Source organism: Gymnogyps californianus, chromosome 17, assembly GCF_018139145.2.
Source record: "Gymnogyps californianus isolate 813 chromosome 17, ASM1813914v2, whole genome shotgun sequence".
Lineage (NCBI taxonomy): Eukaryota > Metazoa > Chordata > Aves > Accipitriformes > Cathartidae > Gymnogyps > Gymnogyps californianus.
The window spans coordinates 6,761,487-6,826,280 of record NC_059487.1 but is presented as its reverse complement, the minus strand read 5'-3'; the positions used below and the strand labels follow the sequence as shown (position 1 = coordinate 6,826,280).

Here is a 64,794-nt window from a genome sequence, read left to right as displayed (position 1 = left end):
ATCTGCTTCAGCTGCCACCAGTGGAAATGTTGCCATTGATTTTGGGGGGGCTGGAGCAGCCTGCTGTATCCGCAGTTGCCCTTCCCTGCTGCTTGCTGTTACAGAGCTGGATGCTGCAGTAACTCATCGAGGACATGGGAATCGGAGGGGTTTCTGGAGAGCTGGACAAGAGAGGGGACTTGCAACGGCAACTGGCAGTTCTCCCTGGAGCTCCCGTCGGAGCAGGGCTCATTGCTGGGGGTGAAGTCCTTTATTTTGGCCTTGGCACGGGGGTGACCCTGTCTGGGGTCATTTCCCCCACCAGGTCGCCCTGAGGCCATTTTTCCCAGGAGTTACCACCACGTGCTGCCTGCGGAGCTGCCTGTTTGGCAGGGCTCACAGGTGTGGATCAGGCAGGGCTGTTTGCCTGTTTTCTTCCTTGCACTTGTTGAGGTTTGAGACTTCTTAATTACCTAGAGAAAAGTGTTAATTACAAGACAGAAAGGCCCATGGATTAGTCTTTCCTCCACCAGTGCAATAAGCCCCGGGGGACAGAAAGACCTTCACACATGGGACAGGATCTACCCTGAAGGTCCTGATTCCCTTGGGGTTTTGTGGTGTATTTTGTGGATTTTTCATAGATAAGATATATGCTAAGTTCCTGCTTATGGCTGGCTGGCAGGCAAGAATGAATGGCCTTAATATACTGAGGAGCAAGTGTAAACTATTCAGCTAAGACAGTGCTCTAGGAAAGATCTCATCCATAGCCACAAATCTGCATTTGCCAGAGCAGACAACCAGGCAAACAAAAACCTCTCTCCAGAAGTATTTCCTAATTTTTAAGCAAATTCCATTTTTATTGCATTTATCCTATCATCTATAGTATTTGCACTGTAATTGCAATGAAGAAGCAACAATTACATGCACCAAACTTTAGAAAAACAAATAACAGCTATTTCATAGCATTGTGCATGCTCTGCCCTGGATGCGTGCCCTTGTTCGCAGTGCCGTGCAGCATACCCGAGGAGGCATCAGCGAACCCATGGAGCACCCCTTTCTGCGGGAAGCCTCCTCCTGGGATGTGAGGTGCTGATGATTTGTACTATGGTCAAAAGTGTCAAATGAAGCATGACTTCAGTGAAGGAAAGCAAAAAAATGCTGATGCGAAGTATTCTAGAAGGGGAGATCTTCTCTTTCTTTGATTTGACCGCTGGAATCTCTTGCTGTGCAGAAGCTGATGCTGTGGCTGGCCACAAAGAATTGCTCTCCTTGTCACCAGAGCTGCTCATTGCAGTAAGGCTGGTGGCACAGGGCCAGCTAGCACCGCGCGCCTGCAGGGTGCTGCCAGCAGCACTGCTGCCCAGCGGGAGACGGTCCCAAATGGTTCATCCCATCTGCAGCTTCCATAGAAATAAGCAAAACTTCCCAGCAGTGATTCAGTAACGATGCTCTCCGCGAGTCTGCATCTCTGATTACTGCTGAGATGGGCAAGCCTGAGGCGTCAGCGAGCTATGCCCTGCACAGGCAGGGAACAACCGAGTTAGCATTTATTTAAGGGAGCACTTTGTGCATGCCGAGCACTGCATGGCCACCCAGCAAGGGCAGCTCTGGCCCAAGACATTTACCTTTTAGACAAGAGTGAGAGAGATGAGGAAATTCCTCAAAGCCTTAAAGGCAGTTGGTGAGGGGGAAAGCCTCTTTCAGACGGGGTTTTCCCTGCCTTTCCTGCAAGGACAGCCTACTCCAGGGCCTTGGCTGGGCTGTGAGATGCTGGTGCCAAAACAAGAGGTAGGGAAAAGAGATAAGATTATCTTTAGAGGTAAGAGGTGATAAACAAACTGCTATCTAAGTGTAAAGGTTGCCAGAGGCTGACTTGAAGCAGCAAAAAGATGTCAGCACCACGTTATCCTGAACTGATGCCTGGTACTGGTAAAAAGTGACTGTTTCCTGACTTGGGGCTGAAAGCACAAATTCATAAACCCCCAGGACCACTGTGCTCCTGCAGTGTCTGGCACCTGCACTGGGCTGGCAGATGCAATCCAGGACTGTCAGGACCAGTAGCTGATGACCAGGCATCCCATCACTCCTAAAATGATACCTGATAATTATCTTGGAGTAACTGCCAGGAGATGTGATGTGAATCGGGAGCTGGCACCACAGCTGGTACCACAGCTGGTTCTTGTTCTTTTGAGCAAATTCTCTTAGAGACCAACATTTTTTCCAAGGAGGAACCAAAATGTGTCAAAATGAGTTGGAGATGTGAGACAGCTACAGAGAGAAGGCGAGAGATTTGTAATTCATAGGGAGAGTTTCCCTAGTCCTGGCTCTTTCGAATGCAGATTGTGTCAGAGTTTCACTCTGAACTCAATGCCTCACATTTTGCAACAGAAAATTTCCAAATTAGTTGTAACAGGCCTTCAGCCTGCAAGAAGAGGAGTGGAAATGAGGAAGAAGCAACGCTGGTTGTCCCAGAAGGCTGCTAAAAGCCAGGATGTCGATACAGAAGCCAATCCTCCAGGCACCTTTCTCAGCCCCCTGATTTCCAGGACTCTGTGCACATCACTGGTTTCCGAAGGTGACAGGAGATTTGACCACCAGCTCACTTTTCAGGCACTCAGAGAAGCCCCGAGAGGTGTGATTTCAGCCAGCAACTCCAGTGGTTCGCGGGGGACGTGAGATGTCGTGGCACATTGAGGAGATGCTGAGGAAATCTGGTTAGCCAGAGGTTTGCCTCCATCACTTTGCAGCCCTTCCCAAGGACTGAGGCAGAGGCAGTTCTGGGTTCCTTTGCAGATGAGCAACTGAGGAAATGAAATCACCAGAAGAGATGTTTTCAACATGTAAACATAAGGTGGAAAAAAGTACCACATTTCCACACATTTCTTATTTATATGCTGTTCCAGTCGAACCTTCTGTAATTCCTCATCGCACCTGGGAATAGCTGGCGAGATGCTTTCATATCTGAGAAGGAAGAGAAGCCAATTCTGTGAATTTATTTCCCAAGAGATTAAAAAAAAAAAGCACAGCGGTATGAGTAGTCGGGGGTGATCCATGGCTTGGATAGGAGGTTTTGCTTTGAAGTAGGCTGAGAAACTGAAATGGCCAAGTTGAAAGGCTGAAAGCTTCCTCTTGCATTAGTTGGAAATATGCCGTGGCTGTTCAGACAATAAAGCGGGAACTTGGCAAATTACAGGAAGGAGCAGGTCATAGCCAAGGGCTCGGCTGGGCTGAGCTGAGTCACCTTTTCCTTTCACCAGAGGAGAGAAAAAATTACTCCATGTGCCCAATGCTTCGTGCTCTGCACTACCAGGGCATCGGCAACACCAAGTTTCCAACCCCAGTTAGGTGGGTGTGTGGGGTGGGAGGAACTTTGCTCCCATCTAGGCCTTTCCTAAAAAAAAAGGTGGCTAAAACCAGCATGGGTTTTGCTCTCTCAGGAGCAGCTGATGTTGCGTGTGTGGTCCTGGGCTCCGTGGGAGCCGAGCACGGTGCTCCCAACGGGGCTGACGGGAGGAAGGAGCTTTCTCCGGCATTAAAACAAATTCATCTCAGAGCAGGGAGAGCTTTTTCCTCTGGCTGGACACTGCAATGAGCAGTGCCTGCAGGAAAAATTGAAAAATTATCAAACCCCACAATCAGCGGAAACTTTTTGAAACCACTAATTGGGTGGAGGAGGCTGCCTAGCAGCAAGAGCTGCTGTAATTTCACCCTCTGTGCTTTGGGACTAACCATATTGGCAGAAGTAGCGGGTAAGGCATGATCTGTGCAGCACTGAGGCGTGAAGGCAGGCAGATTAGAGACACTTGTTTGGGGGGAGCATGTGCGACAGCAGGACTAGAGAGCTTCAGCCAGGCATTCTTCTGTACTTTCATGCCCTAGAGAGTTAGGCAGGGTGCAGTGATGGAGTTCAATGATGGAGAACTTTATGGACACCAGTTCAAGTGGGTTCCTGGGTATTTGCATCGGCACTGACTAAGGACTCAGGGCGTTTTGCCACCCCCGTGGTGGATGTACTGTCATTGCCCGGGCGTTTCTGCTGGGAAAGGCGACGGACACATTGCTCAGTGTGACCCCCCAGTCCTGGCATGACCCCCTGGACCTGGACGCCAAGCGAGGGCGGCCTTGTGTCTCCTGATGCATGTTGTGGCTCTGCACACTGGGTGGAAGGGGAGCAGGAGTTAGGGTTAGTTAGCAGAGCTAAAGGCTGCTGCACCTCTCCTGGGGCTGCCCTCATCAGGCGTGCAGCGTGGTGCTGTACCAAGCGCTTGTTGTTACAGCATTACGAGGTTGACATTTAGATGTCACAGAATATGAAATAACCCGTAATTACAGCGTAATTATTCTGCCAGGGTTTTCTTCTTTCATAATATTGCATGCAGTGCTTTTGTCTCCCCTCAGTGTTATCGCTGCTATTATCCCCCTCAGGATGCCCCTCCAGCACCTCATCCACCCTAATTACTGTTTTTGGGAACTGCCTAGTTTTGTCCCTACCCCAGGCATATCCCACCCTGCTTGTTGTCCTCAGGATGAGCACTGGGCTGGGTGATTCAGATCGGATGTGACGCAGCCAGTGCCCAAAAGGCATATCGGAAGATGTGTCATTTTTCACACTCAGTACGGCTTCAAGCCTTGCTGGTTTTGGGAAAGGCTCAACTTTTGTTACCCAAACCACAGTTTCCTCTTACAGCCATCAGTTTCTGCACTGAGTGGGAGACCCAGGAAAGACCGGGACTCTCGGGGCTTCCCCTTCATTGTGCCGCCCTGAAAGCCAACGCCTCCACTTGCTCCTCTGGCTTTTTGCTCGCCCAGGCAGAATTCCTGGTGGATTGGGCACACTGGAGCAGGCGGCAGAGCTTATCGGTGGTAGCAAGGGTTGTGAACCCTGACTCGATGCTGTGGGCGATGCCTTGAGCCCTGGAGGGGCCTCAGGGTGTGCAGGTGATGCCATGGGTGCTGGGCTCGGCGGGAGGGGAAGGGGCACTTTGGGCTCCTTCTCTCATGGCTGAATTGCCTCCAGGTGCCTGCAGCTGGCCCAGAGCCAGTGCTGCTGGTGATGTGAGGCAGGGCAGGGAATCCCTTGGCATGCAGCACGACAACGTTTGTTTTCACCAGCTTTGTAAAGACACGCTGGGCCCCGTGCTCGCTTGGCTTCGCTCAAGCCAAACGCCTGCAGCAATAGGGGTTTAAGAGTGAGGGGAAAGTGGCACTCCAAGAGCTGCACAAAGCAGCCTTTCCCACACCGTTATTCTCTGCAGAGCTGCATAAATCCCCAGCAGTTCTGTTCATTGCACTTATCAAATCAGTCCAATGCGTATTACTGCAGAGTGATTTTTTTTTACTATTCAGGCTGCATATCTGAGAGCTCAGCCCTTCCAGGAGCTACTTGGAACAGAGTCTGAAGGATGTACCTATTAAAATGTTAATAGGGACAGTTCACAAATAAGGTATACTCAGAAATGATGACTTAATTTGGGATGCTCCTGGCTGTACAAGGCAGCTGCTGGACATGGGGGACTGAGCCTGCGGCACAGGGAGGCAACGTCTATCACACTTATGGCTCCAAAGAAGAGCAGCCTCATTCCTCCTTTGTTATTAAAAATTTACCCCTGTGACCCAAAGCTGACCTCCTCATACTCTCCTGCATCAGTGAACAACTGCTGCATTGGTCCATCTGTGCAGTATTTTGATTAAAAGCCAACTGCATAATGCTGGCCGAGAGAAGGTGACATGGTCGCTGCTCTGAGGGGTAACGGGTTACCTCCTTCCTTCAGGCTCCAGGGGATGAATCCAGTTTTGCAATGAACCTGTGGTGTTATTTCTGGGGAAAGATCAGCAAATATCACCTATTATTGTATTAAAAATTCTTGCCTTTTTATTCTTCAGCGGGCAAAGCCTAGCGCTGTTGGCAGGACACCTCCTGAAGTCTGCTCCCCATCGCCCGTGCCACCAGTGGGACAATTTACTCTGGCAGCAGCTCCCTGCTTCAGAAATTCAGGTTTTTACACTGGAGCTGGGGAGGGGTGGGAAGCAGAGCCGAAACTTTCCCATCCCCATGTGCTCATGCCCCAGCTGTGGCTCTGCAGGGAGCTTTGCCACGGAGCTGAACCACTGCAAATATCTGGCGTGAGCCGTTTCGGGTACCTGCCACCGGCGAGAGGCTCGGGAACGGCTGGCCCTGGCCAAGCTCCTCATTTGCAATATCTGTTTTCATCTGTTTGCTAATCTCTGCACAGTGAGCAGCTTTTTCCTTGAGGACTCAGGGTCTGAACACAGCAGGGAAGCAGGGGAGGGGAGAAGGGATTTCCTCCCCCCCAGTTTGTGAAAGTGGCCTCACTTTGCTTTCTTTAAAAGCTCAAATTATACTTATTAGCTGAAGAAAAATCACCAAGTTCCTCTGTGCCCCGAAGGCATTTCCAAGATGGTTTATCATAGATTTCACAGAATATCTTTAGAAGAGATTATACAAACCAGAGAGAAAACTACCCAAAAGCCAGAAGGCAACTCTGTGCCGGCCAGGCAGGGAAGAGAGGAGCCTGAGACGACCCGCAGAGCTGCCTGTGCTCACTGAGCCTGGAAATAACAAACCATCCCTGCCCTCATTTGGGGCTGGGGAAACATCATTTCCCCATGACAGCATTGCCTCGAGCTTGGTGCTACAATAAGTGGTCAGAGCTCCTTAAGCCTGGCACCACCAGGCCGGTTTTCCCGTCCATCCGTCAGGCACCCGCTGCCCCCGCGGGAGGTGCTGCCTGCCCCGTTCCTGGATCTAAGAACCTAACGATATTCTTCGTTGTATGCAAGCCTGAACTGGTTTTCATCCACAGAAAACTGTATCACTGCCTTCCTCTTAATCTTTTTCCATTCCCTCAGTCTTCTTTTCATCCACAAGGTTTTCCAGAGGGACCATATGCTGTTCCCTTCCACATCATTGGCACAGATGTGATGCAGCCCAGGTCTGTGAGCTGGTCTCTGTGGGGCTCTCCAGGAGCTGCATCCCTCCAAGGATGCTTCCCTCCTCGCAGGAATCATTAGAAAACCACCAGCTAGTTCATTTTTATGTGCGTGTAGCACATACCCAGCTCGATTTTGCATCTTTTTCATTCCTTGACAGCTGCCTCTTTGCTTGGGTTTGATCTCTGAGGGCATTAACTCATAAAGCCCCAAAGCGATTTGCTTCGAGGCTGTCACTCTGGAACAGGTGAAGGCAATTTTGACAGAAGTTCTCCCTCCTTTGTCTTTCTGAGCGAGCAATAACTGCTGCTTTTAACAGACTGACTCATACCCCGTCTCTAATAGCACTTGTCAGCCCTCAGGCGGCTTTGCAGAGCTGCTGAGCACCTTCCTGCCCGCTCCATGCTGAGCTGCAGAGGTGCAGAGGTGGGAACCACTTCCCCGCTATCACTCACAATTCAAAATTTGGCAGCTCCCCAGGGCCCCAAATCCTGTAACCCAGCCCCCCCAAACCACTTGTGGCTTCTGTGATTCAGCTTCTCCACGTTCACAGGCACTATGCGGACGCAGCCTCTGTGCCCCAGCTCTAACAGCAGAAGTTTTATGGGTTTAATATTTGTAGGTTATGAAGCACCAGAGAATGGAGAGATGTTTATCACAGATTTGGGTAAGAAAGAGGATCACTTTCTCCCAGCTTTGTTTATTAAATATGCGAAGCCTCAGAGGTCTTTTGTGTCCATAGGACTAAATGAGCTGCCCAGCGAGGCTGAGTGAGAGGAATGAGCTGCACAAGGAGCACAGGGAGATACTGAAGCTGGCGCTGAACTTCCTGAGCACCCAGCCCGGGTGCAGTGCTGCTAACCCAGCCGTGGGGCTGCACAGCCACCCCTTCGCAGAAGAAGCCCCACCACAGTCAGTGCCCAGGGACACGGCCATTCCCATTTGGGAACCCCTAGGAAAATTAAGACCTCTCTTTCCTGATGTTTCAGGCAGTGGGTGATGGCAGATATTCACAGAGGATGGCGACTGGAGGCCGCCCGTGGAGAAGGAAATGCAGAAGTATGTTAAAAGGACCTAACATGAAATTTTAGTTAAAAGAATCAATGTCTTCATCATCAAAATATTTGGATTTAAGTCAAGCTGGAAGAAAATATTTTATATAAGTACCAAGCTGGTTGGTCTCATCTTAAATACACGCGTCAGTCACATCCTGAATGTTATAGCTACTGAAGGAGTCTGTAATGGGAAATGTTAACCAGTCGTCACAGTAAACCTCACTGTTTTGACAACGTGTAGGAAATCTCACCCAGGTGTGTGTATTGGGCATAGATAGCCCCCCTCAGCCCCAGCCTTGCGATGGACACACAGATTAGCTCAGGGACTCGGGCAGGAGGAGCTGCTTCAGTCAGATGATTTAATGCCGTTGTTATCACTGTGCTAATAACTACTGAATTGTCAGTGCCACAAAGGGAAATAATTATCCGCAACGATCCTACACAATGTTCCAGGTTTGAACCAAAACAAAAACTTTCTCCAGTCTCTGTGGGAGTTTGTTTTATTTTTGTTTCCTGATCCCACAAAGCCAATTCCTGGAATGGGTTTGAGGAAGCAGATGAACCCCAAGTTCCCCTCAGGACGTTTACGCAGGGTTTGTGCCTTCTCCCCTCCCACGCGCAGTGTCACCACGCTGGCAGCTCGCCCACCCGTGTTTTGCAGTCAGGGATGTGCCAGGAATAAGGTCTTTGCCCGTCTGGAACGGCTGCTCTGCTACTGGGCACAATGCAGGGCTTGCAGGATTGTTAACAGACAGGCATCAGATTCGGGGCTCTGCGGGGCTGTGCGGCCACTGGATGCTGCTGAATGCCACATCTAGTGCCTCGATGCATCAAATAAAGGTGAGGAAAGGGGAAACATCATCTCACGATTTAAGCAGAGGACTAAGTTGGAAGCTGGGTCTCATTTTCAGCTCTGCTCCTGCTCAGCTGAGAGATCTCAAGGGACTGAAAGGTCTCAAATCCCAATGAAAAGCAGAGAGAGCCAAGGATGTGGATGTCCCGCAAGTGCCCGTCCCCTCAGAGCTGAATTTATTAGACGCAAGGACTCGTCTTTTGGTGCTTGGGATTTCTGTATACCTCTTTTGGTGTCTTTCTAAAAACCTGCGGGAGCTTTTATCACAGTGAAATTGTGCTTGGAAGCGGAGCACCCTGTTGGGCACGAACCCAAGCGGGAGAGTCACACTGCGCTCCTGCAGAGCAGGGAGGTTTTGGCCAAGGTATGGCCATATCCTGGGGACAGGGGGGTCTTCTGCCTTGGGGCGACGCTGTGAACACCTCCACCTCCCAGCCAGTCCATCCGCTTGTTGGAGGACAGGATTTACAGGACAGAGAATCCCAAATCCTCTGTAAAGAGGAAGGAGGAAGGGGAATAGGAGAGGAAGGGCAGATATTTGGGGAAAGATGCCCCCTTTCCCCCCATTTGAAATAAATATTGTTTTCCATAAACTCATGAAAAGTAGGCACTAATGATTGTATTTCTGAGGCCTCAGCTGTCTCTGCCACGGTCTGCATCCGAAGGACCCCCAGCATTGCTACAATACAGCAGCAGCCTGACGAACCGCTGGAAGCCTGTCTGTGTTAGAGTCACTCCAGAGCAGTGGAATATGCAAACCCTTGAATTATGTGAGTAAATACACATGCCCACACTCCCTGTCCTGCCCACAAACACATGCAATAAGATTAAATCATGTCAATACTCATTTATCTCCTGTTAAGTGCTGCTTCACAACTAACTCCAAGTGTCATGCAGCAGCAGAGGCCGGTTTCTGACCACCACGATCCTCAGACCTGGGTGTTTCCTGGCAGTATCCATCACAACCAGACGCAGCACAGGGAGCTGCTGGCGCTGACAGATTACCGTCTGTTGAAATAACTGTGTGCCGACCACAATGAGCAATATGCAGGAATAGGGTATTTTTCCAGCTTGGAGAAGGGGCAAGGCAGATGGGAGCAACAGTGGGACCAGGGGGCAACTTCAGCGAGGGATAATGTATTGCAGCTCTGCTAATGACACAGGATAAAGCAACCAGGATGCTGCACCCGTAATAACCAGGCTGTGTTCTTACCAGGGGACAGCGATGTTGATTATTACAGATAATTGTAGTAGTGCCTTTTGCCTGACAGCTCCCTGAGCCTCACAAAAAAGTGTGTGATGGATGCCATCAGACTGGTCCTTACGCAGAGGTAGGTGATGGGTGTTTCTTTAACGCATGCTGGAACGGCCATGAGTGCGAGTGCTTGGGTGGCAGGCTCCTGGTGAGAGGCTGCAGGATAACGAAGAGAGAGAAGCAGGGGAATTTGGGCTGTCGGCATGACTAAAGGGGGCATTGCCTGGCTCCTGAAGAGGTGACTACCAACTCAAGTAGGTGAATGCAGCCTAAACAGTATCGTCAAACAGCTGTAATTTCTAGAGGGATTTTGAAGTGCATCTATTTAAAAAAAAGGGGGAAAGTTAGAGCAAAGTGTAGCCTGGGGAGGTCTCCAAGGGCAGGGACAGGACCTGCCGTGCCTCCCCGGCCCGGGGCTGTAGGGTAGAGGTGCGAGGCTGGCTGGGGCACGGGCAGGCCCTGGTGCAGGCTGCCAGCAGAGCTCTAAGGAAAGCAAATGGAAAGAGAAGAGAATATTTGTCCTTTATAACTGACCCAAAGGTGAATGAAATGTCACAGGAGGGAGTGAAAAACTACAAGGATTGCCGACTGTGGAGCCAGATGGAGGCATAATGTTTCCCAGAGAAAAGGGGAAAATATTATTTGTCACAGCAAGCCAGAGCTTGGGGCAGACTGCTGCTCCCTGGGAGAGAAGCACAGAGCTGAGGCAAAAGACATTTTATCCACCCGGAGAGCCCAGGCTTAGAAATTTGCCTGTGAAACCCTGGAGTTGACTCACCCACCATCAGGATGATCCTTCACATTTTGGATATGTGCCTCAGTGTCTGGGATTAATGGGTCAGCTCTGCCTCCAATTGAAATCTAATCTAATAAAAAAGTGAGCTTTCCCCTTGTCCTTTCCTCCACAGGTTAGGGGACCCTTAGCACTTTATCTTTGCAAACACAATTGCTCTTTCAATTTGAAAATGCATTTTCTGACAGACTGCAGAGACATCACGAGCAAGCACGGAGCTGGCAGCAAATTCTGGCTACTGCTGACCATCAGGGAGATACTCGATCTCCCAGCCTGACCATCGGATAGATACTGGATCTCCCAGCCTGACCATCAGGGAGATACTAGATATCCCAGCCTCATTGTTGGGGAGATATGGGATCTCCCAGCCCAGGACAGGGTAAGCCTTTCCCCAAAGGAGTGACACTGATGTGCTTGTTTGGGACAGGCGTGGCTGTAGGAAAGATGACATGAGGAGGTCACTACCTCATGTTTAATGACCCCCAGGGAAGGAGCTCCTCTGCCCCAGCCCAAGGGAAACGGGAAAGGCCATGGGTCTCCGTGGCATTGCCTTGGTCCCATCCTCCTGAGGATGAGGAAGGAAGGACCCTTCATTCTCAGCTCTCCTTGCCCGGGGGGGACAGTGCAGCCTGTGGCTCGGCTGGGGACACAAGGCACCCACAGTCCCGGGTCCCGGAGTGGACCCACTCGTTGCTGGCGTGCTCTCAGACCCTGCGCCTCTCCGCCCCCGGGGTCTCCAACTTGCCACCCCCATTCCCTGCCTGGGCTCCTTCCTCCTCCTCCTCTTCGGCTCAGCGGTGCGCTAGGACCCGGCGGGCGCAGGCGGGGGATGCGGGCGGGAGGCGGCTGGGGGGTCCCGGGGGCTGGGGTAGCCCAGGGGGGTCGCGGGCGGTCCTGGGGAGGTCCTGGTGGTTCCTGGGGGTCCCGGCGGCTGGGGGAGATCCTGGAGGGTCCCGGGAGCCGGGGGTCCTAGGCGGTCCCGGGTAGTTCCCGGGGCTGGGGCGTCCCGGAGCATCCCGGGGGGTCCCGGGAGCTGGTGGGGTCCTGGCCGCTCCCCGCCTCCCGGCAGAGGCTCGGCGGGGGAGTTTGCAGGGGAGGTGGGTGCAAGGAGCCGGGCGGCTGCAAGACTTGGGGTGAATCGTGGAAAAAAAGAGGAGGGAGGAGCCGGGGCGGGCGGGAGGGAGGGGAGGGGGCGCGGGGGGCAGCGGGGCTCCGCGCCGAGGCTCTCGGCTCCCCCCTTTCCCCGCTCCCCGCCGCAGGGTGCGCGGAGCTCCGCCGGGGAAAGCTTTGGGGGGCCGATGGAGAACGGCTCGGCCAGCCCGGGAGCCGCGCTGGGCGGCAGCGGCAACCAGACCCTGGGCAAGATGCCCCGGCAGCCCCTGGAGCTGCAGGTGGTCACCATCCTGCTGGTGCTGCTCATCTGCGGGGTGGGCATCGCGGGCAACGTGATGGTGGTGCTGGTGGTGCTGCGCACCAAGCACATGGTGACCCCCACCAACTGCTACCTGGTGAGCCTGGCGGTGGCCGACCTCATCGTGCTGCTGGCGGCCGGGCTGCCCAACATCTCGGAAGTGGTGGCTTCTTGGGTGTACGGCTACGCCGGCTGCCTCTGCATCACCTATTTGCAGTACTTGGGCATCAACATCTCTGCCTGGTCCATCACCGCCTTCACGGTGGAGCGTTACATCGCGATCTGCCACGCCATCAAAGCGCAGCTCCTGTGCACCGTGTCCCGTGCCAAGCGCATCATCTCCTCGCTGTGGCTCTTCACCTCCCTCTATTGCCTCATGTGGTTCTTCCTGGTGGACACAACCCAGGTCACCTTCTCGGATGGGACACAGGTCAGCTGTGGCTACCGCGTCTCCAGAAGCCTTTACATGCCCATTTACTTCTTGGATTTTGCTGTCTTCTACGTCATCCCGTTGGGGCTGGCAACTGTCCTCTACGGCCTCATTGCCCGCATCCTCTTCATGACCCCCCTGCCCGCGACCCCACAACACTCCTGCCTGGGCTCCATTCACCAGGGCGGCTCCCTCAAGCTCTCCTGCCGGGGCAACAAGGGGGCCCTGAGCTCCCGCAAGCAGGTAGGGGCTCCCCACCGGGCTGGGACATGCTGGGCTGCAGGCAGAGCTGTCAGAGGCTCAGTGCTTTGAGGAGCATTCTGGCAGGGGATGGGGTGCCCCAATATTTTGCTTCCCTTTGTGGGGGGAGTGGAGAGGGTTGGTTTGCTGCACAGAAGCCGCCCCAAGCCCAGCTGGGGTCTGGCAGCACAGATGGGCTCCTCCTGCTTTGGCTGGGCTTGGCGGAGCAGGACAGGGCTCCAGCATCACTTGGGAGAGGGAGGAATGCAGGGGTGTTTGCTGGATAATTAATTACTGATTGCCTCCCTGAGGAGGGGAGTGCTGGGTCATGTTATGCCAGCAGGACTCACCTCCCAGGCAGGGTCCTGGGCAGATGACCTCAGATTTAGAGGAGCAAAGGGAGGGGAGAGCTGGTGTGAACCCCTGCACTCTGAGCCCAGCCCTGGCTGCAGCCCGTAGGTCCCTGCAGCTGGGGAAGGCACCTCAGTGTCACAGTGGTGTGTTTGCCTCTCAGTGACTCCTCTGTCATTCAGCTGCCTGCTTGCTCCTCATCTCCTCCTCCCACCTCTTGCCCTCGTCCCTCCTCTTTCTCTGTCCACATGAACAATTACTGTCTCTTGCCCCATCTCCTTGGACAGGTCAGCATCTGGACATGGGGCACTCTTGCCTGCTTGCTGGACATTTGCAGGAGACCATCCCATTCTGGTTTCAAATTTTGCATAGGCAGAGACATGGGCTATTTTAAAGGAAAGGGCTGAATCTGGGAGTCTGGCTTAAGTCCCTGAACTCACCAGTTCTGTTGTGATTTTGAGTGAGCAGGACCTGATTTCCAGACAGCCTGAAATAGGCTTCAGCCTGTCTTAAAGTCCTTGAAAATCCAACTCAGTATCTCATTGCCTGACCTGCACAGGAACCTCCATTCCCCAGGAGAGATGATTCAGTCGCAGAGGGGAAGCAAACAGCCCAGAGAACGTGTATTTCTTCATGAACTTTTAAGTCTTTCCAGTTCAGCTTTTTCTCCCTTTTGCTCCAGCACAGAAAGGTTTAAAGCAAGTCCTGACGTAAGCCTGGGGCAGGGTGTTCAGCAGCGAGGTCTCTAGATATTACAAGGCAGTACCTAAAGGTGCAGGTCGATGGACCTCTCCTTCCAGAGCAGCCGCTGCAGGGGCTCTGCCGCTCCCCCCGCCGTGCTGTGCCGTGGAGCGGCCGTGCCGCACACAGCGTACTCCAGCATCATTAGGACGAGTGGCTGATGGAGCTGGATGACAGGCGCTCCAGCTCCTGCAAACACCTTGTGCTCTCTTTTCTGTTACACCGGAGTTTTCTCGAGATCATCATCACCTCCTGAAATATCTTAGACTTCCCCTGGCTGGCCTGACATCACAGAGCTGGCATCATTAGGAATAAAGATGGCACTGAGTTTTTAAATTGTAAAGCAGTTTCCCAGGGCTTCCAACTATGTTTTTTTGAATGCTTCCTTCTGATTTCACACCAGGAGCTCTTCAAAGCAAGCTGTGTTGAGAGTGTTGGAGGAAGAAACCCCAGCTGTGCCAGCGGTGGCATGTGGGCTAGGTGGCTGACACACGGGTTGGTGGCTGTCAGATGGATGCAGTGCTGCACCCCAGAGGTGGCTGCAATCCAGGTTTTTCCTTAAACATCTGTCACAAGTTGGATATGGCATAGGACATGATTGCTTAATTTTATATATAATCATAGGGAAATTTATATGATTATCCATAAAATCAGGATCAGGGGAAAAATCAGGATCTGGGAGTTCAACTTTAACCATTTGATTCATTGCTGAGGGGTTGATCTGCTGGACGTTCAGTGTAGAAATAAGTTATCTGCACCAAAGGCAAGTAAAACCACAGCTATTTTGATGAGAGTTTCAGACAGCATGTACAGGAGTGCTTCAAACATAACAAACCCAGGTCCTGTCAGAGCATCTACCTTAGCACTGAAATCCAGCCAGAGCTTTTTGCTGGCAGTGCAATGGATTGAGGAGCAGAAGCTGCAGTGAGTCATGATTCTGCATCTAGTTATGAGGGAAAAAACAACAACCCAGGGAGGAAAGAGGCCTCCAGAGACCCCAAGGAGTCATCACTGGATTCTGCCTTCAATTTGCCTCCCTGACCAGGGGCAGCCAGGGCCACAAAAATGATATTTTTGAGGAGATGTTGCAGTGTGCAGGACCCCAGAGGGGCGGTGGGGGCAGAGCAGAGGAGAAGCATGGGCTGAGTACTGGGGAATGGGCAGATCATTAAGAAAGGGATTTTAATGTGAGAAAGCTGAATCCATTCATGCCAGCAGAGCTGGCAGATGGAGATGCTGGATAGGAGAAGGGGCTTAAAAGTGAGTGCAGAAGAGAGCATTCCTGTGGCCAGTGGGGCCCCACAGTGGGACACATGGGTGACAGAGACAGAGGTGCATGTGCCCATGTGAAGGGGCAGGGCAAAGTCCAGGGGAGCTACGGCCCCCATAGCACACCCAGCACCTGGATCCATGGGACATCCCATCAACTTGGCTTTAGGAAAGGCGGGAGAGAGGCACAGAAGGGACCTGAGTGGTCCTCTCCAGGTGAGGTGCACCTCCAAGGAAATCAACAGCAAAAAGCCCCCGTGCAATGGAAAGGTACGAGCCCTGAAAGGGAGAGGCCTGGACACCGGTGTCCTGTGTCATCTTCACCAGAAGAAAGGTTTCCTCTCTGATTTTCTGATAGCCGTGGCATCACTGCCCTCAAAACCAGAGGAAACTTACAGAAAGAAGAAACACAGATGGATCTCAACTTGGACCACTGGACACTGCTTTGCAATAGCTGATGCTGGCTGAGGAGCTCATAAGCCGGTTTCCTTGCTCATTAATCACCCGTGGCCAGGGTGGAAAGGAAAGGGCAGCCTGACAGGTAATGCCATCGACCTCTCATGCTCTCCTGAGATGTGCTGACAGTCCTTGGAAATGTCACCAGGAATTTCCATGGGGACCCTTGGTAAAGGGTCTTGTCCTGAGCATCAGAAGTGAGGACACAGCATCGGAAACTGCTCTAATAACAAATGCTGGTGGTCTCCAATCTGACAGGCTGATGAGGAGACTGTGAAAGTGATGCATGTGCTACCAGTGGGGAAAATTGAAGTGAGAGTGCAGCTTCTTTAAAATGCAATTGCCATGTAGACTAAACCACTAAAGACATCATTAGAAATCACGCTTGCAAGTTTGGTCCAAAACAGCAAGTGTTGCTGTCTGACAAGCTTCACATGTGCAGCGAGAGCTTCACAAGACCCTGCAGACAGCAGGTTGCATCCCAGTGATGCAGCGAAGCGGGACCCCAACCCCACAAACACCTTTGAGTTTGTTGGGGTGATGGTGCACAAGCATCTGCCAAATTCCCATCACAGACCAGTGGTGTGAGGGTGGTTCAGCTCCCGGAGGATCTCTCGGCCAGGAGAGCAGAGTGGGGTGGGAGGGCAGGCGTTGGGTGTGTGTAGCTCAGGTGGTCCCTCTGACCAGGGTACAGGCACCCATGTCGGCACTCGTCCTCTGGCCTCTCTTCACAGTCAGAGGGGAACCAGCTCTTCCAGGCCCCGTGCCCAGAGTCCCCTGGGAGATGCCCAAAAGGGGCTACCCCAGAGGTGCCAATTTTTCTCCCTTGACTCTAAAGAGCCTGGATGGCTGGGAGTGTTTTGCTGTGGAGATGCAGAGTTTGGAAATAAAATTCTCACTGTGTGCTCCCACACAGCCCCAGCGCTGCACTGCTTGCTTTTCAGAGCATGAAGACGCTGCTGTTCCCTCACTGGTGCCTCTAGAACACATACGTCCAGAGCAGGACAACACAAGGCGTGAGGTTTTGCAGTATTTATCACCTATAGAAGCAAAGCACCACAGGTACAAACACCAGCCACCTCCAAGCACGTATTTCACCTGCCGGAGAGGGACCACTAGAGGGAGTGGGATTCCTAAAAAAGGATGCTGCAGCTCAGGGTGAGGGTGCCTGGACAAGGAGGGGTGACACTGGCTGGGGAGAAGCGTCTGTGGCCTCGGGGACAGGGGCAGAGGCTGGACGCAGCGCTGCGAGAGGGGATGGGTTGGAAGGGCTGTGCAGGGATGCAAGATGCCGACCACCTCGTACGGAGTGAGAAGGATGCTCAGTGTGGGTTTGCTCTGGGAGTTACACTGGGCTTGGCCCACGGAGGTGCCCAGTGGAAGGTGAGCTGCCCTTTAGCTTTGGCATAGGGACCCAGGATGCAATCAGGGGTCTGTACAGCAGATATCCTTGGCCATCCAGCAACAACACTGGCTTACGTGCTCAGAAGTGGTTTTCAGCTAAATACTAGCTATTCTAGTAAAACATCCCCTTCTGTCTACAAACCCTTGTCTTGCTTCTATCCATAGCTCCTTTATAGCTCCTTTGCAGAGTTGTTGCAAAACACTTGTCAGAAAAATTGTTGTCCCTGAGCTGGTGCTTCCCTGAGGGAGGCTTTGAGGCTACAGCAAAGCTCTGGCTTTTTTGGGTGCAGCTGGTTTTTTGGGGCCATAATTCAGGACTACTCCAGTTAGGGATAAATGTCCCAAGCTCTTCTCAGTGCTGATTATGTTCATTTTCCACATGAGCACCAGAAGTAAGTTCAGAGCACCTCAAGTGTGCTATAGTCACTTGCCTCAGCAAGGCAGAGTGAGGAAAGGCATGGAAACACATTTCAGCCATGCAGATGATGCTGGAGATTTCTTTCCCCACAATGGAGATATAAGAGTGAATTTGGGATAGACCGTTAGGTTTTATCCAGAGGAGACATCCTGTGTTGACACAACTTTGCTAAAGTCGCACCCAGAACAGAGTCTGTACGGACGGATGGCTTTAAAAGGCAAATTTCAATCTTACAGCAAGCTCAGGGCAGAGCTGCCTGTCCCAGCCTGTGGTCTGGATGCAGCGCTCTTGGGGAGCAACGAAGGCATTTAGTGAGACGGAGGTAATAAATCCTCATGGTGCTGTTTCCAGCCGGTTTCCCCTCCCGGGACAAAGACAGCTTTTTCACAGGGCTGTAGGACGCGTAGCAGGAAGCGCTCTTTGGATGACAGCACTTTGTGGTCTTCTGCGGTCTGGAGGGAGGTGTTGGGAGCTTGCTTGGGTGGGAGCTGGGCGAGCGCTCACTGGCACTGCCGGCATTTCTGTAACAACCAGCTGAAAAGCAGGGGCAGTTATGGCTAAAAAGCAGATGAATCACTGGTTCTTTTCCAGACTACAGTTCTTTCAGTCTCAGAACGGACCGGAATGAGCTTACTTTTCAGCCTTATTAGGATACACTCCCCCTGGTGTTGTCACTCGGGTGCAGAGTTCAGATCACTGTTCACAGCCATCGTGGGTTTCTGAACAGTAAAACAAGGCAGAGTTACAACAGTCGAAAAGCCAGAGATGTTTCAGTCTCAGGAGACAGCACATGAGCAGTATTAATGTGCTAGCTTTAAAGGAGACATTTCAGCCGTACAGAAACCTCCTGGCCAGAAGAGACACCTGCCAGAGAGCAGAGCTAAGTGTATAAAAGCTCAGGGATTTATTCTCCCCAGCCCTGCGGGGGGTAACTTTGCATCTCAAGAACTAAGACAACCACTGAGTGAGGAGTGCCTGTGTCTCAGTGAGGACCTGCAGAGGTGTGGTATTTCGCTTTCCCAGGACACATGTTGCAGCAATCCTGCTGCCTAGGACTGCTGAAGTTGATGGAAAGACTCCCACCAACCTTACCCCGAAGACAGCCCTTTAACATGGAGCCTTCCAGGCAGGACGGGGACATGTTCAGTCTCTGCATGGGATGGAAAAGCACAGAGCCTGCCCTCATCTCCCAGGAGGAATAAACTGCTTAGTAGAGGGGAATTAAATTCTGACTGAAATGGTACTTAGGATCACTTAAACTGAGGAGTTGGTTGCATTTTGCTGTAGGATTCAGCTATTTGCACAGTTTTGTTCAGATCAACTTCATTCAGGTTCTCGGGAAATCAACCTCAGATGCATCAAAAATATGGCAAAAGCAATTCTCTCTGCAAACCTGAGAAGCAAGTCTGTGGAAGGCAGCAGGCTGGCTGAATGCTCCATCGCTGCCGTGTCTATTTGCTATAAAGGTGCTTAGAACAGTAGAGAACACGGGTCCCATCCATATGCACTCCTCAGGTGGCATATGGTGTTGAAGCAAGATCTGCTCCTTCCTGGACTGATCTGATAGCTTGGAGTTCTCGGTTCCCAGGTCTTGCGGTGCAGATCACAGCGATACTGTCTCACGACTGCTGTCAGGACACTCCTTCCTTTGGCAAGGGGTGGCCGAGCCTGGATTGCCCTGCCAGCCTCGGCGGAGGCAGCGGCTACAACCATGCTGGTACGTAGAGATTTTGATCATGGTCAGCTGTGTGCCAAGCAGCTTCTGTCCACTCCCAGCCTATCTGTTCAGGAGTATTTCTATAAACCAGATTATCACCCTAGCAGTTGCACACTAGATAGGGTGGCTTGAAACTAAAAGCTTGTGAGATGGCTCTCGCTCTTCTGGATCCAGCCAGCCCTTGCAAAAGGCATTGAAAAGCTCTGAAGCTACCTTTCACTGACACAACTTGTACAATCTCTCATATCTTTCCCAAAAGGCAACAAACTGTGGCAGCAAACATGCTGCAGCCTTAGGAACAGCCTCAGCACTCACTGTATCACTGCAAGATCTTATTCTGGGAAGTGTCCTCACATTCCCATTAAACCACACACAGCAAAACACTTCCATTTTGGCCTCAGCTTGACAATAGTCCCTTTCTTGTAGGGAAAGTTTTGTTGCCACTACCAAACACCCCCGATTTCTACTCACAGCATTACAGGAAAGCATAGTTGCTTGTGACAAAGTAAAAACAGCACTCCAAGAAAAGCTGAGAGACTGTGAATGTGATCTAAGTGCTTATTTCCATATCGAGAACTGGAGTCATTGCACAACTCCCTTTCTGACGTTTGAAATGCCACTGCCTTAATATGCGTGCGGCATCAGTGTTTACTCATACTTTCCTCCTTGGGGACATGTGTATTCTGCAAGTATTTGTTGGAGGATGATTGTCACCTACCAGAAATAGCTGTTGAAATCATTAGGCTCACTGGGGTTTCAGTAGAACCCCCCATTTTCTTAAACAAGCTTGAGTTGAGCTGAGGGCAATTACTGCTCACTTCTGAATTCTCAATATCTTCTTGTTTCTAATATGTTAATGTAGTACTTCCCTAGTGTGCTGCAAATTAAAATAGCCCATACCAATTAGCTAAGTAACTCCCACATCAGCACAAGTAGGAATTTGTGTAAAACTCCAGACAGTCTCCTCTGTTCCCAGTGCTGCTCTGTACCAGAAGCCTATTCCCTGGAACAATATAGCTGGCGTAGGAAACCAGGAGATCCTAGGCAGGGAGTTGAGATATACCCCAAGGCACCCCCAAAACTTAGGTCGCCACTTTTGCACAAGTTGTTTTCCCCATTGATTTATTGTTATGTACAATTTTCAGATTTGCTTTCTGGTACAGAAATTCCCATGATTTTCCCAGCCCATTTCCACGCTGGTGGATGCTTGTCCTAAAGAGTTTTAAAGGCTTTTCAATGGTAGGTGAAAACCTATCATTTAAGGGGTTTATTTATGCAAGATTGTTTCATGAACAAAAAGGATTCTGAGAGGAATAGCCCCATGGCTTGGGTGCCTATTTTAAATGCTTAAAGAGAGATATAAGCAATATGTAGACTGAATTAGCTGTCTGCACCAGTTCTCCAGGTGGGAAAGCTCTGCTGGAGATTTAGCATCCTCTGACTATTTCTCTTTTTGCATATCCCCACTGGCAAGGTGACCAAAATGCTGGCTGTCGTGGTGGTCCTCTTCGCCCTTCTGTGGATGCCTTATCGTACACTGGTGGTGGTGAACTCCTTCATGGACCCTCCGTACCTGAATATCTGGTTCCTTCTCTTCTGCCGCATGTGCATCTACCTGAACAGTGCCATCAACCCCATCATCTACAACCTCATGTCACAGAAGTTCAGGGCTGCCTTCAGGAAGTTGTGCAAGTGCGAAGAGAAGGGTGCTGAGAACCCCGCGCCGTACGCTGCCCCGGTGTACTACAGCGTTATGAAGGACTATTCTCATGACAGCTCCGATCACAACGTCACCGAACAAGAAGATCTGAACAGTCTCCCTGCACCTGCAAAGAAGAACAAGCCTGCCAAATAAACCCTGGGACCCTGAAACGACGCAGGCAGTGGGAGCTATGCGGCTGTATGCACTGTGTTGGGAAAGCGCCAACAGAAATTGCTTTGGCATTGCAGCAAGCTTAATACCTCTCCAGGGCATTTAACGAAACAGATTCTTAGAGGCAAATTAATTTGCTTTTCCTTAACGCTAATTTATTCTTGTTTGGTGAAGTGTTAGGCACAGGTCAATGTTTAGCACCTTTAAAGAATCTGTAGTTAAATATAGCAGTGCAACGCCATTCTGTGTTATGTGCAAGTGCAATTGTTTGTTGAGTTGGGCCACAGCATTGAAAGGAAATCCAGGAAGAGAACGGCATTCAAAGAAAAAAAAAACCTCTTTCTGCTGGACCAGTTTTCATATAGGGTGAGATTCACCTACCCAAATTTACATGCCTATAACACGGACAACTCATGTGAGCTGCTCCTCTAGAGTCCTTTTAGAGTTAATAGGGACAATTAGGCACTTCCAGGAGGCGGCTCCTCTCATCTCAGCATAGTCCTCTGAGGAACACGCATACCTACTGAGGAGATGAATGCCTCCCGAGATGTGACTATTTCTGTCCATTGACTGTAAAGGAACTCTCTCAGGTGGCGACTCCTACGTTAGGAATAACTGAAGTTGGGTGTCATGAATCTCACCTCATGCTTCTGGAAATATTGCAGTGCTGGTAGCACATAAACCCAAGGTCCAGACCAGTTGGATTTGTTACAGAAAAATGAACAAACTAATAATGAGTGTTCCCTAAGGTAACAGTAGTACTTCCAACATTATGGTATGAGCTTCTTTTGGATAATTTTACCTTTTCAGTCCAAATTCCTCTAGTTCCTTCAGCTGGATACCGTAGCCTTCTCCTGTAAGCCTCAGTGTGGTGTAGCTGCGTACTGTCGAGAAGCATTGCTCTCTGTCCCAGCTACAGTTGCATTTCGATGGCAGGTGAAGCAATTCTCTTATTTCCTGAGGATAATTTGTGAAAGTCCATCAAGTGTTTTGTGATAAGTGACACACTGACCATAAGACATTAACAATACTCATCGCTGCTATCATCTTGTGAGCAAAATGGATATTCATAACCTGAAGAATATCCAAGAAACCAGCCCAAGGACACTTGCCCCAGACTTGTAAGAGACTATCTGGACTAGGAGTAAAATGAAAAAGATTACACGAGCCAAACGCTAAGGCTTCTGCCAAGTAAAACAAGTGTCAGCCACCAGTAACCCTCAAGTGACTGTAAAAAATTCTTTGAACGGCCAATTCAGCCTCACTAGTCAACGCTGTTTTTTACCAAACTATACTGTTAAAAGATCTTAGAATTTTGCATCCACTTCTTTGGAAAATATTTGTGTGATATTTTTCAGAGCACAAGACATTAAGTAACCATTCTGCATCTATGGGAAATCACTTCCCTGGGCAAGTCAGAACAAGACCTCACCTCCCACTGATGTGTCAGGAACTGTTCAGGACCTATTTCATTTTGGTGTAAGGTGGCTTTGCATGTATGATTATTATATTGTGAGTTATTAAACTATCTATCTGCTTTGCCCCCAGAATAACTGTAGGATGAGGGAAGAGAACATTGTTTTTTGCAATTATTTAAAACGGTGTGGGTTTGGAATTTAAGGATTCATGCCATTTTTGTGCTTTTGTGTATATTGGGAATTTAGGAACAAAGTTCCTCTTTTTTGTTGTTAAGGAAGTTCTGCACAGAGATTTGCAATTTGCTTCTTGAAGAAAATTGAATTGATTTTGCTACGATGTGAGAAAATTGTTCCATTTAGCAAAAGAAATAGGAAATGAAACCATTTGCTTGTAACAATCTCTTCTCTAGTACAGACTTTTTTTCCCCTTAGAACAGATTTTTCCTTAGCAGCTCAGAACAAGCCATTGATAAAAGCACCTCCAGACAAACCAGAGCAGTAAGGACCAGGGTGCCTTGAAGTAACGCACAGGTAAGGCGGAGGCAGAGGAAGGGGAGCCCTGGGGCGGCTGCTGGTCCCCTGGATGTGGCAAAATCCAGGGCTGAGGTTTGGACGTGTCAGCTCTTACCTTCAGATGCGTCAGCTCTTACAGGGGCTGGGTTGAGGCCCAGGAACAACTTATTGCATTGTAACAGGAACAACTTATTGCATAGCCCAGAGCTAAGCTGGGCTCTTGTGCTAATGAGTTCTTCTTCCAATGGGTCAGAGTTATCTCCTCAAAACATAACAGCTTCTTCTCCTTAAGCCACTCCATGCCCTGTCTAGCCAGCACAGGAATTAATTTTCTTCATCTTCACAGCCAACTGTGGCTTGCAGCTCCCTGGGGCACGGGGCCCTGAGCTCGCAGGCACCTTTGGGTGCACACAAGCCACAGCCAGCCCCGACAGCCAGAGTCACACAGTGAGCAGCATCCCATCCTCTCCTCTCCTCTCCTCTTTCCCTCCCTGCTCTCCAGCCAACTAACCTGTACAGCTATAACAGGATGTGAGATGGCAAGGAAGGAAGAGAGGAGCAAATTAACCTTTCTTAGCAGTACAGTAAATTGGTAACACCCTGTAAGCATGGTGGGGTTGGAGAGGAGGAAGAGCTGAGACTGGGACTCTGCAACCCCGTGCTGTTTGCTTTGGTACGGTAACTAGATCAGGGCAGCAAAGCAGAGCCCAGCTGCCCTCGGTGCTGCAGGGCTGGGGAGCTATGGAGGATGGTGCCTCCCCGGGGCATCAAGCACAGGCAGCATCTCCTTGGGGACGGGCTGTCCCACATCCCCAGCCCTTCACCCTGGGGCTGTGGGCGCAGAGAGCAGCAGGAAAGCCAGCTTTGCCCTGAGGCCACGTGGGATGATCATTTACTGCCTGAGCTTGGAAACCCACCTGCATCCGACCTAAGGCATTTCTCAGGCATGGGATGTGCAGTTTGACAGACAGTCTTGATCTCTGCGAACCCAAGTAGCAGCTCAACTCTGAAGCATCTCCAGCAGGATCTTTTCCACCTCCCAATCACATTTCCAGTCGTCACTGTTCCTCTTTATGCTTTTCTCCCCGGGACAGAGACCGAGACATCCTAAAAGCACTATTCTCTTAATTAAATTTCAGCCCCAGGCCAACAGCTAATTGATAGTTCTGAAATTTTTGTTCAACATACTTGGGATTCAATTAAAACCCAGTTCTCTTCTCCCCTTTCTGCCCTTATCTGCCAAGTACTGCGTGACCCTTTGTTATTTTTTGAGAAGTAATTAGCAGATAAATTCCCCCGGCACCACGAGATTTCCAGCAAATGCACCAGAGAATTAAACTCTGTAGATGAGGAATGAGTTCCCGCTCCTTCTCCTCACACGTATTCTGACACGTTAGGAGGATTTGAGAGAGTTTTAGGTGGAAGTGGAGGTGGAAGGTCAGCACTCTGCTTGTTAAGGAGATGCTGGTTGAGAGAACAGGCAGCTGCGTGCTGTTGGGAAATAAATCACCAGCAGAAAGGAATTAAAAGAAATAACTCATCACTGTAACTTCCTCTGGATATCCAGGGTCTGAATAAAAACCTTAATTCCTTATAAGAAATCAGAGCCCCCTTAAAGCTTGAGCCTGGATTACCTTGTACCCTGCAACACCCCACCCTGCTTGTAACGTCTGAAGCTGCATTTTACCCTCAGCATTTATTTACTCTCAACAGCATGAACATAGGCTGCGAGTTTATAAATATGCCACCAAATATAGAGAATCTACTACTCCTACCACATTGAAGCTGCTCCTCAATTTGATCTAACCTGTTAGTTTCTTAATTAAAGCCCTTCCAGTGCTTGTTGACCTGGTAAAATGCCATCTCCTTTCTTCAATTACACAACAAACCAGTCCCCTGGCAGGAGAACTGCCACAGAGCCCCGGGGAGGGGGGATGAATTTGTGAGCAGTGCAGAGCAGGACGGAGGAGGCAGCAGCTTGGGGAACGGCTGGTGGGAGAGGGATGAGTGAGGTTTATGGACTGGGAGAACCACAGGTTGGCTGAAGCTCACAGCATTCATCAGAGACATCCAGTGTACGAGACACCGTGTCCAGCATGTTTACCTGAATCTGGCTGGTCACAACACATTGGTAACAGAGGCCACACAGTAATCGCCTCTATGCAGTGCACGGATGGGTCCCCAGCAAGGGTTATTTACTCCTGCAAAACACAGAAGTTTAAATAACTTACCAAAACCTTCAGTTTAAGCCCCAGTCAGGTTGTCTTCTTACCTTGTCTCTAGATTTGGGTGGTGGAAAAGGTACTTTCAGGGGGGAAATTGGGCATCCACGCCAGCCTGCGCTGGAGGAGAGCGTGGCCGTGCTGATGGCTCTTTGGGAGACCCTCTCCCCTACAATCCTGGCCAGTGCCCTGGGAGCCAGACCACCCCAGGGCCACGGTAGAGAGTGACCCACAAAACACCAGCAGTTCCCTGAAAAAGGGACAAAAAGACCACGAGGGCACCCAGCACCTCCCTGCAACCAGAGCAGGCTATTAGAGGTTGGCTTCCACTCTGTGGTACAATCCTGCACAGAGCACATTACTAAAATTAAAATAGTGGTACCTTTAAATTAGTAATACTCAGGTCACTGAAGAGGATGCTGAGCAACTGCTTAATTTTTTCAGAGCCACAAGAGAGGTTGGACCACACATTAGGGAATGAATTAGATACAGCACCTTTTCAATCTGGTCTGGCCCCCGGCTGCTTCTTTGAACTAATTAGTTCAACCAGGCCCCAATTAAGGAACTGCTAATAAAGCCTGGGGGATAGTCCTACAGCAATATTAATGTAATCACTCAGCAGTTATTTGTTTATTTTGCAATTCGTGTTTCCCAAGGCCTCTGGAGGGCTCTTTAGCCAGCACTGCCCCGGGACCTGCCTCCTCTCTTCGCTCGCTTGGAGGTTGCTCCTCAGCACTCTTCAAACCAATGCATCCATTTTGGGGAGCGTGCTGTGATGCACAGCGGATCGAAGCTTGCCAGTCCTGCAGGACTGACTCTAATTTACTAAAATACCCTCAGTTTAGCAGTTAACCAGCCCTGCACATTTCTGCTCTGCCAGGGTCTAAATGCAGACTCCGATGGGAGGGCATCGCTGGCATTGCCCGTGCCCCAAATCAGGCACTTTCCCAGCTATCGTCTGAGGGAGGGAATGTGACTGCAATGCCACAGGTCCCCTGTGCCATGGGTGATGGGCAGAAGTATTAAGGACAATCTGTGTTTTATAACAACTGATGAATTTTCTTTAATAATCACCTTGTGAGTTGTGCTCTGAGTGTGCCATTTCTATAGAGACAGGGGTTGCTGCGAGCGCACCAGCGGCTGCTCGCTGCTCCTCCAAAAGGGAATGCCTGAAGCCACAAGCCAGGAAGCCTTTAAAAGCTTTCCCCTCTCAAGGAGAAGGTCCTGGGGTGGTCCCAGTGCTAATATGATTTTGAGATGGTCAGTGAGGGCCCATTGTTCTCCAGTGCTGGCTGATCCTGTCCGTCCTCGCAGTCACAGTGTGGGTGGCTGCTCAGAGGAAATAAAATAAAAGCAACTTTTTCCAGCCATGCAGTGCCAGCGTTTCTGGCAGAAGAGGACAGGAGAGGGCGGCCATCGCGGGGCCCCTTGCTGCCAGCCCCGAGCCAGGCATGGCGTGCCCTTGGCTTGGCCAGGCGGGAGGGGAAAGCCAGCGCTTTCAGAGCCGCGGCTGGGGGCTAAGCCATGACCAGGCATGGGAAAATGTTTCACTGGAGTTGCTAACGGTGGCTATTCCCCGACGCATTAATGCCCCCAGGACTCACTTTGGCTTCTTCCAGGAAGGGTCCCGGAGCGAAGGCGGTGGTGCGGAGCCAGCCCCATTCCTGGCTCCTGGGCCAGAAAGGAGCACAGCAACGCCTCTGCGCTTCCCAGCACCTACTTGCTGCCGGGGCCACCTTCGCCCCAGCTCTGGCCCTTCCTCTTGCACGAAGGTGAAGGCCAAGAGAGGGGGTTGCTCCCGCAAGCCTCAATGCCCTGCAAGGACGGTGGAGGGCAGCGCGGCCATTCCCGGGACGCCTGGGCAGGTCACGCTCAAAGGACACCGGGGCTCAGATTGCACCTTCCCTCCCACCGGTGGAGGCTAAGGCTGCTGCCCTTCGGTCACAGGATCAGGCCAGTGCCTTTATCCCGGTTCTCACATATCGGACACCTCCCTGCCTGCACCCGGGGACGCTCAGCCGGGAGCACTGTGGGGGACGTTACCCCTGAAACCAGCAGCTCCTGAAGCAGAGACCCAGCACTGTTACCTCTACCTTGGGGAAGGGGCAGGCTTTTTGTTTTGCCTTTATTAATATTTTTGAAGCAATACGTCATTGCTTTAGCACCAGACCCACCTCCCTCCCCGCTGTCTCTGCCACACATGGGCCAAAGATCTGCTCCATTCATCAGCGTGAGATTTATGAGGTGCAAAAGGCTCCAGTTACCCCGCTGCCCCCAGCCTCCTCCCAGCGACTGGATGAATGACATGCTGCTGGTTCCTCCCATATCAGAAGCAAAACAAGCCCAGAGGAGAGTAAGCTATCATTTCACCAAACTCAGCTCCTTAAGTCTCTACCACAGCATGAAATCTTCTCCCACAAGACTCCTTGCACCCACAGAAGCCGAGGGAGGCCCTGCTGCCCACGGAGGCTGAGCCTGCGTCCTGCCAGCCTCTCTGCACAGCCCGGCTTTGCTCATGTGAGACACTCCAGAAATAGAAAAGGGATTGAAGGTTTCAGCTACTCTGGATTCCTTGGGCCCCTGGGCCCCACTGCCCCTGGCTGGCACTGGGATCTGCTCTCCCATTCTCCCCTGTAAATCACTCTTCCCCCGACTGCCATTTCCCTGTTCCTTGTGCCTGGCTTTCCTCTCACTTTGGCCGTTTCAAGGGGCTGAGCAAGAGGACGGGCCACAGGCAGAGGAGAATCAGTCCTCTCCAAACCCAGGCGCTGGAGGAGCAGGCAGTGACGCACAGCTTGGAAGAAACTTGGCAGCAGCCCTGGGGTCGGGAGGCAGCGAAGGGACCCGTCAGCGGCCGTCCGCATTGCCCAGGCAGACTTCGTGACAGCGAGCCGCCTTTCCTCCCAGCCCCGTGCAACCTCTGGCAGAGGCCAGCATGATGGTAGCACACAGAGCTTGCTCAGAGAGCAGGAGGTGTCCTCAAACATCTGGCACCAAACTTTTAAAAGGCAGTAAGTGAAAACAATTCTCTTTGTGAAGTACCCCCCATCAACAAAAAATGAAAGATTTTGAAATGGATATTGGGAAAAAGCTAAAAACCATCCAGATGCCACCCGTGAAATTCTGCACCACATGTTGATGAACTCTCCTTTAAGACTGGAGTGAATGTGTCAACCTGGAAAGAAATCTGGAGATTCTCCTGCAAAGACCCACATCGATACAGTGAGCAGATAACTGTTTATTATTGCACGTAATCCAGCAGAACAACCGACAGAAAACTCCGGACAGTAGTACACAGATTGTAGTAAACAGCTTGCAAAATCTGTGATGAAGGTATTTTTGTGTGAAGAGTGAAATGTATCTGCATCTTTGTAAGACCTGAAAAGTATAACACAATATCCTAGTCAGTTTTGAAAGCATGCAGTTTGAGGTAAATCTGTTATTTTTGCATCTAAGAAAACGAAATCCCTAAGGGGCTATATATATATGTATATATATCCATATCTCAGCACAATATGGATATATTTATACGTCACATAAAAGCAAATCTACCTACTTTTCTCAGAAGGTTACTAGGAGGAAAGCACACTACCGAGTGCACATCACATGCATAAAAAATTGGGGTGGGGGCGGAATTACCTTAGCACTGTTGAAAAAGATCCATTTTTGTGCTTAGTGATAAATAAAAGCCCCTCAGGTCTCTCAACGGAAATTGTCTTGGTGGTTAATAAAAGCAGTCGGCATACTGAAACTGCAGAGCTGGCAAGTGAGTGCCAGCAAACGGAGATAAAACGTCAAAGGCAGCAGAGCCTGGGGTTTGCAATACATTTATACTTAAGAAAAAAAAAAAGAAGCAAATTGCTGCTAAACTATGCTCTGTGGAAGTGTAGATGATGCTGCACAGCTTTCTCAGGACTGGTACAGCCACATGGCTTTTAGGAAGGGATCACATTCACTTCTCCCACAGTTAACACCACGTATTTGCTACTGTGGCAACGTTCCTGAGCTGAATAAGGTTAAAAAATAAACTTGGTTCACAAAGAAAAGTACTGAATTAGTCTCACTCTCTTATGCCATAATTAGAGCAGATAAATTAGGCAGGTTTTGCCCTGTATCTCCAGTCAGTGTAAACCCCTGCCTGTCTGCCACTCCATCTCTGAAATCCTTTCAGATTGACCTTTGGAGCAGACTGGGCATCTGTTTTTTTCCTTAACCATCATTTCCCCATTCTTTCCAGTCCCTCAGGTTTTCCCACCCAGTCCTGTGCTGTGGGACTTCAGGATACACAGAGGTGCACAACCGACTATAAATAACATTTCCGATTATCTTAAAAAGGGATAGAAAACACATATTGCTCTTAAAAGAAGGAAGAAACATGTCCAAGCACTCAGCCTCACACTAAACTGTAACTTCGTCTGTGCCGACTTTCTAAGCTCGCACTGCTAGGATCAGAGCAGATCATGGTGGAAACTTCTCCTTCCAAAGGTCACTCTCTGTCGCAGCTTTGGGAAGAACTGGTGCAAATCGCCCAGGCCTCTAAGACTCGCACACAAGAACAACAGCTAGAATTGCCCCACTGTACTCTACCACTGCTGAAAGTCTGGCTGCTGCGTATTTTTGAGCCTAACACCCAAATACATTGGAGTCACTCGGGTCTCTGCACCTTTTTTTCTTTCAGGAATAACGTAACCTCTCCCACAACAGCCACCCTGCATCCTCTGGCTGGAAAGTCTGTTCACTCTGTTGCAATGAGAGAGGCCAGGAGCCCCGCTGCAGCCCAGCGCGCCAAGGGGAGGAACCTGCGGGTGTACGGAGGTATTTTGCAGTAAGTACCTCCTTTTCATTGTAAGTTGCAACATTTTCATAGAAAAAAGGGGTAAAGGGACAAATTCAGCACACCTATTTCCTTTCCCGTTACAGTGGGAAGTCTCCCACTGCAAGATGCTTCTGTGCAGAGCATTGCTGGTGGCAGGAGAGGATGGCGAAACGGGCCCGAAACGGGCACCATCTCCACCCGCAGCACCCCCCACATGCACAAACAGCCTCGGATCAGCCAGTCCCTCGCACCCCACCCTGCGGCCCCCGTCCATGTTGCGTCGGCAGGCACGGGCAGGACTCTGGTTACACTTCAGTAAGCCCAATTTCAACTTGCTCCCCCTCTCAGTCCTCCACACATGGAAAACGACTCCAGGCGACGGGGAAAGGAAAGACTTTTTGCTCGTCCCTTTGGACGACTTCCAAGCACGGAGGGCGACGTTGTCCACCCCTAGCCGTTGCGCGGCTCTCATGAGTCATTTTGGTTGCCGTGTATTGCTTCATCTCCACGCCATGGATGATATTCTTTGGGAGATCTCTGACACCGAGTCAACCAAGGGAGTTACAAAACACATCAGTGTGCAGGCATGAGACCTTCTCACTCGTTCTCCTACAGCTACAGATAAATCCCTCATCCCTGGCATGACAGGACAGTTGATGACTTTGGTGAGAACAATTTAAGGCAACTGCTATTTTATACAAAGATGAGAAGGAGGCTGAATTGCAGAAACCCTGGCTTTTCCTTGGTAGATTGCAGAGGCCAGCCACAGCCTGGGAGCAGGGAGACTGAACTGATCTTCAGGTGCTTTCACTTAAGGTTGGTGTTTGCAGTGCAACCTTGGGATCTCAAGTCCTCCTCTTAGGTGTTTCCAGGTGGCTGAGATTTAATCCCCGCCAAGGTCTGTGGTCTCCATCAGCAGCAACGCCTGTCCCAGACACAGATGAACGGGAGAGTCAAGGGGGAGCAAAACATATGACTGACACGTAATCGCGGCTGGCTGCAAGGCTTTCACCTGTGCAGGCTGACGGGGGACTAATAACACGACAGAAAGCAGTGCTCAGCAGAGCAGCTTTATCCCCCAGGAGGCCCCGGGAAGGCAGCCCAATACCCTCACGGGCACTTGGGAGGTGCCTCTCGCGTTACGTTCATGTGTGGCCCAAGAGTCAGGTTCAGCCTTGGTGGTTTTTTTTTTTTTTTTTGCAATACTTGAGCCGAAGGCGACAGAAATCTTGTGCAAACCCATGACACATTTCTGTGTGCAGGAATCCCACAGGCACAAGAAACCTCACAAGATTTTATTGCCACCAAATCCAAATGCAAACCCTCATCCCAATTCAAGTGGAAGACCTGAGCGAGCTCCAGTTTAACCTTAGTCAGATACACATCTCAGCTCCTATTTACCTTTAGTAAAACAACCATATAACAACAGCTGCAGAACTAGCACTGGTGCTATTAGAGCTGCAAATTTCATAGTTTCATATTTCTTTGTGTTCTTGCCTCTTGCTCGGCTGAGTGCCAGGAAATACAGCAATGCACGGGTTACCTGGCAGCAGCCGCCACAGAACAGCAAATTGAAAGTGTTTCTTGAAGCATATTTGCAGAAAACAAATTTCAAATTTAACATCACACATTCTTGCACTGGAAGTCTCACTCCATGAACCATGCCCATGCAAATGGGAAGGCAAAACTATACTGTGGGATTGTATCCGATCAACACAGTTCAATTTTTTAACTTTGAGGAAATCATTTTATGAAAAGACTCGAGAACTATCCACTGAAATTACTCCACAAATCACTCTTGGAACAGACAAGGGGTAACTGAGAATCTCAGTGCTCAATGCAAGGTAATTGCATCTATTGAATAAATGCCCATGCATTTTCATCACCAGGGCATCCATCAGTGAATGATTTGCGTTGGCAGTAAAGCTAGTCGATCCTAAAACATCCACAGCAATGTCTACAAATTGAGGATAAAATCTTATTGCTCTTCTTACCTTGTCCGAGGGGCACATCATGTCAAAAAATGTACAAATAGGATGGCCAGACCAATGTTCAGTAAGATGACCATGCAGATCACGATTGTGTTAGGTCCCTGAAGGAAAAACCCAAAACAGAGTATTATATACCACAGCTCCAGGCGACGAGACAGATACAGCTTGATTCTGCTATTCAAAAATACCAGAATCACCCCCTCCTGACACACAGAAATCTGGCACTTAACCAGCCTGAATTTCAAACTAGTTGAATATCTATCAATCCCTATTCCTATTTCTTCCCTGCAAGCTCCTTCTAAGGAGGCTAAATCAGGCTTCTTCTGAGGCTAAATCAGATTAAAGGAGATCCCGACCACAGGCACATGAACTGCCAAGCCCATGTCAAGCTGCTCCTCCCAACTCCTTTCTCCACCCACATTGCCCATGTTTGTAAAGTTGCCGTTTTTAAGATGAACAAACGCACCCATATGAGATTGCTCTAATTTCAGACCAAAATATTTCCAAACTGTGCTTTTCTAAAGTTGCATCGGAACCATTCACGTCCAAAGGGCTGCAAGATAAGAAGCAGCGGGCTAATACAATGTCTGGTTTTACAGCTGTATTTGCTAACAGCAAAATTGAATTTCAGTGACCATATTTTAAATCTGGGAAATCAGCTGGTGATTCGATACCACAGTTCAGCTCATGAGGTGCCCCTACTGCAAAAAAGTAAAAGTAACAGGTAAAAAAGAAACCCCACTCAGCTTTTTCTTCCCTGTCCTACATCTTGCCCCCAACTTTCCAGATCCATGTTGGATGGTAAAGGGGTGGGAACAGAAGGGGAGAAAAGCATAAAAAGTGAATCAGAAGATGCCTGTTTTCCTCAAATTCTGAAATGGGGACGTGTCTGGAAGCGTATCTGCCCTGGTGCAGAGAGGAAGTTAAAGTAATAGGGTTATGAACGCCAGCCCCAGCAGCCGGGGCAGGGCGGGCTGGGAAGGCACCAGGAGAGGGGAAAACCAAGACCTGCCACCAGCAGGCTTCGGGATCCTGAAAAGAACCTCTGGGCGCTGCTCGGGGCCCACTGCAGCCCTGAGGCCATGGGCTCTGCATCCCTCTGGGCCCTTTCATACCTCCTGGGGAAAAATAAACCAAAAAAAAAGGCAAAGATGGCTCCCAGGCGTGCCTCTTGGGCTGCCTCTTGGGCTGCCGCCACATCACCTCTTCGCACTCCTCTGCCTCCTGCGCTGCCGCCACCGCTGCTGTTGGGGCCGGGCCCCGCTTGGCCCCCGTCTTGGGCTCCGTCCGCCCCGGCACCCTGGCCTCAGTCTTCCTGTCAGCGGCGGGCTCGGCCCGGCGCACAGCCCTGCGCTCGGGGCTGGGGCCCTGCTTTGGCTCCTTGGGCCGGGGCGGCTCTGGCTTGGCCTCCACCCTGGCCGCCGGCTTCTCCTCCCGCTCCTGTGGCGGGGCGGGGGTGCCCCCCCGGCGCTGGGGGTCTCCCCGGGGCTCCAGGGAGGGCAGCTCGGGCTCGGGGAGTGGCTCCTCCTCATAGTCCGTGGCGGGAGAGACCGGGGAGGTCCGGACGGCGTAGCTGTGGTAGCCCTTGAAGAGCTCGACGTCGGGCTCGTGCGCCATTCTCTGCAGTGGCCCGATCTCCATCTGCTCGGCGGGACGCCCCCAGCCCTGTGAGGGCGGCCGGCCCTCGCCCTCGGGGGGCGCGGGGCTCCCGCCGCCCGCCCGCCCGGCCGCCTCAGCCCAGCTGCCTGGACGGAGGGTGCCATCCTGGCGGGGGGCTGCCTTGGCCCGCTTGGCCTCGGGGGGGTGGTGGCGGGGCTGGGGGCCGAGCTGGCATGGCGGCGGGCCTCGTCCTGCTCGTGGAGCTGGGGGCTCTCAGGGGGCGTGGGGGGCGGCGGGGCGCCCTCGGGCCGTGGCGCCTCCTCCTCCATGTTGACGGCGTGCTCTGCATTCTCCATGATCTCCTGTAGCAGCTTCCGCTTCTGGTACTCGGGGCCTGTGGAGAGAGGGTTCAGTGTGAGGAGCTGCCCCGGGGGCCGGAGGGACAGCAGGCCGCTCCAGCTCTGTGCCACCATCATGCCTTTGACAGCTGTGCTCCCAGCCCCAGTGGGTTTGGGGACGACTGCAAGAGGGTCCAGGCTGGAGGCTGGGAGAAGAGGTGCTCCCAAACCAGAGCCTGCTTCCAGGAGGGATATCCTCCAGGAGCAGCCGGAGGCTGTGAGCCCCACCACATGCTGTCCGGCTGGGAAGAGCCAAAGGAGCAGGTGGGGAGCTCCAGATGAGGGTAAAGAAACTGAAAACCTGCAGCCCAGCTTTTTGCAGCCACACAGATGGGTTATCCTGGGGCTAAAGAAGATCCAGCTCCCATCCAAGTTTTTGTTTTTCTTTTTAATGGCTGGGAAGCTCTGCCAAGTGCCTTCTTTGGCGTCTAATAGCGTGGCAACTTCACAAGTGACACGGGGGTGCCCAGTCTCCTCGGGAAAGGCAGGTATCCCCAAACGATCTACCTGTCATCCCTCACGATAGGAAAAACACGTTTTTCATGCACAGAGCAGGGCTGGCAGTTTCACAGCCCTCCTCTCTGCACTGAGCCACGCAACAGCAGCAAAATTACCTGGCACCATCACACAAGGTGACTCAGGGCTTCGGCTTTCGTGCTGGCCTCATCTCCCACGCTGACTTGTCAGCTCTTAGCAACATTGCCCTCGCTTCAATTATTCACCTATCATTAAATCTTTACTTCTTGTTAACCCTAGGCCGTGTCTGCAAAGCAAACTGCGGTCCAGCTAGGGTCTGGGGAAGTCAGCCAGAGCCTGACACCGAAGATGTCCATCGTGCTGGGCGGCTGGCTGAGCAAAATCCACCACTGAACAACTGGGAATATCTTTTGGAATAATAACCCTGCACAGTGCTCTGCGCGCTGGGATCCGTGCTGGGACAGGGGTCCCCGCACGTCACTGCGATGCTCATAGCAAGTGAGAACAAGAAGAGCATGCTCCTTATGGACAGCGCAAGGTCGCAAAGCAGCTTGTTTGAAAGCAAAGCACCTGCTTTTGAAAGTGGCTTTGGCCTCATTCTGCTGAATCCAAGCGATGCTGAGGGGTGCAGACGTAGAGGGCTTGCTCTGTGCTCCTGAATGGCACAGACTGTGGAGCCGCACCGTCCCCGGCTGCCTCGTGGGTCCTCCCCTCGTCTCCTCCACCCCAAGGATGGATGCAGACTTGAGCCTGGTCAGGAAATTGGGATTGGTGCTCCTTTCCCTCTAATAAATCAGTGGTGTGATTTGCATGCTGCTACCTCCTGCCCATGCAGGCAATGCCTCCGCTCAGAGGGGGCAGTGGGGAGAAAGAGGGCACTGATTTTAGCTGCTCTGCCCTGCCTGCACGCTCCTGTCAATCAACAGGCGACCCATTCAGGGCCATTTATTTCTGGCTGCAAGTGGATTATTTGGAAGCCGTTTCAACAGTTGTTCAGACTCCTCAAAATAGGCTGCCTGCAGCTCCAGGCTCCTTGCTCTCTCCTGCTGCTTTCTTCTCCTCCTGAATAATTCACACCAAAAAAACCGCAACTGCCTGGAGGGCACCGCACAGCTCCGATCCTCCTCACCTCCCCACCTTCACCTCCCAGCACAACATTTCAGCAAGGGCTTTGGCTTACATCCCTCTCCTCTAAGCTATTAGGGTTGATATCCTAAACGAAACCCAGGGCTCAATACTTATTAGAGATATGAGGCTTGCTGAGTAGGATTGCCCTGTGCCAGACATAGCAGGGTCTATCTGCCAGGATAGCAGGGGGAAACGCAGCTGCTGAACACTGCCAGGCTCTCCTGGCTGTGTGACCAGCAGCTCTGAGTCCTAGCAAAACCCAAGGGTGGACTTCTGTCTGTTTGTTCCTGGATGGGGCAGCCATGCAAGAAGAGACATTTCCCCTTGCTGTGCTCTTAGGGAATTTAGAGATTTAAAAGAATCATAGAAGAAAAACATGCATTAGCAGCTTACAAGGCCACTGAGAGAGGCCAGGACCCAAGCGAAGCCCTACATAAAAGCAGCGAGAGGATTCAGCACCCGAGGAGCCAGGAGTGCAGGCCAGGCAGCTTCAGGCATTTTGCGGAGACCGTTTCAATTGTCTCATTCAATTGCCATGGGTGGAAAAAATAATCTAGCTAGATGTCAAAAACCTCCCATCAGGAATTCCAGTTTCCTTTGCCTCTGTGCTATAAATACCCCAGTGTGCAAAGGGTGAATGTGGAGCTGTGAGTGGCAGCTGGGGAGCTTATGTCAGGATCAAGCGACGTTTAGCTATTGTTAAATGAAGTGCCACACGCTGGCTCATGCCCATGCCTGGGCACTGTGGTGTTTCCCCACTCAAAGCCAGCTCCGATGGGCCTCGCTGGGCGGCAGGGAGGAACGGGCAGCCCTCCAGCACGGCATCTCCCCAGCTAGTAGGCGCAGGGCAAGGTGGGAGTACAAGGAATTTAGGCAAATCTGTCAGCATGACTCTCCCCGGCCAAGTGCCGGGTGTGAGCCGTACCCCTTTCCCACTGCGTGCCCTATGCCGGGGTGTAGTACCAGAGACCCAGAGGCACCGAAATCAGAGCAGGAGCAGGTGGCAGGCTTTGCTGAGCAGGAGTCAACCTTTGGCTTCTACCCCCAGTTTTGCCACTGTGATGGTCCCTTGTGATCCTGCTTCAGCAGCCACGGGACACTTGTTGCAGGTAGCAAAGCCAGATAATAAGACAGACAGGATAAAAATGTAGGCACTTGGATCCTTGTTTTCTGCTCTGTTATTACCTTCCCTCTCTGGAAAGGAAAGCTTTCCAGGCAGAATACATCTCTAGCTAACTCGGTCTAGGGAAAGGTAATGGCATTCACAATGCTGCTTCTAGTATTACACTTCCTATCTACTAATCCTCAGTGCTTGGTCTCACAGAAGGAACCTCCCAAGTGTTTTCCCAGCCAAATAATCAGCAGTGATGCTAACAAATAAATAGGGAATCAGGGAAGTAGTATTTTGCATTAGCAACTTTCTTACAGGATATTACAGCCTCTAATTAGCCGAGTCTGATCGTACCCTGGTGCAGTGTGCGGCCCCACAGGATATGGGCTTGCGAGTCAATGTGTAAAGCTGTTCCAAGAAAAAGCCACGAGGGATATATCTACAGGAGTGCTGCAAGTAGACATGAGCTCGCTGCCTGCCCTGCCTGGTGCTGGGAGGGCTTCAGCGTGTGGCGAAACACGAGGGGAAGTTGAGGGACTGTGGGTTTTTGCTCCAGGCTATGGTAACATATTCCAGCAGGTAAAACAGTGGTATAAGGAGGACAGCAAATCATCCAGGGCAGGGGGCTGGCTGAACTTGCGTGAAAGAGAATTTAGAATAGACAGGAGGGCAACCCGTGGAGTTATAAAGTGGGTGAAGCATTTGAACAGATTCCCCAAAGAAATTGCAAAATCCCTCTTAGAAGATGCCTCTGGTCCTACCTGGCTGGTAGAAGTCCGGGGAGAGCTCCCTGGCCATCATTCTGGCTATGCCCGATTCGTTGTTAGCTGCCTGAGCTGCCTGCTCTGACCCTTCAGCCTTGGCTTTGGCATGAGCTGTCCTGCGGAGAGAAGAGGGGACAACAGTGAGTGCCATCTGAGCCAAGATTGTCCCAGCTCGAGCAGCGGACCCTGTCCAGCAACAAAATCAAATCAGCCCATCTGGCATAACAGCACCCAGCACTTGCCCACTTGACCCAAAAACCCCACACTTGAGGAGAAAATACCAGATTTTCAACAAGTAAGGGGCACAGATGCTTAAGGCTAAGGTGTGAAGGTTGCACGCAGCCACGCAAGGGAACAGGGCAGGTGTATTTGCAAACATGAGCATGTTCATGTGTTGCAGCGAGGCAGCAGGTGCTGCAAAACGGGCTTGCCGCCGTGCTGCGAAGCACTGAAAACCTAGCTCAGAGGAATGCCTAAAGCATCACCGCAGGCATCTTTGGAGCATAAGGGGACAACAACGTGATGGCTGAACACTGCTGTGCTGTCACCAGCCCTGAGCTGCTGCACCTCACCAGAGGCAGCATGCCCCTGCCCAGCACACGGGACACATTTTACCCCAGTGTCTCTCCCGTAGCTCTCCAGCAAACACCACACATTGTCCAAGGGGCTGCTTTACTCACCGCAGCCCGGGGGGAGCTGCTCTCACCAGTGTTGGGAAAGGCAGATCTATTGCCTCCCTCTCAGCTTGGCTCCCCGAGTCCTCTCCACTCCTTCCCTGCACATCTCCTCCTTGCTCCATAGGGCTATACGGCCATCAGAGTTATTTCGCTGGCCGGCTGTCATATTCCTCGCATGCCTTGTACTCGGGGCCCTGTGATCTTTAAGCTAAAAGCAGGGCTGACTTTACAGCCCAGCTGCTCGTGGTCTGGGAAGGAGCTGACTTCAAACAGCGAAATTGCACCTTAAAAATAAGGGAGGGTGAAGCACCGTATATTCAGCTGCTTTGTTCCACTCGGGGCTTATGGAAAGCTGCTTTCCCCATGCTCTCGCTATCATGTTTGCTGAGGCTCCCCATATCTCCCTTGCTGCACATAATGGAGCATACACTGGCTGCACATGCAAAACCACATATTTTTGTGTGGACAATTAGATAAGCGGTTAGCAGCCCTCAAACTCCAATTCACTACGAATTACAACCTTTAATGTGGTCTTAGGGTGTCTGATGAGCCCTTTTCAGACTCAGGTTGGTATCTGGTCATGTTTTAGGACAAAAAATGATGAAAGATGCAGTTCTCATCCCTGCAGTGAAAATGCTCCAGAGGAATTCTTGGACTGTCAGTCATGAAATCAGGATTAATTCTTTCCCATTAAACTGAGACGCAGTACGCAGACAAGACTAGCTTTAGTCTGAATACTCGACAGGTGCAATGAAAAGGTGATAGAAATGCTGTTCTGAGACCCTTAGAAGGTAGAAGATATACATATATACATACACACATACACACACACCCCATTTTGAGTAGCTGCGGGGAAAGAACTAAATGTAGGGCATTAATCCCAACTGATACAGGCAACAGTGTGACTTGACAGGGAGCTGAAAATGCTGTTCAGGGCCCTGTGATAAAGAAGAGGGTGCGGAGCTGCTGTGGCTCAGCCTGTCTCTCTCCCTGGGATGACATCCCGCTCTGCTGGAGCCATGATTCACCTCCCTGCCCACACTCCCATGTTATCTCCCTGCTTTCTCTGCAGGCTGAGCTGCCTGGCATTGCTCATTCTTGGTCTTGTTATCCAAAATTATTACAGCTCCCGAAAAATCCAGAGACAAGACGTGATGAGGCAGAAAACAGCAATTTTAAGCTGCTGCTCGCAAGCAGGAGGTCTGAGGCAGCTCTGAACAGAGAAAGCACCTCCTTTTTTGGTAGCATATAATCAGTGTGATTAATTCCACTATAATCTGGCAGGGGCCAAGGGGGATGTTTCTGTGCTCTCCATGCCTGGGGGATCGGAGCAGGCGCGCTGCACGTGGGGCACACAGCCTGCCCGGTCTCGGCCCCGGCCCCAGGAAGAAGCTTGCAAAGTAAGGATCTGGCTCTTCACCCCGGCAGGACGTGCTCCGACCCTTGGCTTTGTCCTGCTGCTCTCAGAGGACGGGATTCACCATACAGAGATAAAATCCTCCCTTTCAGCCGCTCACTGAGCCAGGCAGAGGCTATCCCAGCCACTTCCCAGCCAGATAATCAGCCAGCCCCAGCTGGGGGAGCAGCAGGCAGCTCCTGGCAAGCAGGTGGATGCTTTCCTAAAGGTGACTTCCAAAAAAGTAGTCTGGAAGTGGACTGGATGCAGAGTCTGCTCCCTCTGCTAGTAAGGACAGAGCCAGACTCACGCTGATGTGTTACCAAACAGGTGCAGATGGCTCCCACATGCTCAGCTCTCCCTCAGCATCTGGGGCCAATGCAAGGGAACAGCCTGGGGGTGTTGGAGGTGACAAGGCAGCTCTTTTCCTGCTGGAGATTTCCTTTCCTCCAGAGAAGCTGCTGGATACTATCTGGCTGCTGCATGGGGCTTGAGTACTGCAGTTCCTGTGGGTAAAGAGATGGCAAGGCCAGGAAGAGCCCAACCTGGGTTGCAGAGGCTGCGGTGAGGATGCTGTGGGTGGTGGGGAGCTGAGCTGGCTGGGCTGAGCCATCGCTGCGAGCCACCACGGCCCCAAGGGCAGAAGGGCTCTACAACAAGCCCTCCTGGGCACAGAGGGGTGTGAGGCCAGGGAGGCCACAGGGCAGCTCCCGAGCTCCATGCACGGAGCTGTGACAGCAAGCTGAGAGGCATGACTTTGGGATCCCCCACTGCCCTGGGGATGCGAGTTGCATGGCAGCTCTGCCTGGCTCCCTCACTCTGCAGGACATGCCTGACCTCTGCTCCTGTCCCTCTGCTTGCAAAGTCATCCAGAAGTGTTTGATCTGGGGGGACTAAAAGATCAACATGGCTGCTGCTTCAAATCTGGCAGCTCCGGCACACTATGTGTTGGCCCTGCCGGCATCCCGGGGAGGCCATGGCACAAGGCAGAGTGCTGCTTTCCCCTGGCCAGCAGCCCGGCCCCGGCAGGGATGCTGATGCTCTGTGCTGGGTCCCTCCGTCACTGAGATCTTTTATTACAGCAGCAGCCAGGTGATGAACATCTGGCTTAGAGAGACACAGCATGGTCTTTTAAGTACATCTCCCCCAGCTGTGCCATGCATCCCCAGGGCACGAAGGGAAGGCACTGCTGCTCGCAGCCTTCCAAAAAGCCACGCTGAGGGTTTAGTAACACTGTGACAAAGCACAGCCTGGAGGAAAGGGCCCAGCCATAACAATAACATCTAACTTGCCTAGAGTATTTCTGAATTTATTATTTATCTGCATGGCTGGCACTGCCTGGGAGCTCAACGCAGAGAAAAACTTGGCCCTGGCTGCAAAGCAGGAGACAAATACCAGCTGCCCTGGGAGAGCCCAGCGCACACAACCCGCAGCACAAAAGCCTCTCCCAGCCCATGGCCCGGGGTCTGCCGGGCGCAGTAGTTAAAAAAAAAAAAACTCAGGCAGGGTTGAGAGAGGCAGGAAGGTGAACTTTGAACCTTAGACATGAAACATATAAGAGGAAAATTTCTTCCAAGGTTAAGATCTGCTCAAAAAACAGAATCAGCTTTTGCAAAAAGGAAAATACCGGCCTTTTATTATATGCATATAAATTTGATACTTTTCAGGCAGCACTTGAATCAGGGCCACACTTTTTTATTTACTGCTGGTTGTGCTGTCAGCTCCCAGCACCTCTGCAGAAAGCAGCCCATGCAAAAACCACCAGAGGAGAAAGTCTGGAGATGGAGGAGGTCAGGGTGAAACTGAAACAGAGGCCCACAGATTTTATAGCACCCAGCAGCAGAATTCAAAAGCCCCTTTTCAAGCCAGTGAAAACATGTCCAACTGGGGGCAATAAACACAAAAAGGGGCTTTTACAAACCAACGTCCCAAGCGAGGCAGTACTGCCTGGGATGAGCGCTTCCCAGTTTCACCCTGAGCCATCTACCCGGGCAGTGCCGTTAAAAATAGCTGCGGTGAATTCTTTGCAAGGAGGAGCAGCAGCCCTGTGCTGAGCTGAAGGGAGGTATGTGGGCAATGTCTGCAACCCTCATCCCAGTCTCGCTGCCGCTGTCTCCCGGCAGCACTGGCTGGGTCACAGTGGCTGCTCCAGGGCCGCCCCAGGCAGGGAGGCTTCACATGCCGGCTGGACGGGTGGGAGAGGGAGGGTTAAATGCATCTGCTGTTTTATTTGCTCCTCTGGCACGGCTCTAATGCTCTAATTGTTTTTGTACTAGTGCAGGACAGAGCACCACTCCTGTCCTTCCTGGCCGTCTGCCAGAAACACTGCCCGAATCATTCCTCCGACTGCTACTAAAATCCCCTGTGGATACACGAGCCGCAGCTGAGCACCGTGCTAACAGGTGAGACCCAAAGCCAAGCCAGCATGCCCGTCTCTTTGGACAGTTTGTGCAGTTTTGCACATCCACATTGGATTAGACTGTAAATGAGATTGGAATTAGCAGAGAATACTGCAAATACCAGACGGGGCTGGGCCGCCTGCAGGTGCAGCGATGACCTTGCCGCTAGAAATAGGGGAAGAGCTCAGCTCTCTGCCGAAGCTATTGCACATTTGCTTATTAAGGGAAAGACAGACCTCTCCAGCACCATTCTTCCTTCTCCAGGGTCCACCTCCTCCCATTGATTCAGCAAACCCTGAGCAAGGACCAACTGAACACCTTTTTCTTGCCATTCTTGATACCATGAGCTGCCAAAAAGGCCATTAAGCAAATGTAATTCATCAGTCGGCTCTAGGAAGGGAGACTTCTGCTAAACTCCCCTCTCCTGGAAACTGGCTTTTCCATCTCCAGCCAAATCCCTGCTTCAGCATCCGGCAGGAATCATTTTGTCCTTCTGAAGAAACTTAGGATAACAATTTGTCTTGGCAGGAATGTTTGCAGCACTCAGAAGGAATAGACGGAAAGCTGCAGAAGTGCTTTTGCTGATGGCAACATGGTCCCTCCTGTGTTCACATCGCAAAAGGCAAGGACACACAGACCTGACCAACACAGACCCATGTTGGGGGTTGGACTAGATGACCTTTAAAGGTCCCTTCCAACCCAAACCATTCTATGAATCTGACCTGACCAAGACAGACACTTGCCTCTCTAGTTGGAGCATCCCTTTCTTCCTGCTCAGTCCCAGTCCATCTCCTTTGTGCCTCTCCCTCTGCCTCCATGTGCATGCAGATACCAGCAAAGCTCTGCTACCCTCATTTGCCTGGAACCAGCGCATGGGACTGAATATCCCTTTTCAGTCCATCTCTCGTGCCACTTTCCCTGCCCACAGTCAAACCCATCTGCGTGTCCCACCCCACGGGTGTCCTGCCCTGAGAGCCAGCTGTACCTTTCACCCTCCTTTTGCACTTTTTGCTCCATCACTCGTGCACATACCCACTCAATTTAGACTCTGACATCCCTGGGGTGGATGAGTCTTTGCTGGTTTATATTACGGACTCTGCACCTGCAAGGTGTGATCTAAATTGTGAATTAAGCATAAATCAACATGAACTGCCTCCTAAAGGAAACACCTCCATACCACTGTAAAAGAAATCCAAAAAGAGAAGCCATCCTGACCTTGCAGAGCAGCTCTGCCCTCCAGCCTCCCTTCCCTTGCAGCCAGCTCATGAGATGCCCCAGGCTTTTCACTCATGGTACCAGCACTTACACAGAAGTGGTGGCACTCTGTACATGCCCAGGCTACTTAGCTGGATAAATCGGACCTTTTCTCCTTCCTTCCACAGAAAGGGCATGAACAGGCCATTCAGCCAGAAGAAAAGCATCCTTTTCTGAGCAGTGCTTCAGGAGCACAGGCCTGGCAGAGCTCCTTGCCACCTAACAAGCTCAGCAAGCATTAGCCTTTATGATTACTTGGTGAATTTTTAAAATACCGAAATGTTATCCTCAGCTCTAAATAGCTCAGAGCCACTTGCATCTTTCACCAAGGGATACTTCCCCTTAGAACAGTTAAAGTGATATTAATCTTACAGCAGACATCTGCAGCTGTCTTCAATAAGACGACAACCTACGCACCCCAGCCCTGCGTACGGGAGATTTGCTCAATTAATCTCCGCCACCCTGACTGCCTCGCGAGCCGAGCGGGACCGAGTGGGCAGCTAGCCGTCAGGGCTTGGCCATGCCAGCCCGCACGGGAGCCCATGGGCTGCAACGAGCCAGTGGGGCTGGCATAGACCGCAGCTGCTCTCCGTTTCCCCCGCAGCCGCTCTCCGTTTGCCCCACAGCCCTCGGATGCCAGCTGGCAGCTGCCCGGAGCCAGCTAAATGGAGTGGTGCAAGCCAGAGTCTGCCAGTCAAAGGGCCGCCGGCCACTGGTACAGCAGCATGGCCCTGGGGCCACTGTGTTGGCCCCAGACGGGCAGGACAGGCAGCTCCTCGCCCTGCCGGAGCCCGTCCTGCCAGCACAGCCAGGCTGGGAGCAGCTCATGAGAGCATCCACAGAGATATCTTTGGGGGAAAAAAAGCAGGGATTTGCAGCTGCCAACTGGACTCCCTCCTCCTCCCCCTGGTTTTCAGGTCCGCTCTCCTCTGTGCTGCCCTGGATGCAGATTAAGTGGAGCCCAAAGGAGCGGGAGCCCAAAGGAGCGAGTCTCCCAGAGCAGCACAGCCTTGGGACTATGCACAAACGCCACTGATTTATTCCAGCTTCCACCACGCCATTACCAAAGGGGCTCAGCTAATGCTCTGGGGAACCCTTATTTAATTAGCTACCACTGCAAGATCAAAGCAGCCAGGTTATCCCACTGATAAACGCATCAAAACATCTTTACAGCACATATGCAATCAGGGTCTTCCAGTCTTTCATCCCCTGTGTGCTCCTGCCTCCCTGCCTGTACCTGCACTGAGCAGGCAGGGGCTCCTCCCTGCCCTGCCCAGGGGAATGAATTCCCACTTCCAAGAAAACATCAGGGCTGCAGCAGTCATTTGTTTTGAGGGAGCCCAGCCTGACCCAGGAGCTCCTGCCCAGCCCCAAGCTCTGCCAAACAGACGGCATCCACAAGCCAAGTGTGTTTTACCCGATTGCCAGCTCCTCCAGCGCTAAAGTGGGTCAGAAAGTGTGTGTTTTCTCTCTAAGATTGTTTTTTCAACGAAAAGTTTTAGCAACTTCTAACTCAAATGTTTTTCAGATTTCAGCAATCCAAACCAAAAGAGTGAGGAACTGCAGTATCTGTTTTGTGATTTTTTCCCAGTCAAAAACGAAAAGCAGGATTTTTTTTTTTTTTTTGAGGAAATGAAAGCACACAGATTTCTTAAAATATTGCATTTGGTCAGAAGCCCAATGACTCATCAAAATTTAAGGCAGAATCCTTTTTCTCCCAGCCCTCTAGGTCTCTCAAGTTGACATTCACAGATCTGAGGTCCAGGAGAAACAAGAGAGGGAGCAGGGAGCTGCGAGGGCTGCCAGCCCACTGCCCAGGCTGCAGCACCCATGTCCTCTGCACCTGCACTCAAGGCTGCTGGTGGCACCCAGGCAGATGGGACACCAGGTCCCTCCCGGCGCTCACTGAAGGCTCAGCAGGCCTCGCAGGAGCAAAACGACAAAAACTTGGGCTCAGAAAGCCAAAGGGCTCTGGCTCAGCACCAGGATAAGCTGAAAAAAATGCACCTCCTCCAGGAGGAGGGACGGTTTCTGTATCTCAGGCTTTATATTTAAATTGGACATTTTACTTAAATATTTTTTCTTCTTCAAGATAAGCCTATTTCACATTCCACTGAAATGACAATAACCTCTGAGCAAAGCCTGACTGATTCCAATGATTTTAAAGCCCGGCTCCCTGCTGGCTAATTTCAAGCATTTGGATGGGAGTCAAAGCCTTCCTGCTCCACACGGCAGCAGATCAATTGAACGAGAAGCTACCATTTTCCACAGTCGTTTTTGCAGATTAAAGTCACACTTCATTTTTCCCTTTCTGTGTTTGTAAGCTGTTGAGATAAGGATTTCCCACAAGGTCAGAATGAACAGCCCATTAATTCCACTTTCCCTGCCTGGCTGGCTATCTGAGTCGTACCTATCCCTGGGGCTGACATCCTGCCATCCCGACTCTGCTGCTCTTGAGGAGATCCCTGCAAGCCACAGCCCTGCTTGCTTCAACCCCAAAGACCCAGGAAGCCCTGGAGAAAGCAGTTTGCTGCCCAACAGATGCTTTCTCCTTGGAGCTACTGAAAGTGCATGCTCCCTCTTACCCTAATAGGGCATGAAAGTGCCTAAGGAAATTCATGCGAGGCGGGTGGAAAGCAGATAAAGCCGTGTGCACCCTCCTCTGGAGTCAAAACGCATCAGCATAACAAGCACGGTGGGCCAAAAATGTGTCAGTGCTGGAGCCGCGGCCAGCCTGGGCTGGACATGAGGCCGTTCTGGGAAAGGGCTGAAAGAAAGGGATGAAGGCGTCACGCCATCACTCATTTCATGACACCAAACCCCTCCAGCCCGCAAAGCCCTGCACACGGGGGACACACATCGTGGGGGTCCCGCAGCTGGGGCAGGTGTCTGATCCTGGCGCTAGACCCTAACCCTGGAGCTCGCTGTCCCCATGGCCACGCAGGGCCAGGAACGGAGAGGGGCTCACCCGAACCCTGCAGCCTGCTCCCTGCCCGGCTCCAGTGGCCAGGACAGCATGGGTGAGCTAGAAGGAGGGGTGAGCCCAAGGACCTTTTGGGGTGGGACGAGCGTCAAGCAGCGGTTCGAAACAGGCAGTACTTGTACAGAGCTGGAGACTGGTGCCCTGGGGCAGCAAAACCACAAAACCCCAGCCCAACCAAGCCCAAACCAGCCCTGCTCAGTCCCGATCACGAGGCTGTAAAGACCCAGTCCTGGCTCTGGGACAGGAGCTGGGTGTCCCCATCTCCAAGACATGAGTGACACAAAGTCCCCGAGCTCCCAATCTAGGGTACAGGGAGGCTCGGGCAGAAGTACTGCTCCTAACCAAACCACACGTGGTGACAACGCAAGGCCATGGCACAAGGCAGCCAGGGGCATTCTTACTTCAAGAGCTTTGAGGGAAACCCAAGCCGAAGTGGTCCTGGCCATGGTGGCACAGGCCAGGCAGGTTTCCCCTCGCCATCCCCACAGATGGTTATCCTGGACACTGACCTCAGTTTGTGCTGATAAGCCACGCGGAGGAGATCACACCTGCTCAGGAGCTGCAAGGGGAAAAGGTCTTTATTTGCCTGGTTTCATGGGAAGGAGTGAGCACTGCCGGCACTAGCGCCGCACAGAAAGCGGGAGAGTCCCAGCCCCGGGCTTCAGTTGGTGCAGAAATAGATGCCAGCAACTAGGTTTCTATTAACCAACAGTGAATGAAACAAGATTATCCTCTTTATAAACACACCGAGCTCTGTGAGAAACATCTTTGCTGGGAGAGCAGGACCAAGGAGCATCCCCTCACCGCTGTGTCCTGGCACCCAGCTATGGCAGGAGCCGCGTGGTTGCCCTCATTTCTCTCTGCCCACATGCGTGCTGGCTCTCTCTGAGCCCGGCCTGCGGAAGCACGGAGATGCTCAGTTCCCACTATGGGGGCTGCGGGGCAGCCAGAATACCCAGCCGTCACGGACCTGCCCTCGGCTCCTGCCACTTGACCACCTCCAGGTGTGGCTGCACCTTGCTCAGTGTGAGCGTCCCCCTGCACCCCACGGGGAGTCTGAGGGGGATTTTAATGAAGCCAGGGTAGTCCTGTCCCTGCCTTCACCTGCACCCACCTATCTTTTAAGCCCCCTCAGAGGTCAGGCTGTGGCATCTTTGGTGTCTGATCGTACAGCTGCAGAGATGCTGCTCCCAACTCCTGTGTCTCTCCCTGGCCACTCCCGCTTGGAGGCAAATCGCAGCCAATATCTCACCCGGGGCCAGGACAAGCTCTGCCCATCTCCTGCCTGCTGCTGCCTCCTTGTTACATGCCCATCCATCACAGAGGGGTGTGCAGTCCTGGAGCAGAGAGATGGTGAAGCTGGGACAGCAGAGGAGGATCAGCTGCTCTCCCAAGCGGGGAGCCCCCCTGGCAGCGACTGCCTTGAAGCATCACTGCTGCCCGCTCTCGTGGGCTGGCCGTGAGCATCCTGCCCTCCGGCCTCAGACCTAAAGGTCTGGGAATGCCCACACCTCTGGCTTTTTAAAAGCCCAAGAAAAGCTGAAAGCAAAGGATATTTTAAAAAATTCTAAAACTCTTTCAGAGCGAACTCCAAGTCTGAGCACGGGGGTTTAACAGACCTGAAAATCCCAGGCACAAACTGGGATTTTCAGGAAAATCCCAGGCCCGATCTGGCCTCGGGGAATCCGAGCTGTGCCGTCAGTCCCAGGACAGCCGAGGCTGCCATGGCCACCGGACCAGCCCAGCTCTGCCCTGGACACACGCCATGGCTCACCAAAGAGGTGCATTGGGAAGACATCGCTTTGGTTACCCACCTTCCCCACCAGCGGCATAAACCCCCGAGAGCACTGGGGACGAGGGCAGGAGCTCGCCAGGGCAGAGCCGTGCCAAATAAAGCACCTTATCCGTGGAAGCGCACGGCTGAGCTCCAGCGGCGTGGGCTGCCACGGGCCTCGGCTCTCAGCTGTCGCACTCGGGCAGCACTGATAAAGCCCTGCTCTGCCTGCCCTTATTTAGTCAGGAGGCTCTGCTGACTCCAGCAATTTCAGGACGTCATTTGCACCACACACCCGCGTTCCCCGAGGAGACGCTCGCTGCCGCCTGGCCACGCAGGCTGGAAATGCTGAGCGCAGGGAGACAGCGGCAGCGCTGCCGGGAATGTGGCTGGGCAGGGGAGGTTCGGAAAGCGATACAGGAGCCGTCAAGCACTCTTGTTATTTGAAGGGAGAGCTAAGACGTGCCCCAAAGACACGGGCATGGACAGAAAAACAACTTAAGCTTCAAAACCAGGCAACAGCTCACACTATGAACGATGCCCACGTGTCGCTGCCGGGGAAGCCGCACTGATGTGATTTCTGACACCAAGTGCTCACCGCAGCTCCGCGATGCTTTAACGCAGCCCAGGCTCACCGTGATGAGTAAACCCTACGTTAACAGGAATTAAAGCCTAACATTTCAGAATGCAGTTTAGAAATTCTTACAGGTATCTATCCAAGCAGCAGTATTGCAGGACCTCTATAGATATTACGTTAAAACCAAAAATAAATTAAAAGTGTATTAATTTTTAGTTGTACTCTCCAGGCATAAAACACCCCAGCTGCACAGGGGCTTCAGGGCCAGCATCTGAAGACAAACAGGTAAAGCACAGCAGCCATTATTGCCCCTTGTGCCTTGCCTTCCTATTGATCCCATGACATCTGGCAAATGTATCTGAGGTTTTGCTAACAGGACATACGCCCGTCAAACGATCTCAGAGTGTGGCCAGACCCGTGCCTTGCAGGACGCATGGCCAAGTCCCTCCATTGATTTTGGTCCAAGTCACTGGGAAGCACAACCCCATGCAGAGGCAGACCACGGCAGATGCAGTTGCAGTGGGATGAAGGTGGGATTTGCAGTATTTACAGTCATTTTGTCCCCCAAAAGCGCCAGTGAGAAGGAAATCCCCTGTACGACCTGCCTGGCTACTGAACGCACAGCTTTCAAAAAATCAAAGGTTCCCCCTGCAGCCGGCCCTGCCCTTCCTCTTGCTTTTTATTTTATTTTATTTTAATCTATTCTGAAGAGATGAGAGCTGACCGCTTCCACACTCCTTCTCCCTGCTTTCTGTGGGACCATCCTCCCCACGTGACAGGCAAGCACATACTGCACAGGCAGCACCCCTGGGTGCTGCTGCTCCCCAAGCACCCAGGGGTGCAGAGCACCCTGTTCGGCACCAACCCACATGCCCAGAAAACTCCAGGGCAGCCGTTACCCACCTCAGGATGGCTTTTAACTGGCTCGCTCACAGCTTGGTGGCAGCTATCCCCTCCTCACCGGGGCTGGCAGGGGACAGACCTGCTGGCTGTCCTTGAGCCAGCTTGTCTACTTAAGGACCGGGGAGATGATGTCCCGGCTGTGATCCCAGGACCTCACCGCCTTTCCCACCCACCCCAACATTTTTTCAAAGGAGCCCCCAGACGGGGCAGAGGGTGGGAAAGGGGAAGGCTGGGGACCCGGCGGGTGCCTTCACCTGAAACTGCGGGAACAGCTGTGTTTCAGCTCTGACAGGAATCCCTTGGGATCACAGCAAGGCAAGCCCCGGGGCACCAGCAGTACAGGGCACAGCTAACAGACATCATACGGCATGTGTTAACCCCCACGTCCACCTGTGGGTACCCCCGGGCAGGAATGAAGCCATCTCCACTGGCTGCCGCAGAGGCTGCACTTCAGAATGACTTTTCTCCCAAGTGACAGCAGTCTGGGCGAGGATTCATCATGCTTTTACTTCCATTAGCTCCATCCTATTAGCTGATCCCCGGCGCTGCCGATAGACGTGCCCCGGGTTTCTGCCCGACGTCTGAGCAGCACCAAGGGGCTTTGCCTGGGGTGAAGGGGCAGCTGGCTGAGCTGGGATGGGCTGTTCAGGACAGCATGACCCATGCCAAATGATTTTCACTTAAGTAATGAAAAAAGAATAAAAAAAATTGCTGTTCCCTCAGCCAGCGGCGAGATGATGCCAGCTCTGTCCTCAGCTTCTTGCACAACGGGGAAAGCAGCTGGACTGCCGACCCAGGAGGATTCGGGAGGGAGCCGAGGAGGCCAGGGCAGTGCCGCTTGGGCAGGACAGGCAGCGGGGCAGGCAATAGCTGGCACTGCCCACAGTGCCGGCTGGAACGCCCAAACTGAGCAGGCAGGTGGGGCAAAGCAGCCTGGTGCCTCGGACGCCCTCAGAGCAGAGCACGGGACGAGGAAGGTTTGCTGACCGTGGCTGACCATCGTCGCTGACCGTCACTGCTCTCCCGCCTGTCTCCGCAGGGCAGATCAGAGGCAGGGTGCCCATCAGCGCTGCCGGTAGCCGCCTGCCTGTGCACCCCCAAAGCTCAGGCACGTGCCTGAGATTCCTGTGGTGCAACTGGCCGAGGCAGCTTCCAGTGCTTGGACTTGTTTTCCTCAGGATTTCTATCCCTAAAGAGCCTTTTATGGTGCAAAGGAGTGAAATCTGGTCTTATCCTGACATTTCACCCTGAGACAGCAGAAAGCTGGATGTTACAGTGCTTTAGCTCTGCAAGGGGCTCCCCTGAGTGCTAGAAGCAAACGAAACTCAAACATCCGTATACAACAGCACAGGTACGTGGAGGTAGTCAGGTGTCTGCACAGCCTGGCTGCTGTGTCCTACTAATTAGTTCCTAGCAATAATCTTACATACAGATATGTCACATCTTCCTCCAAAAAAGGATTTGTGTAGCCCCAAAGACATTTCTTTGGGTAAGGTACACACTGCCATCCGAGGAGAAATATAAATGCTCCATCTAGAAAACCCCACCTCGCAGTTACAAGCTAGGGCAATGCTAACGATAGCACAACCCTTTTATAAACCATAATAATTGATTTTCACAATCCGTCTGCAATTACTCTCTGTCTGGGCTGTGGAAACTGAGGCAAGGTTCAAGGCCAAAGAGAAAGTCGGTGGCAGAGCTGGGGTTTAACTCAAGGACTCTCTCGAGGCAAAATTATCTGTATTTACTCTCGACCCCAAAGCTGAGCTGAAAGGAGGAGGAAGGAGAGCACGAGTCAGATTTTCAAAAGGCAGCAGGTTGAGAGAGTGGCTCTGCCCAGAGCAACATATGCTAGGAATAAACGCTGATGGAAACGGTGAGTTACAGTTTACAGGACGGAGGAGCCCGAGTTCTCCTCCTTGCAGCGGGTCCAGCTCAGCTGCAGGCAGCGCCGCAGGAATGGGAGCAGGGGCATCGCACTGCCAGGGAAAGCAGCGTTCTCTTCCCCTGCCGCTACAACCACGCTATCGCAGGGTCTGCTAGGGGAGGACTCCCTGGAGGAAACCGGCTTTAACGTCTTATTTCCTCCAGCTCCAAGGTTTCCTTAATAGGAAATTATTCCCCAGCTGTGCTGGGGAGGGATGTAGTCCCCTGTCAGGGCAGCAGGCGCATTCCAGCCCCTGATGGAAAACACTGCAGAGCCGCTTTTGATCCAAAGTGTAAACAGTGTATAATAAAAAGAGGCTTGTGTAAACCAGCCGAGCTCTCGGGGAGCAGCTTTTGCAGCTCCAGCCTCCTTATTTACCGGTGCGTAGCACCACGGCCGCCGCGCTTTTCCCGGGCACGGTGAAGCTGGTGTCGGGCTGAGCCTGCCCTGCCAGGTGGCTCCGGCAGGCCCCACGCCACCCCAGCCTGTTATTTTTATCCTAGCTGGCCCTGCATGGCATTTCACTTGCAATCCGCTGGTTTCTCTCTGCCAGTCTCTGAGGCAACTGGGTTTTGCTAAAAAAACCAATCACGCTCCCCGCAAAACTTTGGAGCAGAAACTGCTGCCAGGAGAGTAAAGCCGGAGTTTCTCGGAGGGGAGGGATGGGGTTTGGGAACAGGTGCCCTCCCTGCTGCCGTTATTTCACATCTCTGCTTGGTAATGAAGTAACTGATAATTAAACAGCACTAAAAAGGAGCAAGGCGGGACGGCCCTGGAGTCCCAGCCACTGCCCAGCAGCTGAGCAAAGCCTGCGCGGGGCGAGGTTTTGATGGAGAGCAAGGTGAAACCTCGAGGTCTGTCCCAACCACATTCCCCTGAGGAAGAGGAGAGGAGCGAAGGCTCTGTCCCTGCCTGATGATCTCTGGTCTCTGCCAGGCCAGCTCCAAGACTGGCAGGAAGGCTGTGGGAGGAGGAGCATGCTGCCAGCACAGCTTGGACACAGGCAGGGACACGAGCAGAAGGAGGTTTTCTCCTGCCCTTCCCGGACAGACCCTAGAGCCACTCTTTTATCTCCTCCCTCCTTCATCCCAGGAGGGACGACGGAGCAATCAGCACTCTCCCACTAATTTCTAACACAGCTAATTCCAAACAGAGCCTACCTGTCTGGTCCCAACGTACCAGGCGGTGTAGGGGCAACGTGGTGCCCAGTGGTGCCCACATGTCTGCCGGCACAAGGGACACTGGTGCAACGAGAGACTGCCACATGCTCGCGGCAGCCCCTTGCACACTCCTCCCTCACACGCCCCTGCGGCACGCATCCCCAGGCACGCTGCCACTCACTCGCTGCTGGCGGCTGTAGCCCTCTTCCCACCCCCGGGGTCTGGCCAGGACAAACTGGGGGGACAAAAGAGGACAGACCCAGCTGAGGCGTCCCCGCTTCCTCCTTTCCTAGTATCCCAAAGCGTCTCAGGCTGCGGGATGTGGCTGTGTGCTGCAGGATTGGGCTCAGCCACCCAGCGTGGGCTCAGCCATTCACCCTGGCTCTGGCTGCTGCCTCCCTCGTGGCAGAAACTCACTCAAAACCTGGCCGAGGGCAGCTGGGTCCTGGGGGACAGACGGGGCTCCCCAAGGCAGCCCCCTCCTCAGTTTGGTAGGCGCCGTAGGTCCTGCCTCCCAGTCTGCAGCATCCCAGCACAGCAGTGCTTGTCCCAGACAGCCCATTACACTGAGCCGCTAAAATTAAGCGACAACCCTAATGCATCCCATAAACTCCCTACAGAGCCACACCGGGGGCTCCGGGGCCGAGCCGTGCTCTGCTGCAGACCCAATTCATCCGGGAGATGTCCCACTGGCTGCTCATGAGCCTGCTGGATTTACCATAGCCAAACCCCACTATTTCTCATCCTGCCCTGTCAATGACAGCCAGCGGCTCTGGTGGCTTGGCACGGTACCAGGGTGCTCCCCATCCCACCGGCTCCTGCTCCCCGTCCTGCTGAGCGCCAGGGCCAGCACCAGTCCCTGCTGGTCAGCAGCTCCCCCTGGACCAGGGCTGCAGGGGGACAGGAGAGGGGGTGAGAGGGAGGACAGGTCCTGAATGCCCCTGGGCTGCCACGAGGGCCCTCGGCCCTGCTCCGCCAGCATTTCATAAAAAGAATTAAATAGAAATTGCAGGGAGCCACGTTTGACTCCACTGCCGGCGCGTGGCGAGCAGGCATGCAGCATGGCTCCAGAGGGACACGTGGGATGGGGACCACCACCACCATGGGGACCTGCGCGTTGGAGCCCCAAGCACCTACCTGGACGCCGCAATCTCCGACTTCTGCCGGGCAATGGCCGCGGCCCTCTGAGCCCCCTCCACGCTCCTGTCCACCTTCTGCCGGATCTTGGCACTCTTAAGGGGTATCACGCGCTTCTTCATGCCCTTGACGAGGACGTTGTGGCGGTACTTGCCCTCCTCCTTCTTGCCGTTGGGCAGCGTGGTGCAGCCGTAGCCGTGCCGCAGGTTGTCCAGCCACTCGCCCTCGTACTTCAGCCCGCTGGAGCGCTCGCTGATGCCGAAGCCGGCGCGCTTGTCGTTCTTCCACTCACCCATGTAGGTCTCCGTGGTGGTGGCGTCGATGTCGGACTCGAAGGGGGGGTACTCCTCACCCTCGGCACCCTCGCCCAGGCTCACGGTGGAGGTGGCGTCGCTGGCGGCCGAGCTGATCCCGCTCTCGCTCTTGAGGAAGCTGACACGGCTCTTCTGGCTGGCCAGGGACGACTTGGACTCAGACTTCTTCAGCTTCCCCAGCAAGGAGCCCCTGCGGAAGAGCCCCCCCTTCTTGGGCTTGCCAGCCTCCGCCTCCGCGTAGAGGCTGAGGGCGAAGCCCCCGCGGGTGATGGTGGGCGAGAGGGTCAGGCTCTCAGGGTTGGCGGCGGGGGAGTCCTGCTGGGGCAGGGTGCCGTTGCTGTGCTCGCTCCGCAGGGAGGAGAGGGAGGTGCGGAGCGGGGAGCGGACCACGGAGGCCATGCCGTAGGGCACGCTCTGCCGCACGCCATAGCCATGCCGCATGCCGTTGGTGAACTGGCCCTGGTACGTGCCTGCGGGAGAGAAGAGGGACGGCGTCAAAAGGCAGCTCGCTCCTGGGTGAGCCAGCGAAGGAAGGTGGGCTGCGGGGTAGCACTGCCCTAGAGCAGACGTACCCACCGTCCCTTGGAGAGGAGCCCCAGCTCCGCTAATGCTCACCTGCGTGCAAAAGCAGCGGTCCCCAGGGAGCGGAGGGCAGAGGACACAAGCCTGAGAGCTGCTGCTGGCAGGTGACAGCTCACTGGAAAAGGGCTGGGGCGCCAGGGGACACTGGTGTAAACCCAAAGCCACTTAATGGACGGAGTCTGGATTTGCGTCTGGAGCAGGGAGTGGGAGGCAGCCGCATGGGGTTGGAGCTTGGGCTGTGCCGAGAAGGCAGCAGCAGCCCCAGCAGACATGCAAGCTGCGGTGGCACAGCTCTCCTTGGCTCGGTGACAGTCCCTTTCAGCCCGTTCTGCAGTTTGTCACTTGCAGGCTGCCAGGACTGGCTCTAGACCCCCAAGTCAGGTGCCTGGCCGTAGCACGGGCTGCCCCAGTACCTACAGCAGCATCTGCTTGGCCCTGACATACAGCTTCTCTGTGGTCCCAAGACCAAGGCTTGTGCCACACTGCACAAAGCAAGAGATGGGCGAAAAAGGGAGGAGAGGAGCGGAACAGTGCTGTGCAGGGTTCCTCCAGCTCTGCCCCAAAAAACATCGCCCTACCGTGTTCCCCCAGACGCAGCTCAAGAGGGCACATGGTGTCATATGATGGGGGGACACAGAGAGGATAGTGCTCACCATGGCAGGGCTGCACCCCGGGTACGAGACCCTGCTAAGAGCCAGCAGGACCTTGGCAGCGACACCTTGAAGGACTGGGAAAAGCACACCGCTCCTCTCCAGGCCCCTTCCAGGTCTGCACCTTTGCAGGCTCCAGAAGAGTGGAGACCACCGCTCTGATTTTTCTCGCTAGGACGTCAAGGGACTTAAATTAGTAGCATCAAAGCCCCCTGCAAGAAGAGCTCCTAGATGGGCAGGAGGGCTGGTGGGGCAGCCTTTGCCTACAGCACCCACACGCACATGCCAGCATAGCCTCCCTGTGGAGTGTCCCCGCTGAGCCCTGCGGGACAGCACGGGACGGGACGGGACGAGCTGTCTGCCCAGGCTGGTGCCCTCCCAGCCCAGCTCTCCTCACTCCGTAGATGCGGTTGCCTCAGAAACCAGCAAACCACCCCAAACAAAAGCAGCATTCAGCTCTGCTCCATTGGCAGCCGGCATTACAGGATCTGGAACAGGCCACCTCGCCCCAGACCAGCACCCTGCAGGGCAGAGGCCGCCAGCAGCCCCCCATCCCAGGGCATGGGCGGAGGGTGCTGGGGGAGCACGAACACCCTTGGAAAGGCCACCCCACTCCTCTACTCTCCCGGGTGCTGCTTCGTGCAAGTGAAGGGCCAGCCGTGCCGGGGGCATTTTCACAGGCATCTGTCCTAAATGTGGTTTTCATTAAGCAGCAACCCACTGGGAGGCACCAAATTTTGGGAGAGCAAGCACTCCCAGGGTCCCAGGGAGGCTCAGCAGGGCCGGGCTGAGACAGAAGGGAGTGACCTATCTTCCAGGCATTCATCTCCCCCCTCAGACACCGTTACTGAGACCAGGGATGACCCTGCTCCCCAGGGAGCAAATCCAGTTCCTTCTTTGGCCATTGTGGGAGTGCATATTTTACAGTCTCCCAGGCCACTTCTGCAGCATAATCTCTCCTCCCAAGCTTCAGGTTTCGTTGAAATCCTCTTTGGACCTGCCTGTGGGGTGTTAACTTACAGTGCTGGGGGCCAGGAAAGACAAGAAGTGCCCGAGCGGGCAGCAGCTGCTGCGCCGGGGTGAGCCGCCCCCCGCCAGCCCCTGCCCACCCTGCGGCACACGGGATTTCGGGCTCCCTGCAACAGTTGGCCTCCCCTACTAAAAAAAGTAAGGGTTCAGGTAGTACAGAGCATCTGCGGGCTGTGGCCAGGCATGGGGAGCCGCCTGCCAGAGCTTGAAGCTCCACTAGGAAAAATAAGGTGGGCAGCGTGAGTTAGGGCTTCGGGCATAAGCAGGGAGCCAAGGACCATCGTTGGAGATGCCCAGGCATCTGGGCGTGTTCCTCACCGTGCTCCCCAATCCCTCTCCGTAAAATGGTGACGAGTCTTCCTAGCACAAAATGAAGTTATGGAGACCCCTGGTAGTGCCCCCATGTCCCTCCCCACCGAGAGCCGGTGAAGTCGGTGCTCCATCCCTGCCCGCCCAGCCAGCAAGCAGGGCTGACACACAATCGGGGTGACATTGGAGACCTCTTCCTAGGACTGGACAACCTCGCACCTAGCAGGCTGCAGCTGATAGTGCCACCATGTTAACCCCCAGAAAAGGAACTCTGGAAAAGTCTCGCAGGTTTAGGGGGGCTCAGTCGCTCCTCGGGGGCCAGGTCGGAGCAGCCACTGCCCTCCAGCAAGTCCCCGGCCCCCTCTGTCCCCCCGAGCAGCACTGGGGCCATCCCCTGCCCGGGCGGGATGGGAAAAGCCACACGGCACAGCGGATCTTCAGGGAGCAGAGATTGGGGTGCTACTTCTTGGGGGCACGGGTGCCTACACTCCACATGAGGTTTGACACCAGCTCTTCAGGCTGGTCTCGGCCGCCTGATTTCAGCCCATACAGCACAAGCAACTGCGACCAAACCTGCCGACCCCACCTGGCTTAACGGAGGGCACCAACACACCGCGCTGCCCGCGGCTGCCCAGCCAAGGCGGGGGCGAGCAGGCACTGCCGTGTCCCTGTCCTGCTGCGGTTCAGTGCCCGGCTGAGGCTTTGTGCCAGGGCAGAGCCATAAACCACCCCTGGAGCGGAGCCAGAGGCTGCTGAGAGCAGCTGGAGGCGCCGGAGGCCGTGCCTCGGGGCATGCAAGGTTTGAGCGGAGCCAAGCCCTGGCTCACCAACACGTCCCAGTGCAGCCAGTTCAAGGGAGAATGGGGCTGTGCAAACCCCCTCTGCACCGCGGGCGGTCGCTCAGCAGGGCTGCACATCCCTGAGCCACCGCTACCCCCTGAATATCAAAGCAGCCTGGGCGAGAGGGGACAGGCAGGATGCAAAGCTCCCAGCCAGGCAGCTGTGTGCTCGCACGCATCTGAGGTTCTGTAAAAAATAATTTAAAAAGCAGTGGATGTGAAAAAAAAATATCTCTAGGATGAAAATGGGACAGAGCCCCACTTCCCTGCCTCCCCAGCCCTGCCTGAGTCACCAGGACAGTGGGACAGAGCCACCTAACCCCATCGGGGTGTGATTACTGGGGGACAGGACCCCAATAATCCTTTATTGCCTGCATTTTTTCTTGTCATAATGACAAAAAACACTGGTTCCTCTGCGACCCCCAGGTAGGCCGTTCATCACCTCTGCCTGTCCCTGACCAAAGCAGCGGGGTGGCCCTGCCTGGGTATCTTCATAGGATGGGAAGGATTAAATTGTGGGATTGATGAAAATGGTATCCCTGTAGCCTCCTCCTCCAAACACACCGACGGGGTGGTAGCGCCCTCCGTTTTGCCCTGGCAGCAGGATGGGATGGTGCCCGGCTGCATCAAAGGCGAAAGCTTCAGCTCCTGGTGCATACCCAGCCCGGCAGCGAGAGCCTGCTGTCAGCAGTGTCACATCTCCCCTTCCCAGCCCGCCTTGAAGCTCTAGTATAATTAGTGATGAATGTAAATAATACAAACAACCAGGTAAATAATGCAAACAACTCAAATGGTATCACTGCCCTACGATCCTCTGCTGTTACCCAGATACTGTGATGACAGACGTGTTAGAAGAACTCAGTGTAAAAGGCCAGGGACATTAAATCAATGCACAGCACCACGTGCAAGACAGGCCAGTGAAAACCTAGTGCTTCTTTCTGGTGCCAACAGTACTATCTGATGGGTTCTGTTGGAAAAGAAAGGCAGAAAAAAAAACCAGAGAGGGGTAAAAAAAATGCACAGCATTAATTCATGGGTCAAATTCAGCCACGCAGGAGCTTTGCTACAGAGGCAGCAGGCACAAGCCAGCACCATGTCGGCTCGCCCAGAGCCTTTTCCTGCTTCTCCGGCTGCAGTCCCATGGATGCTGCTCCTTCTGCCCCAGCCCAGGCCCCTTCCCACCGTGCTTTCCCTGCCCCGGGCACCCAAGTAGTTGGCGCTGCTCCCTATCACTCCGTTTCATCTCTCCCGGTAAAGCACACTTCTGCATTTCTTTTCCCCTTTCTTGTGGTCTTGCAATCACTGAATGGTCTAACTGTTTCCTCGCGCAGTTAAGCGACACCACTGTTTTCTCTTAGCGCCCTAGAGACCAAATTGCAGCGTCAAAAATAAGTTGGTTTTAGGCTGCTTCAATTGCAGATGAGGTTTTTTCCCTCCCATATAGATATATATAAACAGTTATTTGTATAGCAAAGCCTAGCTTTGGGCCTGGATCCTGCGTATGCAGTACGATTCTGCATTAGCAGCAAGATTTTTTTGCTGCAGTAACACTTGACTGGGTCAAGCACTCGGACTCAAAAGCACAAAAGTATCCAAAAAATGAGGCCTTTCTTAGAGCGGAGACAAAACCTACAGGTGGAAACCAAATAACTAGGTGTTTACTCATATCATTTTGCTTAGGTTGCAAAATGATGAGTTCCTTCCTGCTGTGCCTTCCACAACCCCAATCACTGTCCGCTTCAGCCAGCGCATCCTGCCCCTATAACGGGCTCCAAGCTCTTTGCTGGTGACAGTAGCAGACACACATGTATGTTCAGCTTGGATACTCAAGGAAATACATCATAGTGTTACTGTGTCTGCCCGGCTGCACCAGGAGCTCTGAACCCCTTGGCTGATTTCTGTCAACGTTACAGAAGGTGAGCTCTTTAAGCCATCCATCTCCCATAGTTTTCACAAAAATGGGCACTTGGTAGCTGAGAGAAAAAGCAACAACCCACGCAGTGCCTAAACCATACCATGAGTCCACTTCTTGTTAGACACCAAAAAGCTATACATGATTTCCAAAAGCTTCACTGTAGATTTGGGCTTTATTTAGCCACCAACCTCAGCCAGCCACAAGGTAAAATATACTTATAGGGTTGTCTGTGATTTGTAAGTGCATTTTAAAGTTTGTGTGTGTGTGTATACAAAAAATATATATATAAAAAGTTAATTTAAAGTCTATTTTAAAACATTAGAATCAGCTACATCTCCCTGAAATCCACAGGCAGCCCAACCATGATGAAAAGCTTCTAACGACCTGGCAAGAGCTGCACGTTCCCAGAGCCCTCTTCCTCGTGCGGCTGGCTTCCAGGGGCCCTGGAAATCACGTTCCCTACTCAAGGGACGGCAGATTTCCAAAGCCTTTCCAGATGTTTATCTTGGCAACCTCATCTTCAAATATTAACAGGTCCAATTAGCAGCCTGGCCACATCTGGATCTTGCAGATGGTTACTGGGTACTGGTGAGGAGACAAAACAGGAGTGGGTCCTGCAAGTCCTACACACACGATGCTGGCTGGCAATCCCAACCTTGGCTTTGGATGCAGCTTTCTACGCATTCCCGTACCATCAGAGAATTTCACGTGTCGAATGAACGGCTCGGACCAGCCAGGATGCGATGGCCCAACGCAAGGAGCAGCCGCTGGGCACCACGGAGCAGCCCTCGTGAGCCAGGTCTGGCCGGGCCCCGGGGGGCTCAGCTCAGTGCTGCCCAGGGTGGCTTTGGCAGGGCACATCTTCACCGATCAGGGCTAAACTGCCAACCTCGGGCAGCACCAGGGATCACGCAGACGTGCCGCAGATGTCCAGATGTCCGTTCTTGGGTGCGGGACAACACCCCGGAGAGCGCTATGCTGACCGAAGCAATATCTTATATATCCTTACAGGAGAAATTCTTGACTCATCTTTCCCCCTCTTCTGTCCCAAGCTTTCAGTCCATGATCTAATCAAATTCAAACTCCCACCTCAAGTTTTGCCTCTCGAAATTCTCTACAACATTAACGTGAAATCCAGTTGCCCTGCACCCTTAGAAGAAGATGCATTTTAGGAAGCAGCGAGGAAGCGGCCATGTAAATTCATAGGAGACCTTGACATCTCCAGAATGAAAGTCCCAATGGCAGCCGTTGCTGACAGTTACCTGATCGCTGCTCGTTACTCATCAGAGCACACCTTACACGCAACCTACACATCTTATGGCCACACGTGAAGTTTCTGCAATGCACCAGTGCACACATATGCATTGGCCTCAACTCTTGCTGCCACCGTGCAACCTGCACAGCTCAGCGTTTAACCGCTCCGTGCCCACGGGGCAGAGGGGGGAGAAAATTTAAGGAGCCGGAGGGACGCATCAGTTCATGTCTGTACCTACAACCTCCAATGGCACAAAGAAAACGAGTTAACTTCAAGACAATACTCTCAGGCTTAAAGTTAGCCACGTACCTAGCAACTCACTGAGAAATATTTATGTAAAAGCATAACCCTGACAGCCAGTCTTGAATTAGCCCATTTTTCTAATGTCTATAAATCCGATGCTTTTCATTCTGAAGATTTATATAAATACCATTATTTTTCTTTACAAACTAACTCTGTTGCCTGTCCTAGATAAATATAGATGCAATTCTGATCCATATTTTGAAGGGTATTTCTTTCAAATCACCCTCTCTATTTAGCTATCCTAAATATGGCAGCCTGGAACATTACAGTACTGAAGAGCTACAGAATTACTTGCACAGAGATTCTTGCAATGTTTCTAACTCCAAAATTGCCACGAATGCAAGAACACAATTAGACTGAGCATTTACAGAGCACAACAAATATCTGAATACGCGGTGTATTTGTGTACTAGCAGGGGTTGAGAGCTTCCAAGTAATCGAAGGCATTTATTTTAGGGAAAGGTGTGTGACTATGTATTCTAAACAGCTTAGATGAACTCAACCACAAAGGTTCAGCAAAGCAGATGTCCAGGCAGCCCGTCGGTGGCACGCAAGCAACGTTCAATGCATAGGCAAAGCACGCTACGATGCCACGGGCGGCTTGTATCTGACGTGAAAACATTCACAACTCGCTGCCCAGTGAGCAAGTGAACAGCTCACTGCGGTGACGCACCAGCAAGGAGTTTCTGGTTTAGTTCGGCGATGAACTGCAATAACCAGTCCCTGGGGAACCAGGAGTCGCAGACTACACAAATCAAGTTAGTTGGTGTTAACTATTGATATGGACACTGGAGAGCAGCTCCCGAGGGAGGGGTGGTGGGGGCAATGCTCCTGCTGCTCCTCCCTCGTGTCCGCAGACAGCGAGCCGCACACGCTGCACCGGACTGTGAAAATCAGGGCACACACACATATTTACGAGGCGGTTGTGCCCCAAGCCCTGCTTCTTGACTCAAGCACCCCAATGGCTCATTGTAGACTGCTGTGCCTGTCTGGATCTCACTGGCGGGGACAGGATCAGGTCACCCCTTCAGCAGGGACAACACGCAGCCTCTGCCATCGCGGGCTGGGTATCACGCTGTTCATCACCCTCCCAGCCCCTCCGGAGTCACCCTTACCTCCGTCAGCGTACGTCTCGGTGCCATAGCCATCCTGCAGGCCGTTATTCCAGGTACCTTCGTACTTGGCTCCACTGCTCATGCTCTGCCTCGCGCCGTACCGTCCCTTAAAGCCATGGGTCCACTCGCCTCTGTAAACCCACCGTCCTTTGGTCTCAATTCCTAGGCCATGCCTCTTGCCTTGGGACCAGTAGCCTTCGTAAGTGTTGCCACTGGGCCACGTGTATATGCCCACCACTTCGAAGCCGTAGTTCCAGGAGCCCGAGTACTCGCCCTGGCCCTTGGGGCCGGTGCAGATGCCGTGCCCGTGGGCTTTGCCCCCTTCCCAGCCCCCGCAATAGGCGCCTCCATCATCGAAATCAAACCTGCCGCCGCTCATGGTACCTACCCCCCCGGTGCCCCCTCAGCCGGGCAGCTCTCCCAGGGGCAGAGCTCCGGGGCGCAGGGGCGGCTGCCGCATCCCCGAAGGCGCCGGGCTGGGCGCCGGGAGCGGCCGCTCCGGCCTCGCCTCGCCCGGCCGAGGGGCCGGGGAACGGGAGGAAAGAGAAATTGGAGGGAGGGCAGAGGGGCGGGCCGGGCCCGAGCCCCCCCCCCCCCCCCGGGAGCGGCAGCCGAGCCGCGCCGCTACCTGCCCCGCCGCCGCGCCCCCGCCGCGGGCATGGGGCCGCGCCCGGGGAGCCGAGCCCCGCGGCGGAGGAAGGGGGTCCCGAGCCGGCCGCGCTCCCCCGCCCCGGCCGCCGCCGCCGCCCCGCTCCGCTCTCCTCCCCCGCCGGGAGAAAGGTCAGCGCTGCCCTAACAAGGCCATCGGATCCCAGGAGCTGCTCCCAAAAATAACCCCCCCGGAGCCCGGCCTCCGCCTCCGGGCCCTTTTATGAAGGAGGGAAGAGATACATCCCTCCCCGCCCCGGGCAGGGATCCAGGCGGAGAAGAGGCTGGGAAAGTAAATGTCTGCTTAAAATAGAGCCTGGGAAGGGGGCGCGTCGTTCCCTCCACGCCGCCCGCCCGGGCGCACCGGCAGCGGGCGGGGGGGCCGTGCCCCACGCCGCCGGACCCCGCGGAGGGACGGGCAGGGCAGAGCCGGGCGGCAGCCGGCGCGGGGCCGGGAAGGCAGCAGGCAGCGCCTGCAGGCAGCGCCTTCAGGCAGGTGTGCTCGCACCGGTGTGCCAGTGGGCCGAGTTAGAACAAGGAGTAGAAGTACAGCCGTCACCCAGATGACAGCGTACGTCCTACTCGCCCTGTCTGCCACTCTTAAAGTGGATTTCCAGAGCTGCTTTAGGGTAGTGAAAAAAGTTCACTAGTCGTCATTCCCCGCCCCCCCCCCCAACAACAACAACCACCTCACCAAAATCTCCCTCTGTTTAACAGCTGGCAGCATAATTTAGTCTATGTTTGGAAAAGAAAGGTGAGACCCTACCCGTGCGACAGTTGCAGACACATCAAGAGCAGTGACAGCCCACCTTGCTTCTAACAATCCATGTCATCAGATACAGATGGTAGAGAGGACAAGGCATGAAACACCAGGCAACAGGCTAATCCAAGCCCTCCCTTCTTCCAGCCACACCCATCCCATCTCCTAAAGACATTGTCACAGCAAGACCATGAAGAGATGACCTTCCCCTGACTGACCACGAGCTGGTGAGAAGGTACAAGAGCTGTGGGGTGAGACCGTGCTGTCAGCAGCCTGTGCTCTGCCCTTCGAGATGAGCTCCCAAGACCCACGCCGAGCTCTGGGGCAAAGCTGCCACAGACAACAGCGAGTTTCAGACTCACAAAACACAGCTTTACAACTTGGACAACCTCCCCATCGGTGTCTCTACAAAGAAGAGGCATAGAAAAAACCATACAATATATAACTGCAAGAAAAGCTAGGTATGTGTATGCAGCATATAAACTACAAAATACCCACAGGCACAGGTGAGAAGGACCAACTGCCCACTAATTACAAAATGCCTCGCTTTTATTCAGCCACAGGAAGGAATGGGCACTTCAGTAAGGGACTCTGACACGACTCAGAAGTGCCGCTTGGCAGAACTAGCCCTCTAAAGCTTTTTTTTTTTTTTTTAAAGTCAGATTTTGAAATTGGCTCAAGTTGGATTTTTTTTTTTTTTTTAAAGCTAAGCTTTTAGACTACTCAGTCATACTTTCAAGGTTCTTACTGCATGATTAAGGGCTGGAAATTCGTATTTTCTCAAAGCAAAACCAGAAGTTTTTGTTTTGTGGTTTCTGGGTAGACCAAAGCATCTCAAAACGCCTTGTAGTAGCAGAAGGGAAAGCGTTAAGGCAGCAGTTGCAGCTGCCCATGGTTTTCTATTTCATGGTGTTCCAGGATTTACCAGCCCAAATATGTTGTAACTGCCCTAGGAGGATGCCAAGTTCAAGACCACGTAATTGTTTACTTAGCAACTCTTCCTAATTACACAGCGCAGTTGTGAACTGATAGTATACTTTGTTTAAATGTTAATAACTTATGCAGATGTTGGCATTTAGAGAGCCTTCGTTGACCTCTAACATACCCACACAATCGAGCTTCAGAAAGCACTAACAGTGCGCGTGCACCACCCAGAGCTGGTCGTCCTTCTTCATTTTGGCAGAAAAAGTCAGATTCTCCCCTGAAGGCTGAGGCGGCAGCGGAGCCCGCTGCACCCAGCCAGCCCGCGCCTGGCC

General features: G+C 52.8%; 2 protein-coding genes across 2 annotated transcripts; one reads left to right on the top strand and one right to left on the bottom strand.

The window, feature by feature from the left end:
• Positions 1-12,184: 12,184 nt before the first annotated feature.
• Positions 12,185-21,178, top strand: LOC127023440 (thyrotropin-releasing hormone receptor-like). Its single transcript, XM_050907555.1, has 2 exons — positions 12,185-12,970; positions 20,798-21,178. Exons 1-2 carry the CDS (start codon positions 12,185-12,187, stop codon positions 21,176-21,178), a joined length of 1,167 nt encoding a protein of 388 aa, XP_050763512.1.
• A 7,391-nt stretch (positions 21,179-28,569) lies between these two features.
• On the bottom strand, positions 28,570-62,573 carry JPH2 (junctophilin 2). Its single transcript, XM_050907406.1, is given in 7 exon segments — positions 28,570-31,090; positions 32,160-32,257; positions 33,360-33,961; positions 33,964-34,149; positions 37,631-37,749; positions 53,821-54,604; positions 62,131-62,573. Coding segments are annotated over 6 exon segments (2,151 nt in total). The 5' UTR covers positions 62,510-62,573; the 3' UTR covers positions 28,570-31,090; positions 32,160-32,176.
• Between the last annotated feature and the right edge of the window lie 2,221 nt (positions 62,574-64,794).

Excerpts from the sequence above, each read along its gene's own strand:
- LOC127023440 (XM_050907555.1), top strand. The coding sequence starts at position 12,185 with ATGGAGAACGGCTCGGCCAGCCCGGGAGCCGCGCTGGGCGGCAGCGGC. Across the intron at positions 12,971-20,797 it reads CCCTGAGCTCCCGCAAGCAG|GTGACCAAAATGCTGGCTGT; the intron begins GTAGGGGCTCCC and ends CCCACTGGCAAG.